The 72,089-nt window shown below is 40.9% G+C and overlaps 3 protein-coding genes and 1 long non-coding RNA gene across 11 annotated transcripts in view; 2 read left to right on the forward strand and 2 right to left on the reverse strand.

Moving 5' to 3' along the window:
* Positions 1-1,934, reverse strand: part of stat1b (signal transducer and activator of transcription 1b) — a 27,101-nt gene extending 25,167 nt beyond the window's left edge. The window contains exons 1-2 of one of the 2 annotated variants that reach the window (XM_076263282.1): positions 1,345-1,934; positions 551-680 (exon numbers count right to left, since the gene is read on the reverse strand). In XM_076263282.1, the coding sequence (XP_076119397.1) occupies positions 551-678 (128 nt within the window). In that variant the 5' untranslated portion in view covers positions 679-680; positions 1,345-1,934. Of the gene's footprint in view, positions 1-550; positions 683-1,344 lie in introns of those variants that run through there. The other variant, XM_076263283.1, reaches the window with a different exon arrangement.
* A 1,128-nt stretch (positions 1,935-3,062) lies between these two features.
* stat4 (signal transducer and activator of transcription 4) lies at positions 3,063-26,452 on the reverse strand. Of its 4 annotated transcripts, none has more exons than XM_076263287.1 (24): positions 26,363-26,452; positions 25,566-25,694; positions 24,727-24,862; positions 22,223-22,321; positions 21,148-21,240; positions 20,356-20,434; positions 19,056-19,141; positions 17,867-18,018; positions 16,870-17,028; positions 15,634-15,726; positions 15,422-15,481; positions 15,055-15,075; positions 14,551-14,644; positions 14,363-14,404; positions 13,621-13,704; positions 12,057-12,155; positions 11,409-11,544; positions 7,546-7,598; positions 7,008-7,102; positions 6,440-6,576; positions 5,038-5,229; positions 4,771-4,822; positions 4,333-4,435; positions 3,063-3,679 (listed from the first exon to the last, which is right to left on the reverse strand). In XM_076263287.1, the coding sequence occupies exons 2-24, from the start codon at positions 25,691-25,693 to the stop codon at positions 3,665-3,667; spliced, it is 2,208 nt and encodes a 735-aa protein (XP_076119402.1). In that variant the 5' UTR covers position 25,694; positions 26,363-26,452; the 3' UTR covers positions 3,063-3,664. The 4 variants fall into 4 exon arrangements, with proteins under 4 accessions (XP_076119402.1, XP_076119401.1, XP_076119400.1 ...); XM_076263286.1 differs by having other exon boundaries at positions 5,026-5,229; XM_076263285.1 differs by having other exon boundaries at positions 19,056-19,162.
* A 1,484-nt stretch (positions 26,453-27,936) lies between these two features.
* On the forward strand, positions 27,937-28,399 carry LOC143100294 (uncharacterized). Its single transcript, XR_012981885.1, has 2 exons — positions 27,937-28,022; positions 28,281-28,399. It is a non-coding gene; the product is annotated as an uncharacterized LOC143100294 (long non-coding RNA).
* A 20,413-nt stretch (positions 28,400-48,812) lies between these two features.
* Positions 48,813-69,716, forward strand: wdr75 (WD repeat domain 75). Of its 4 annotated transcripts, none has more exons than XM_076263280.1 (21): positions 48,813-48,902; positions 49,449-49,578; positions 52,011-52,076; positions 52,189-52,282; positions 52,583-52,710; positions 54,191-54,261; positions 54,745-54,861; positions 55,857-55,945; positions 56,278-56,433; positions 56,612-56,671; positions 56,979-57,094; positions 57,619-57,794; positions 58,119-58,270; positions 59,886-60,072; positions 61,416-61,510; positions 62,098-62,193; positions 65,028-65,197; positions 65,382-65,441; positions 65,526-65,681; positions 66,125-66,216; positions 66,652-69,716. In XM_076263280.1, exons 1-21 carry the CDS (start codon positions 48,817-48,819, stop codon positions 66,869-66,871), a joined length of 2,517 nt encoding a protein of 838 aa, XP_076119395.1. In that variant the 5' UTR covers positions 48,813-48,816; the 3' UTR covers positions 66,872-69,716. The 4 variants fall into 4 exon arrangements, with proteins under 4 accessions (XP_076119395.1, XP_076119396.1, XP_076119391.1 ...); XM_076263281.1 differs by having other exon boundaries at positions 52,586-52,710; XM_076263276.1 differs by having other exon boundaries at positions 65,382-65,681.
* Positions 69,717-72,089: the final 2,373 nt, after the last annotated feature.

A 72,089-nucleotide genomic window follows, 5' to 3' on the forward strand; every position in this document is an offset into this window, starting at 1 on the left:
CACCGCATTTAACGTCCAATAACGTTAACGGCGTTGTAACGTTGTAAAAAGTAATTAATTAGATTACTCCGTTATTGACAAATTAACGCCGTTAGTAACGCCGTTATACTTAAGTTACTCCCAACACTGGATATAGGGAGAAAGAAACAAATTCCTGGCACGCAACAAGTCTGGCTATTCTCATGTTTTTCAAGACCTTGTCTTACAGCAGTAGCCTATGCCACACAAGCATATCTGTTCCCTGGACAAGTTTACTTTCACTTTTCTTTTAAACGACTGAGACATATTTACACCCTTTTCACTCTCTGAACAATAAGAAAACAGGAAAAGGAGAAAAACAAAGGATAAAATATGAATAGACTGAAAGTGGTACCCTGGCCTGACATTGTCTGCAGTTTTTCACACAAACACGGTGTGACGCAGAGTAGACTGCAGCTGCTCCCAAAGTAGTATGCACACACTTGGCTGTAAGATGACGGTGGCTCCGCTGAGGTTTCTAGAAGCTTGGCCAACAAGCCCACCCCTCCCTGCCCAAACCGCAACACCTTACCAGTCATGGCTCTCGATCCACTGGCTCAGGTACTGTCGGATCTCCATTGGGAAGGTATCGTCATAAAGCTGGTCCACCTGCTCCAGGTACCTGGAGTCCAGCTGCTGAAGCATACTCCATTGTGACATGTCTGCATTGGGGAAAATATACACTACACATTTATATGGAGCTTTATATACCCTAGTCTATTATAACTATTATGACTATTAAGTTATAATACATTTCATACCAAAAGTCTTTACTATGTTGAGAGCTATTGCACCGAACCACCTCGCTGAGAGCCGTGCCACTAGAATCACTGATCTTCAGTCTTTGTTAATCATTAACACCGACCGACATAAATATGGTGACACTTTTTATGCATTTGCAGATTTGTACCCTTGGGTTATCCATATGGTCCATACTGTGTGAACGTGCCTTTTCCCCTCATCTCTTTTTTTTATTCTTTGAAGAAAATGAATTGACACTGTGCATAATTGGCTATTACACCAAGCATGCAGCTGCAGCCAAAGCATGCACTCCCAAATTATAAACACTATCCTGTGCCTGAGGATTTTATTTTGGCTTCTCTTGTCCCATGGACATGGCATTTTCTTCAACATAGGCTACAGCCATTGAATTGAATCAGTTTTAGAAAAACATTTTACATATTGCACGGGATACACTAACAGGCTTACCCAAGGATGTAACAGTGTGGCTTATGATCTTAAGACCTACTGAAATTTAGAGTGCATAAACGTAGAACGCATTTACTTGCATGAATATGGAGGAAATATAAGTGTAGGCTAACCTACCTTGCAGACTGTTGTAAATGACACCAATTTTCAATGACGTATTTGATCCAACTCCTCAAATGTAGGTGATGCTTGACATTTGCGTTCAATTCGCATGGATCCCACTTCACTATCCAAGTCCACACAGTGAATATAGCTTTCCTTTGCTCGTATACAGACAGCTGGCTGTTAAGCAATCCCACTTAAACCGACAAACCAATCAAAAAACAATATCCTAACTCCAATCCAATCAACGGACAATGCGCTCAATATCGCACTGTCTTGCTCATCCAGATCCCGCCCATTTGGACGTTGCAGAAAGCTAAGGGAGAATAGAAACTAGTCGTGTTCGGTTTCATTATTGAAAAGTGTAGCTTCATGAAATTCATGACCGCGTACACTACTGAATTATATCCAAATGTGTTGTTGTAGCATTAGTTCTGCACTTATTACGGTGGATTAGCCAATTACATCGCAATAAAAGTTTATGTGGGTAGAACACTGCTAACACACATACGTATAACTCTCATACGGGCTAGCCTATCCCCTGCATTAAATTATTGCATTATATATTAGCATGCTGTTTCATATGCTGACACATAGCCTAACTTAGCACAAGTGACGGAAAATAGCTGTTATCCTCACACCGTAGGCTACCACTCATCATCCTCATTTTTGCTCTCTGCAGCCGCACCGTGGTGACAATGAGAGCAGCTGGCAAATTATGAGTACGGGTAGACTAAATCACGCGGTTTCCGAGAAACCGAAAGTATAGAATGCAACAGTATGACACGGAGAAACGAAAGTTGGCTTCGTCCCATGTTTTTCAGTCATCATCTGTCGTTATCCAGCCGCCCTGCAATTCTACCCCATGTGATACAACAAGATAGCCTAGTTTGGCTTCGACGACAAGAGCTGTAGACTATAATATAGCCCTATGTGTGTTTAGGTTGTTTCAGTTTGTTTTGCAAACTACCAACGGCTGAAAGGATTTGTATTCATGCGTGTAAACATTTAGAAAGTTATTAATTAATACATTAAGGCCTATTGTATGCGAACGCAGTTGGAAAAAAAAGAAAAGAAATAAAAGAAATAGGCTACAAAAAGTCAGCCACATATTCAAGGCCATCCCCACCGAACATTTTCACTCGATGTAACTTACCGCATGAATAAATTGAGGCATTGTAATTTATAGTAGATGTAGTAGTCAATCCATTGATTAATTTAGTTTTACCTACACATTCATGTTTAAGTTACACTGTCTGTTTCCAAATTAAATTACTTTCAACCATATTAAATGCTATAATTTATACTATTATTTAAGATAGATTAGTGTGAGTGAAATTAAGATATTTTCAGAATGATGTGTTTCTTATAGGTAAAGATAACAGAAATGTTTGGCAAACTGTTGCGGTAGGCCTAAACTTTTTTTAGGCAATGTTTCAGCAAATTTGTAGCAATGTCATATGCAAATTAGGTTTGTCACTAGAAGCTCACTAAAAGTCAGTGGTGCACAAAGTGGGTATGCGCTATGAGGGTGCATAGAGGCGCAGCACCATGGGGTGCCAAAGTGATGGTAAAAATAAATAAATTAATAACTAAATAAAATACTTATTCATTACCAACCAACATATGGGTAAAGAAGTAACCTGACCAGCAACCTTATGCAAATATGGATTGTTGCTTTGCCTGCAATTGACAGTTGAATATCCATGGCAAATATTGGTGTTTGAGGCATATTGTTTTTAATAGTTTTATTATAGTTTATAGTTTAAAAATAAACACTTTTGTATAAACAGACAACCTTTAAAGCACCCAGGTCAACATAATGAGAACGTCAACACAGCCATTGTAAATATTAAATGATAAAACAAAATGTCACCAAGAGTATTATGTAACTGGTTACAGAATCCTGGAGAAAAGGATGGACACATACTGTATATATATATTGGGTTCATCGTGGCTTTTTCCAGCAATGCCAGATTTGTTTGTCTAAAGAATAGTAAATTATTTTTGATTGTAAGGCTCTTTTAAGCACCCCGATGATTGTCAAGCTCAATGTGACATTGTTCTTCTTTCTTTGTTGTTTTTCTTCCTTTTTGAATTGCAAATCAATCTTAACTCACATGCCACATTCCACTTTCCACAGTCACATTCAAAGCCATTTAAACTAAATGATCACATTTTGACATATTGGGCATATCACGTTACAAACAAGGCCTTCCGCAAGGGAACGAGAAAAGAGAAACATGTCATGCAAGCCTCCAGTCCATCCATCAGAATGTGCAGTTGTAGCAGAGATCTCAACAGAACATTTCTCAGAACTTTCTCTTTGTCAGGACTATGGTGAACTGATCTGAAACAAAATCAAGAGTTGGTAAAATATTAAAAACCATGTCTGAAACGTGTTAGTTATGGCAAAGTTGTGGCTTTTGCAAGTTCCCTTGTGGACACAAATATTTGGCCAGGGTTAAAGATCTTTTAAGAAACATATATTTGAAATACCCACACAAGATGAGGAATCTAACCTCATGGTTGAATGGAAAAAGTAATTAATTGTTACCAGACAGTGAGAAAGGGGCTTTTAGGAAGAACAAGCACAGAAGTGCTGAACTACTCTCACATGGTCTATTTTAAAACCCAGTAAGACTTGAATGTCTGCCAGTACCAGATCTGAGTGAAACAAGAATTTGCCTCTGTAATTTGTCAGGGTAAGCATCTGTTTTAAATTCAAAAGTACTGACTAAAATAGAGGAATTGATCCTTGGTTCCAGCAAGAATAATCTAGAAGAGATTTTTGGGTATAATTAAATTTCAAAGATGATTTAACTAACATAACCTGATAAGTCAGAAAATCAATATCAATTCAATCCAGTTTTAGTTATGTAGCCCCTTAACATAAGAATATGTCTCAAATTTTTCTACAGGCCCAGCTAGAACATGAACCTTTATCCTCGAGCCTCCATATCATACAGTAGGAAGCTGAGGGTTTGAGGATGAAGAACTTACAGCAGCCATCTCAAACGGGCTCAGGGTCTGGCTGAGGGCATCGAACATGCCAGGACTCATGGGTGGCTCTGGGGAGGAACATGTTGGTGTCGTTGCATGGGTTCTGTACACATCAATAAACCGTTGGACAAATGAAGGACACAAATACAAGGAGAAGTTAGAGTGTGAACAATAACATACAGTACGAGGATTATAATGAATTAGAGTGACTGACAATGTATTGAAAAATGAGTTATTCTGGGATAAATCACTACAAACAGTATATACTCCCTCTATTAGTCTATAGTCTTCGATAGTCTATACCACAATATCTGCTGATGTTTGGTGTTCAACTGAAGTGGTATAGTGTATGTTTTACTTTGAAATCTTGAGTCATCACCCACTTCTCTCTCTCTCTCTCATTCTCTCTCTCAGATAAATGAAACCATGTGTACTTACATTGAGGTTAGAGTGGAGATTGGAATCAGAGACATGGGAAAGTATGGAAAAACTGTTGGAAGAGGAACAATGAAACCTGTTTAATGGCTGGATAACACCAAGGATCAATACCTACAAAGAGAACAACATCTCTAAGTAGGAGATACAGTAACTGTGTTGACAATTGTCAGGAAATGAATTTAGTCTGTAAATAATTAAACAGGTGTAAAATTAAATGTCTGAAAATAAGAAATGGTTTCTGCCAAAGTCGCTCACTGTGAATCTTGCCTTTGCTCTGCTGACTGTTATAATACTTCCCAAATGCCTCGTCTTTGGGAATATCGGGATACAGGAACTTGAGAGGGTTTTCCGGCACAATGCCATCCGCAATAACCTTGTAGTCCCGGATGATGTCAGGAAATGGAAGAGCAGAGAGTCGGTTCTTTGTGTAGGGTTCCACTGAGATGAACTTGGCCTCCCCTGTGGAAGTGGGATCTGGTTAATGAATACCCCATGACAACAACCGTTGCAAAATGTAAAAAATAAAATTAAAAAATAAAAAAAAAACTCTACAAATAAGGCAACAGTGTTTGGTCTGTACAGAACCACAGCAGCCGCGCTGGTAAGTATGGCCTGAGTATGGCGTGAGTATGGCGTGAGTATGGCCTGAGTATGGCGTGAGTATGGCGTGAGCCGCTGGAATGTGGGGCACCGGCCTGCTCGGGATTCCCCTCCAGCAGGCTCCTCCTAGCTCTCTTTTCTGAGGAGCTGTAACATGCGTGAGTTACAGACACTCATATAATATATAATTCAGGCTACATTCCAACCCAAACACCAGCATCACAGAACAATTGCTTTTTTGTCAGCTAAACGACATTCCATGCCTTTCCATGCCAAATGACAGGAATTGTATTAGCAAACATAGTGTTGAGTTGCTGAGACAAAAGACTGAGCTATAACCAGAGCCATATGCAAAGCTGTTTTATGTTCACACACCAATGTGTTGCTGAGTTCACATACTGAACTGCTAGAGGCTGTAGGCTACATTCACTGAACTTTCCAGTAAGGCTGAAACTGATTTTTCTACTGGTACTGGATATCCCCTTAAGGCTCCGGCACATAGACGCCGAAATAAGTGCAGCACACTCCGCTTTCACAATTCAGTTACTTAGATTCCATTGTTCTCAATATAACCCAGCACACCGCTGCCTTGTTGTGGACACACAAAAAAAAATCGCTCAATAAAATCCATTGTTTATCCCATGCTTATCACGTTCAAATGGTGTGTACTGTATGGGCAGGTGACAGAAAGTGTCAGCGCACTCGTGTCGGTGCCATTACGTGCTATGTGTGTATGTCATTTCACAGTTTTCTGCAACAATGTCTACGTGGCAGACTGATTGTCTACTGTAGGTGACAGACTGATCTGGTAGTGTGTGCCATCCACATTCGTAGTGCCAGACTGTACTTGCAAATGTACCCAAATGACGTAACAGACGTGTTGTTTGTTGTGTTGTTTCCAGGGTTGCAGAACGCAGCATTTCCCACCCAAAGCTCCTTGATTACTCCATTTCAACCCTCTCTGCTATTACCACAATGTTCTTGTTACCATGGTTAAGTTTTTATCCGCTTCCTGATTTTAGCCACTGAGCAGTGTCTCGTGCTTCCTGGAGACTCAGCACTCGCTCACCGTTGTCGGCCTGTTCCACCCAGGTGAAGGTGATCCCGCCCAGGTGGCTCTCACTGAAGCGCAGCAAGAAAGTTCCGGAATCTTTCTCCCTCAGAAGGGCGCGCTCCGTCTCCTTGCTCACAAAGCCCATTATGTTGCTGTGGTAATCAAAGCCAGAAAATATTGGGGCAGAAAATATTTATTTTGCACAGCAAAAACTACGAAAGTGTGTTTGCAACAGATACAGGTATGACGTTGATTGGAGCGTGATGAACGACGCTTCTAGTGTATCAGTGTACATTCAAGAAGTAAACAAAGCAGAAAGCAAAGTCAGAAGAATAAGCAGTATTCTCTATCAGCACTAGGTGTGGGTGTGTGTGTGTGGGAGTGTGTGCGTGCAAGTGGAGATTGGAAGATTGGAGATTGTGTGTGGGAGTGTGTGCGTGCGTGTGTGTGTGTGTATGTGTGTGCGTGCGTGTGTGTGCGTGTGTGTGTGTGGGAGTGTGTGCGTGTGTGTGTGGGAGTGTGTGCATACGTGCATGTATGTGTGTGTGTTTACAGATGCATGTAATTTGTGCGTGGGCCTCACCCATCAATCCATACAGGAAGCAAGTGCTTCTTAATGAGGTCTAGAATAGAATCCAACCAAATCCAGAAGCTAAACGGCTTCCCAGGAATATTTTCCTGTATAAGAAAACACTATTACCAACACAGACTTACGGACATTTAAAATACCCTCAATGCCACAGAACCAATTACAATACCCTCTCCCCCTTACCAGGATCATGGGTGATAATAATTTATCTTTAGCCTCACAACAGGGACAAGAAAATCTTATGCTCATCAAAATGTTATTATGTTCAGATGAGAATTGAAAGTCTAACATACAACTGAAATCATCCACATTCTATGAAGATCAAAAATCTAGTTGGTATTGTTTTTAGTATAAAGAGACTTACGTTTTCTCAGCAAGATCATTTTGACAATTTAATGGACAGCCTATCTTATTATAATATGTCTTATCAAAACAAATGTACAAGTTTACTTGTTTTATGTGCAATGATGCTTATTTGTAGCAATTTGTGTTGTATCTGGAGGGTCACTTCACGGTGTAGTGGAGAGCTCACCTTGCAGAACTTGGACCAGGACACCTGACAGTCATTGTGTGCTGGTTGCTGGCCTGCAGGTGCAAGCAGAAACACTCCTTTACACTGAAGGCCTGACATCACAGAATGTTGTGAGAACGATGTTGGGAAACCATAACTAACCATCCAACCAACCATTTTAAATAGCTCTGTAAAACCTGCATTTTACTTTTGAATTATGATGACTTCATCATAATTATTATTATCCATAATAAAAATACAAGGCATTTTATCAGCGTTGTGGAAGTTTTATGAGAGATTACAGGTTTTCTACAAACTCTGTGAATTCTGAAGGAAACTGCAGAAACCATGATATATGTATGCATGTGGGAGACTTGAATGAACACAAAAAGTGTGTTTTTGAAACTGTCATTTTCGTAATTCATTATGTAGGAAAAACTGCCGTCATGGATGTGCACATGCACACGTGCACACACACACACACACACACACACACACACACACACATGAACACACACACACCATTAGCACCCTTACACACACACACAAACACACTCTTATACACAAAAGCAAACTTACACATGCATACACTCATCGAGATGGAGACAAATTGACAAGCGAGATTTAGTTTTGCGAAGAGAATGTGTAGGACTGAGCGGCGGTCATATTTTGTACCACTATGCGGTACATCTAGCTTATCGCTGGCGTTACTTATGTTACTCTGTGGCAGAGATGGCAAAAGTACTCACTTCCCGTACTCAAGTAGAAGTACAAATACTTGTGTTAAAAAATACTCTGGTAAAAGTAGAAGTACTGATTTAAGTTCTTTACTCAAGTAAAAGTAACAAAGTACAGGCTTGGAAATGTACTTAAAGTATAAAAGTAAAAGTAGTCTTGTGAATGACAACCATTTTTTATGCAACAGTACCTGGACCACACAAATAGAGTGCAAGAGTGCCAGTCTCTCTCATGTTTGATGATGGTGGAGGTTATAACAACAGTATGACAATTTGTCACTCAAATTTTCGCTATTAGGCCACTCAAAAATAGGCTCAATCACTAGAAGTGAAAAATGTCAATCACTAGAAGTATTTTAACATTATGTTTTGTTTTGCTAATGCTTAGGCCTTCCTGTGGTTTTGATCAGCCTAATAATCTCTGAAATGTCAATTGTAAACACTATGGGCCCTATCATGACATTCTAAAGTGCATCGTCACTCGTCAAAAGTCTATTCAAATTTAGTAGGATGTCCAGTTCACATTGGGAGGGGTTTCGTTCTCAAAAGTGGAGCGCATGGCGTAACAAGGTGTTCCTAGGTCTTTTAATCAGTCATATGGGTGTGTTTGGGGCGTAACATCATTTTAAACCAATGACAATGACATCTGTCATTCCCTTTAACGGCGCAATGCGCGATATGTCAAATAAATGCATCGGTATTTTGGCATTCAACGGCGCATTTGAAGGAGGCTGCTTGCGAGACCGTATGGAATAGTCATTCTTAAACCATGCTTTACTAAAACCTAGCATAGCCTTCACGCATTTGCACTCGTCTATTATTTGAACTCATTGGCAAAGTGAAACTAACTTCACCAAGGAGTCAGTCAACGACAAGACAGTTATATGCAGTTACTTTCACTATTGACTGACAATGGGTTACCATCGAAAACATAGGCTGGAAAAAGCAACACTTACCCTAATGTTGCTCAAATGACTGAATAAAACAACATTTATCCTTCAGAGGAGTTGCTTATATCTCGTGACAGTGCGTCTTCAGCTGTGCTCCATACGTGTCTCTCGCCTCTCCCCTAATCACTTTTAACCGTCATTACCAATTTGCAAATTATGGTGAATAACTACTCATCATGAGATGTACAGTATTTCGTAATATCTTTATTCTAATTATGTTTACCATTGTAATCGTGCAATTTGTAATGCTTTGCATGGACGTGCGCTGGTGTGCGTTCATGAATGATAGAAGGATGGTGCTTGCACCTGCCAATATGACTGTTGACATTCGCTCTTAAAATAGCATATGAACAACTCGCCATTGACTTCTGACCAGGTTTAGGTGGTGTATGATAGCGATTTTTAGACAATGCGCCAGGTCCCACCCTAGGTTGTTAATTGCCACACCACTGGGCGCAATGCTTAAAAAATAATCGTGCAAAATAACGAATTCAACTTCGCGCCGGTGAATAACGAACTTTACGCCATGCGCTGGTGACCCAAAATACAGCCCTAAGGTCAAATGTGTTGAAACTGGCATGCCAACAGAACAGACATTTATCGGCTTTGAGGTATAATAAAGTGTCTAGCCTTGTAAATTCACATTAACGTCACATCCATAACGCACCATTAAAGATTTTAAATGTAAGCAAATGGCACAATTTGTTCATCATACTTTACATTGATATAAATCAGCTTTGCACAGACACTTTGGACATGTATGTGTAGCATGTGTAGCAGACACTTTGGACTGTATGTGTAGCATAAACTTTTGGTAACACTTTACTTGACAGTATTGACATAAGAGTGATATGATACTGTCATGAACACATGACACAAAAATCGAATGACACTTCATGAGAGAAACGTTAGGTCATAAACGTTTATGACTTGTTTATGACACGTTCCTGACAGTGTCATGTCACTCTTATGTCGATACTGTCAAGTAAAGTGTAACCAAACTTTTCCTATCAAACGTTATGAATATGACATGGCCATGGAACTTGATGACTTATAAACAAGAGCCTTACAAATGTAAGGAGCTGTGTCTTAGGCAAGCTGAGCATAGATATTGCTCTACCATTCCCTTGTCAATCTGGAATTTGTTAAATGCTAACAATTTGTTGGAACCTTGAGTCCATTTATCCCCTTTCTAAATATGTATAATATTGCCATGTTGTAACGGAGTACCGTCACTACAGTTGAGTATGCGCTCTGACTGCGATACCAACGGGCCTGGCTCATTGGCGTTGCGGTCAAGCTGCAGGGTTAATGCCCTGGAGACCCGGGTTTAAGACGTGGGGTCACTGCTCTCTCCCTTCGCTACACATGTGAAAAATGTTGTTTCTGTATTGCACACCATATTTATGATGTAAAAAGAGTGTAATTCTCCATCAGATTCAATCAGGTCAGTTACAAACAATAAAATATAGACCTAAATGAACATTTTAACAACAGTTCTATTTGTGTGTGTACAACTATTTTTTTTCCATGGTAAGGATGACCTTTGCATGGAATAGCCCACATGCAAAATTCACATTTCTCACGTTAGACACATTTAATTGTTCTTAATAATCTGCAGCGTGACACAGCGAGACTGCGCACACCACTTCATGTCTGTCAGCACCACATATTTGTTTTCCCAGATGATGCTTCCGATTGTTGGGAATATCCCACGCGCTATCGGCATGCCCAAACATGAAACCCGAGACGAGAGTCTGCCTGACATGTAATCAGCATGGAAAAAAAACACATTGTCCTGTGGTGTTTTACTAAGCCATGAGGGCACCAGTGATAAAGAACATAAATGTTGCCGTCATTTGGTCAGCATCTCAATAGTTTATGTTAATCATTTATAACTCAAATTATGTCTTATTTTGTTGGCTGGTGTAAAACTGTAATTGAACAGATTCATGCAACTAAAAAAAAAAAACACAGAAAGACTTCAAAGGAACCTGACCTAAATCAATTCCTTACTGGTGTTAGTAAACCACTATTGGGGGTTAAGAACCAACATGTGAAACAAATCATCCTTCATTAGCAAGTACACATGTACACAAAGTACACTAAATAAGTACACAAAGTAATGTTTAGTTAGCGCACAAAAACAGATGCGTTGCAGTAGAGTGACGTTACGTGGTGCAGCGGTCCGACTCACCCAGGAGTTTTTCTCCCAGCATGCTCAGCTGCTCCTTGTTGAGGCCACGTCCGGCGAAGGACGAGAACTGCCAGCTGAGCACCTCGGAGAGCTGGCTCCATGTGCCCCTGGGAGGGCTACTGAAGAAACTCAGGTTCTGACGGAACACAGGACAAGAGAGGTGAGAGAGAGGTGAGAATAGTGTGTGTGTGTGTGTGTGTGTGTGTGTGTGAATGAGAGAGATCGAGGTGAGAAAAGGCTGTGAGAAAGAGTTTATGAGATGTGTGTGTGTATGTGTCTCAACTTTCTGGTCTAATGGCGATGCCTATCAATTTATAATTACCCATGGTTCCCCTGTGTGTGTGTGTATGTGTGTTTAAAGGAGAAAGAGAGAGAGAGAGAGAGCACAGCAGTCAACAATGCATTTGTAATGTGGTGTGTGTGTGTGTGTGTGTGTATGTGTATGTGTATGTGTGTGTGTGTGAGTGAGTGAGAGCTGTAAACGATGCACATGCAGTGTAATTGATATGTATGACTTGGTTTGGAATCTGAAAATTGTGTGCTGTTAATGTGTGTGTGTGTGTGTGTATGCTTACAGTTTGGCCATCAACTGTATTGTGTGCTAAGTGCACAAGGTTTTTGAAGTGCACGTGCAAGTATGATTATTACCTCCGGCTCATCAGTCAGCAGGTTATACCACATGACCGAGGCCCAGCCAGCAGGGAGCTGGCTCACGTTGGAGATCACCACCAGAGGCAGGGAGCACGTCTGAGGAGAGAGAGGACGGATGAGGGAGAGAGGGACAGAGAAAGAGGATGAGGAAGAGAGGGACAGAGAGGGAGGATGAGGGAGAGAGGGACTGAGAGAGAGAGAGGATGAGGGAGAGAGGGAGGATGAGGAAGAGAGGGACAAAGAGGGAGGATGAGGGAGAGAGGGACAGAGGGAGAGAGGATGAGGGAGAGAGGGACAGAGAGAGAGAGAGGATGAGGGAGAGGGACAGAGAGAGAAAGGATGAGGGAGAGAGGGACAGAGAGAGAGAGAGGATGAGGGAGAGAGGGACAGAGAGAGAGAAAGGATGAGGGAGAGAGGGACAGAGAGAAAGGATGAGGGAGAGAGGGACAGAGAGAGAGGATGAGGGAGAGAGGGACAGAGAGAGAGGACGGATGAGGAAGAGAGGGACAGAGAGGGAGAAAGAAGAAAAGGAGCTTAGTTTGAGTTCTAGACTAGATCTAGTCTCTATAAAATGTTACACGTTCATAGAGATCCAGTCTATATAGCGTTACAAAACGTGAACTGTCATGCATGCATATGTACAGTATGTTTCAGCATACAGATGCATGACAGCTACACTACTCTTTGACTATTGCCCTTCTATGCTTTTATTTGCTATTACTGTTTGCTTTTGTTTATGTAAAGCACATTGAATGACTTCTGTTTATGAAATGCGCTATATAAATAAACTTGACTTCATTGACTTCATTGGCATATTTTGCAAATTGTTTATTGTCACATGTCACATGAGTTGCAGTATGACCATTCAGATTGAGGTCGCATTGCAAAAAGACCTGTATCTCATTTAGGAACACATATGGAAGTGGCCCAAATCAGAATAAAAAAAGTCAGATTCCATATGACTTGAGCTGTTCACACTGTTATGACCAAATAAGATATGTATCATATCAACTGAAAAAATCAGATTTGGCCTGGTAATGATGTCTATTAATACTCATATACTATACATACTTAACTCTACTTATCTCTGTAGACATGTCATCTGGAAAACCTGTATTTATCCAACTATACACTGTACATTTTTAATCTGTACTGTCTACACAACTGCACAGAATACCATACTCTACCTGCACTTGGTACTTAATGCTTCTTTGCACTTCTGGTTGGATGTCAACTGCATTTCATTGACTCTGTACCTGTACTCTGCTTGAATCTAATCTAATCTAATGTGAACATACTGTAGCCATGGTGACGTAGAGACATTACTTCATACAATGGCATCCATATCAGCAGAAAATACAACTTAGCTGAATGTTAAGGTGTCAATAGCTTAGTACATGTTGTGGCTTGTAGTTGGTAGTAAGAGTGGTTGTAATACTGAAGACCTTAAGATCGAAAGTAAAAAGAGAGTGAGAGCCCCACCTCTAGGAGGAGGTGTGAGCATAGACTAGAACTGTTCTATATATACAGTCTATGGGTGTGAGAGAGTGAGGGGACTGACCGCCAGGTCGATGGTCATTCCCTGCAGACAGAACTGGGCTTCAAAGCTGAGAGAGTGAAGCTCCTCAGTCACAGTAAGGGGGCCCTGTAGAATACACACGCACACACACAGACACACACGCATACGCACACACACATGCACACACACACACACACACACACACACACACACACACACACACACACACACACACACACACACACACACACACAAGAGAATGAGAAACACATACACATAAACAGTGAGCATTCAAGTGGCTGGGGACTGAACAATAAAATTAAAAAACATTTCTTTCCTGGGACATTTTGCCTGGACATATTTACATTATGTGGATATGGAAAAGAATGTCCATTGTGATGGATATCCCAATAGTTATCATGTATCTGTCCCTGTGTTTTTGTGAGGCCATCCTAAAAGCCACCAGCGGGGTAAACAGGTTGCTTACTGTATCTCCTTAAACAATCAGTGAATGTGGTTTTATTTTGGCAAACTGTGCAATGTCGCCCTCTACTGTTTAGTGTTTACGTGTAGTCGGGGTGAAAGTTGAAAAGAGAAGAGCAGAATTAGAAGTAGGAGTGAACACATGAATAGCTGGAAGATTAACTGACAAAAACATATAGATAAACATACCTAAGAAATTAACATAGCCATGTACAGTCCATCCATACATGATCTGAACTAATGTTCAGTTTTACTCATGTCAAACCAAACTGTGACAAAAAAAATAAAGTGAATGTCTTACCTCATTTCCCTTTGTGCCACTAAACTTCTTTTCCTTCAGTTGCTGCATTGACAGAAGTGATCAAAGTCATTTTTAAAAAATATCTCCCTTTTAATGGCACATTTATGTTCACATGCAGTTACTACACCGTACATTAAGGGATATACATGTATGCTGTGTAAACATAGTGTTTATTAAAGGCAGATTACCAGGTGTCTGAACTCCACTGAGAGGCAGCCATTGGAGGACTCCTCCACGTCCATCACCTTTGTGTTTTGGGTCAGGATAAAAAACTGCCTATTCCTGAAATGGAAAGAAAAGTACAAAATAACACACAAGACTAACCACTAGTTGTGCTATATGAACATATTCATTTGCATGTGTTCATTTGGCAGACGTGTTTATCCAAAGTGACTTACGGCAACAGAATAACTTTTAAGATATTAACATTTAAGTATTTTTACATTTAAACTCTAAAGCTACAGTTGCAGTATTAGAATAGCATTTAACACTTAAGCATTCACCTATTCACATTTTCATACATATTCACAGAACAACTGTTTAGGCTAATTAGATAAATAGCATTTACAGATGTTTACAGCTAATATGACTGTGTTATGTAAGTGCTGCTGAGTGCTATGTGTTATGGTGCCCCTGTGTGACCTGCTAAGTGAAACTGGTCTAGAAGAAAACAGGAAGTCAGTGATACTCACACTTTGCCTGGTGGCGGATCCCTGCACACACAACATTAAACAAAAACAACAGAATCACCATCTACAAAATCTTGTGGTATATCCGTTCTCACATGTGTTACTACTACAGGTGTGTGACGTTACATTTTCATGTGATGTGTGGTGTGTGTGTGTGTGTGTGTGTGTGTGTGTGTGTGTGTGTGTTTTTACTACATGTTACCGTGCAGGCTCTACTGGTTCATTAACGGGTGTGTGAGGTTACATTTTCATGTGATGTGTGGTGTGTGTGAGCGTGTGCAATACTGTGGGCAAAAACTGGTCTGATGGCGATAGGTAAGCGCCAATTCACGCAACCAGATAAATTTTAAGGAAAGGCAGAGGCACTCACTTGTCAAATGTTGTCTTCACTTTTAGCTGGTAGTCCACCTCTGGCAGTTTCACCAGTAACCTACGCCACAGGCGTCAAACAAAGGAAAATATTAACCACCACCAACTGTAGTGCTTGGAAAATTAGTCCCACATAACTGATGTGGAAAGAGAGAGTTGTTCTATTTCAATTGATGTTGCATGGTGTGAGACATAAAGAGGTCCATTGCGTACCTGACCTTGGTGGTGAACTGCACTTGTGTTTTGATGATAAGTGGTTTCTGTGGGTGTGTGGGCATACACGGTTGCTTTTCCACTACGAAGGAACTACAGACAAGACGGACAAGAGCATCATTGCTTGGTCAAAAAAAAAAACAACAAAAAAAACATCACACAGGTTGACTATTCTACCAGTGCCACATTTTGCCATGCTTCTCTCTCTCTAGGTATTTTGGTAGGTAAGTAACCTAGATAACCAGTAGGTAACCTTTGAAGTCCACCATTTTTGACAAATGCTGTTACTCTGCATTTTTGGCATGCGCACTGGTTGAGAAGCTCAAAAAATAAGCTCACAGCTTTAATGTGAACAAAGGCCTGTACCGTCTCTCTCACCAAGAACATACAAAGGTTGTTCACACTTTCTTTTTTCCCCCATCAGAAGCGAGGCACCAGAGAGAGGGCTCCACCCTTGCACCTTTCTCTTTCTGCTAAACACCGATTCAATGCCAGTAAAAACCAACTGGGTCAATTTGAAAGGTGGGCGTCTAAAAATAGACGCGCCCGGGTTCTGAATTTTTTCATGTTTGATGACATAACCTTGCTGTGCCAGTCTGGTGAAATAGTGGTGCTTTTCTGCCAGTCAAAAAGTGGGACAAGAAATAGAGCAAATACCTCCAGAATCAATCCGAAACAACTTTCGGAGTGTGAGGGCGTTTAAGTGTGCCATGAACGAAGACACAAGGGGAACAATGCAGACAGGGGAAATTCTTGGATTTAATTTCACCTCAATAGCTCGGGGTGGTCCCAGCTGATGTAAGCAGTACTTCCATCACCACATGATAAATACCAGGTTGGTGACAGAAATCAAATCAATTCTCTTCACCCATAGAGAACAACCTTGGATAAACAGTGTGAAGCACATGGCATGATGCAGCAAAATCCAACAAACGCGGCCAGACAGCTAGTTCTGTGGTCTGTATAATCAGCACAACTGTACCACCACAGAGGGGATATTGTGCATTTGTTATTGTATCATTCAGATGGTCATTCCCCCAAAACCGCTTTAGGTTTGGTCAGGTTAATTGAATGTAATCCTGCAAAGCTACCATCCACCGTACATTTTTCTACCTTTTGTTAACCTGATATATACTGTATATATAACCTGTTAATCTATTAACCATTTTTTTTGGCATTCAACAAAGTTGAATCTGACATAGTTTATAACACTTATGTCCAGTAGTTCCACTGTACCTTTTGATGAGGTGATAGATGAGAAATTTGACCTGCTCTTCCATCTGTGGTTTCTGTAAGGGGATGGGATCACTCTCATAGGTGACTTTGTGGATGAGTTCGCCCAGTTTGTCCAGTTGCCGTTTGATCTGAAACAAGCTCTGTGCTGTCAGGGTGAACCTACGAAAAGAGAACAAAGAAAGCTATACATTACAATGTACAGTCCTAACATTGTGGGAATGGTTAACATTCACAAACTTCAGCTAGACTGAGTAGAGAAATGTATTTTGTGAGACAACCATTTCGTCATTGTGTCTTGTGTTTTGTCTAAAGGGCCTCAGTAAGCAATTCTTATTGTACAGACTTAATTGCCTTCTAGAGACATTCCCTTTGGCGGTTTTGGAGCCAGGATAAAGTTTTGGCCCATCAGATGACTAAAGGAGCTATTTTAAAGATTGTTAGTGTAGGATGTCAGTCAAACAAGAATACACAAGTGAATGTCTGGGCAGAAAACTGGGCAACTGGGAGATGGAGGAACATAATTCACAGCTACAAATCATATATCCCAAAATACCCTCCATGTATTTTACATGAGGGCATCTTCTACCCAAACCAAATCAAATTCAATTTCATTGCAAAATCTATTTGATTTAATCTAAACACATTCAATATACTCTGAGACCTTTTGTAAAAAGTAAAACTATAGTATAATCAGATTGGATATAGTAAAACTATAGTATAGTCAGATTGGATATAGTAAAACTATAGTATAGGCAGATTGGATATATTGCCCTGCACTGCCCACTGCAATGACACTGTGTAATGACTCCCGTCTGGGCAGGGACAGAAGACTTATCTTCTGATTGGATCTATAACTATAGTAATAATCTAGTAATATGCATACTGTATGTAATTAGTAGGCTACTTCTGTTCCCAACACGTGCAACCTGTGTAGCGTGTCAGAGTAATGCAAACAACTGTCACATCGTGTGTAGTCACTGTGGAGGTCCAGCCGTACCAGTTCTGTAGCTGGTCCATCCCAGTGAGAACCGGACCTCCAATACAGGTGATCTGCTGCCGTCGTTTCCAGTCCATGAGCTCCAAGTTCAGCTGTGTGCTCATCATGTCGTTGATTTCCTTGATGACATCAGCCATCTTGGACAGTATTTCCTGCACAGGGGATCCTTGAAAGATAAGTTCTTCCCAGTTCTAATTCTAGCAACCTTATCTGTTATATATATTATTATTATTATTATTATTATTATTATTATTATTATTAAGGATAAAAGTCAGTGAGTAGCAGTAGTATCTATAGTGATGACAGTCAGTAAGTCCATTTCTGAGGGCCTTGTGATCTCTCATTCAGTGTTGATAGCCATACACAGACCATTAGTTCTGAGGATAGCCCAGAGATCAACAGATATACTCTAAGGCCGGGTTGTCATTTAACCCACTCGTTAGTTATTAAAAGTAGGATCCTGTGGCTGAGTCAGACATAAAGATAAGATATTATGTGCTGACATATTCCTCCACCCACTTATATGTTATCTATGTTCCATTAAAAAAATGTTAGGGGTCAATTATTTTTAAAATTTCCTTTTAATATCATTGATGCTAAAGATTATACACAGCCAGGTTCTAGGTACTGTAGAACCAGAGACCAGCTCTACAGAATCTTTGGTAGAGCCTCAAAACCATCTCAAATTATGACACCACTGACCTTAAAATCAACAGGGTTTTTGGGAATGATTTTTGTCCAACAGCTTATGTAAGGACTTAATGTAGACATCCTTTAGCTGGTGATATACAGTATAAACATATGAGTTCACTCAAAGGGGAGAAGTGGGCATTTTGTTGGTTTATAATGAAGTGCCTAACCCTGGCTGAGATGACCCAGGCTTTTAGCCAGTGAGACATAAATAGGTAAGGTCACAAGGAGGAACACTGAAACATGTTGTGAGGCCCTCATGGAGCACCAAGAGAGAGAGAGAGACAGACAGAGAGAGAGAAAGAGAGAGAGAGAGAGACAGAGAGAGAGGTGGGGGGGAGTGAGGGACAGACAGAGCAGGTAAGTATCACTGCCTCAGTGTGTGAGAGAGAGAGACAGACAGAGATATAGAGAGAGACAGTGTGCGTGTGAGAGAGAGACAGACAGACAGACAGAGATAGAGAGAGAGAGAGAAAGAGAGAGAGAGAGGTGCACTTGCCTTCCGTTTGAAGTCCAGGCGGTTGAGGATCTCCTGGAGCAGGGCCACTTCCTGTTTCATGCACTGTGAGTTCCTCTCCACTGGATCTGCGGACACATGCACAGCCTCTACCCAACCACCACGACTTTTCATATTATCTACTACACCTTTGCTACAGCATTGGATATTGTTTTGTAGTATAATATATTATAATGAAATGTACTCTTAATTCTATATTCCTAGTTTATTCTTGCTTATAGAGCTATCGTTTACAAAATATCAACAGGACATTTTCATCTCTTTGCATCAGTGAAAGATGTAAACGTGTATATACACACATCTGCACTTCTAATTCTCGACATCGCGGCCACGTTATTTCCTCTTGCTGTAAAGCACAGTCTATAAAAACAAAACCTTGTGGTTGTAGCTGTTCATTGAAAACTGAATTACTGAACTATTCTTATGAGCTAGAGCTAGAACGGCAAAAGCGTTACAGTCTTAAGTTGACAACAGCGGGATTGAGAGAGCGCCGCTACAAATGACCAGCTGACCAGCAGTTATCCAATGCATGTGTTTTCACCAGAAGTGGCCAAGATGTCAAGAATCCAGAATGTCAAATCTAGTGAATGACTCCTAACGGACCTCGTGCTGCTCATTCAGTGTGTGTGCAATTAAGAAAAGTTCCTACATGTGTTGAGGAAAAAGAAACATGGTGGCTCACTCAGACTGAGCCATAAACATAAACAATTCAAGCCAATCAGCATGTAGCTCCAGGCGCATGGAAGGGAGGGCTGCAATTCCATTGGCTGTTCTGCTCAAATATCAACAACCTAATAACCTAGCAACCTTTTTGCCAGAGTCATGGGTGGCATTTCAAGTTCATGGTTTAGTGACAAACCTGTGCAATTGTTAACTAATAATTTGTAAATCTTTGTTTTGACTTTGTTTTGCTAGGAGAATGAAGCCATGAAGCTCTTCTAATAGAAGGTTTACAACTTTCTCAGAGTTAAAGATGTTTTCTAAACAAACTTCTGGAGGAGCCCAGGAAGCTTCGCAAAGCCTTCTATCTCCTCGCCTTTCTCCTCCATTTTACTGATAGTCCTATGCTCATAGTCCCATAGCGGGTGTCAGTGGAAATCACTCGCACGTGATCCCCATGTTGGTATCCCAGGACTACTGCCAGGAATACTGCTTATTCTCAGTGCTCAATATCAAACAATCCAATGGGTGAACTAGTGAACCCACATTTGGCACTAATTCTTTGTCAGGATGCCTCCCAAGAACAATGAAGCATTTGAGAAGTGGGATTTCATCTACCAACCTCGCGACTGGAGAGTTTTATAGCGGAAATCAAAGTCATCTTGCATGTCCTCCAGGTATTTCACTGCCTGGTCCATCATCTGTTTGAGATGAGGTAAGATGAAAATATATGATTTCCCGTTAGCAGTTTGTTTGGTCACAGTGTACATCTGAAAATGAGGGCTACCCTAAATTGTACTCCCAGGAATGAAAATAAAGGTTGAATGACAAATTAATAAAGTAAGTAAGTACATTTAATTTATAAAGCACATTTAAACACAGCATAAACTGACCAAAGTGCTGCACAGTGGATAACTAAAAAGACAAATAATACAAGAAAAAACACATTGGACCAATAGTCATAATTCTATAAAACATGAATAAAAGGATACCTTCAATATCAGGGCACACAACACAGACATACAGAGGATGAGCAGGAGTAAGGGAACAAGGAAGGCCAGGGACTAAAAGATGGGTTTTTAGCCTGGATTTGAAGGCAGAAATGGAGGGGGCATATCTAATATCCAGGGGGAGCTGGTTCCACAGACGTGAAGCAGCAACTGCAAAGGCTCTATCACCCCTCTGTTTGAGCCGTGAGCGTGGCACATGCAGAAGCCCTTTCTCTGAGGATCTCAGGGACCTTTGAACTGAGTAGGGCTGTATAAGGTCAGTGATATAGATTGGGGCCAGTCCATTAAGTGCCTTAAAAACAAATAATACAACTTTGAACTGAATCCTAAAAAAAACTGGGAGCCAGTGCAAGGAGGCTGTGTATTGAACAAATTTCACATGCACAAATGTGGATCACAGTTACCTGAACGCTACTCCGAATCACAGCCACGCGGTTGTCCAGGTTCTTCTGCCTTTCGAAGGCTTCAGAATTCTGCATGGACTTTTCCAAAGGCCCCTGTAGTGATTAGCAGAGAAATGAAGACATTCGTGGGATGTGCACTAAACTGTTGACTAAACTTAACTAAACTTGTTACTTCATTGGCAGTGCAGGACTACACAACACAAGAGAAACACAAGAGCCCCAATAATGTGCTTCACTTTAAGTGAAAGCATAAGCAAAACTTTAAATTACACTTAATAATTGGAACAGTAAGTAAGTAAGTAAGTAAGTAAGTAATTGGAACAGCACTATTAATTGAATTAAATATAGTATATTTTACGTCCCATATCCTAGATCTAGTATTTCATGGTACCTGTCTGTATTACAATGCCAACTCGTTATATTATTACCTTTTTGAACAACAGCTTATTTATTTTTTTCCCTTTCATGATGGTGAGGCACAAACCAAGGTATGATTGTTTTTGTGCAACGAAAGGAAAAAAGTTTATTTTGTATCATATAATCAGTCGGTGCATAGCTAAATCTAAATAATGGCACCGTCCTAACAGCCAAATTTCACAGTCAAATGAAGACCAATACAACCATGAGATGACATCAAGGACTGAAGTAAGAAGGCAGAAGAGGGCCTGAAGTTAGAATGAAACGCAGTAAACATGCCAAATCAATATTAAATCTGTTTTACACATGTAGTGTGTTGATGTTGGGTGCCTTGTTGGCCCAAATATAAGAAAACTAACAGAAGGCAGAAGAGGGCCTGAAGTTAGAATGAAAAGCAGTAAACATGCCAAATCAATATTAAATCTGTTTTACACATGTAGGGTGTAGGATGTTGGGTGCCTTGTTGGCCCAAATATAAGAAAAAGGGAAATAGCACAGCTTTTTCTTTCCTTCGTCCATAGTGTGGTCATCTGATTGAGTAGTTTAGAGTGCACTGGCATTGAGACCCAAGGCACACCTTTACCTGTTCCCATAAACCCTTATGAAGACCCAATGTGCATTGAAACATGTGGATTTTCTCACTGTTTGTTTGTTTTACCTGTTCCTGTATGCTGGCTAAAGAGATGATCCTCCTCTCCTCTCTCAGACAACTGGAGATGATCACAGCCACTTGGACTGGGTTGGTCTTATATTTCATCTACAGGACAGAGAGAGCTTAGCTTTAGGTGTGGCCATGTTTGGCTGACTAGAAGTGAGTGTGGTTATGGGGGAAGAGGGACTCAAGATGCACAGAGAGGCTCTAACTGTGCACTGTGTACTGTTACAATGTTATTGTTGTTGGGCTTCAACCGCGATATACCATTTTTTACAGCATCAAAAGTGAAAAGAAGAAAAAAAAAATGATAAGGGGATGAAACTGAAACTAAAACTCCATGTTAGTGTCATACATGTTATAAACACTGCATTACCATTATATTTACATAGAAACATATGCATAATGGTGAGAAACTAAAGTGTTTCCTGTAAACTAAGACTTCAAAGTACCATATTGACTGAGTATTTGAGTATCCTCAATACCTTGACTCAAAGTGAAAGTAGAACATGTTGTAACCAAACTTCCATTCCACACATTTTAAAGGATACTCCCCCAAATGAAACATGATATTTCCTCATATCAATTCATCTTTGAGCTCCCACTACAAAGCAAAACGTCACCCGCATCCAGGTGGCCTCTTGTAGGATCACAACCCTCTCTTTTAATACCCCGTGTAAAGTCCATAGCTTCACCTATCAACCAAAAACACTGACATTTGTCCATCCATCTGTCTGTCTGTCTGTCTATCAGTGCCCCCTCAGAATTTCTCAAGGGAGAAATACCCCAGCCTACATGCAACCACACACAGGCAAAAAAGCCCTGATCATAATCATGATGACTCACACAAACACACACGCGTGTTTGTGTATGTGCGTTTGTGTGTGTGTGTGTGTGTGTGTGTGTGTGTGTGTGTGTGTGTGTGTGTGTGTGTGTGCTGTTTTGCTTCTTGGGGCTGTTTCTTATGATTATGGTTTTAGGCAGAGTCCTGATTCCCTGCTCCCACTCACACAAGGGAATTTTACACCCTGTGGTTGTTTGCTGCTCGTCCGATTTTGACTCATGACGTTGTTTAACTCAAAAACGACATACACCTACTCCCTGTCTGCAGCATAATGCTTGCTCAGTAGAAATAAAAAACAAACCGAGAAGAGAAAAAAAAGAGGGGGGGAAAGAAAAAATCTTGGTTTTGAAATTAGACATGTTTTCTTTGCCTGTGTACTTGAAGGCGTGGAAAGTTCATGTCTATTTTGACAATGTCACTGCAGCTTATGTGATGATGACTTTTTCATTTACAGGAGGAAATCGTGAACTAAACACATGACACACACCACACGAAAGGCTGTCATGCTAAGCAAGCTGCACCTTTGTGTTCTGAACTCTGTGGCATATTCGCTTTCCTACAACATTATACCCTGAAACAACACCGGAGACTGTGACCGCAAGCCTCTCTCTCTTTCTCTGTTGAGGTGTGTTTCCACGGAAGTCACGTCGAATGCAGCAAAAGCATGACAGTGACAAGCTCTGGCCTCAGGGTTACTGAGGTGCCCTAACAGACGTCCTTAAGGGCAGCTTAAGATACTAACTCATGCGTCTTTCACACCTTCACACCTTCCTCCCTAATGATAAAGAATTATCACACCCTTGCACACCTTCCTCCCTAATGATAAAGAACTATAGGGATCTTATGGTATTTTGAGACATGTTTATGTTGATGTTTGTGATATTTCGCAGATGCTTTTGTTACATCAGTTAAAATTTGAAGCTAAAAAAAAAAAGCTTCAAATGAAATTGAAAAGCCTATCTTATAGTATTTTGGGACAGTTGTACTATAAGACTGCATTCGGGTATTACAGCATATCATAGAAGTATTATACACAATAGAACCACTATAGAATCGGATAGTATTACAATAGTTTGTTTTCATAAGGGGTCACTCTATCCCTGGGTGTGGGTGATGACATGGAGTGCCAGTAGCTCTTACCTAAAGTAATGGGTTCACCTTAAGAGCAGGTAGAGCACCATAGATTGCTTGGGAGCAACATAAAGTGTCAGCTACATAATTAAATAAAATACATTGAACTGAATGTAAAACAAGGATGTAAAATTGACTATATTGTAAAGCCTTTATGTCTGCATTGGCCTCTTTGATGATGAAACAATTACGATGGTAGTGCACATGACCCTCCTGACCCTGACTGCTACGGTAAAAAAAGATTATGATTCTAAGGGCTAGCGCACAGACAAAAACGTGTTTTCCTGTGTTATCTTTCACTTCCCTAGAAATACTGAGGGACAACTATACAGTCTACACACGGAAATAATCATCAGCAAGTGAGAACTACTCCTTATCAAGGGAAGTTGCATTTCATAGACCCATGCCCATGACAGCAGCACCCTTCCTGAAGGTCTCTAAAAGCCCACTTGAGATAAATAAAAGAATCACCTCCCATTCAGAAAAGACCTCATGAGATATGGTGCAGGTATGTATATGGGTGCACAGTACTCACCTGAAGCTGCTGTGTGATCCTCTTGAGGTTGTGCCGGAGGAGGAAGTTGGGCTCTTGGGAACACTGGCGGTCAAGCTGGATGAGGAGGTTGTTAAACAGCACAGTGGCCATCGACTCGTGGTTGGCGGCCGTTTCCCTGGAGATTGGAGGAGATTTGTGATGTCAAAATGCTGTTTTTTTTACTTCATGTGCTACTTTCTACAGTACACTACAGAAGATACTGTATTTTTTATATATACTGTATATAGCCTATATATATATATATATATATATATATATATAAGCATTTCTGCCAAAATTGTGCCTATTAACTTGTTTTATTTTTATTTTATTCAAAGAAAATTTCTATGATCTATGATAAGCTTATAAATCTTTTCTGAAATGTTTTTGTTTTCACTCCTCACAAGTGCAATGGCTGATGTTTACTTATTCTTTGAAAATCAACCATTCCTCCATGTAACCCTTGCTATTAAATAGTACCTGTTATTAAATAGCAGTTATTTCAAATATGATCTCAGACCACTCCACTCACTGATAGTAATATTTCATTGATATATGTGTTTCACAACCTGCACACAATACCACAAATAGTCATTGCAAGAACAAAATATTGCTATCATAAGAAAAGCATTAACAAGTAGTCACACAAAACTGTCACATTTGTGAGACACACTTTTCCATATTTACAATGCATTTCTTTCATGCATCCATCAGTCTCTAACAATTACACAACTTTAAAATGTTGAGTAGTCACACGTTTTTCATTCATGTGGCAAAAGCTTTATCCAGTTGAGAAAGTGCATTTAATACTCAATGGGGAGTAATGACAGACAACATACCAGTCCTGCCCCTCAATCCAGTTGGCCAACACCTGCCGAGCCTCCATTGGGAAGGTGTCATCATAGAAATAATCCACCTGCTCCAGAAACTTGATATCTAACTGTTGAATTTGCTTCCACTGACTCATTCTGAAAGGCCAGGCAAACATAATATGCATCTAGACATAATCACATAATTACAAGAGAAAACAATGGTGCATTTCAGACTAGCATAGGACTTTATAAGGTGTGCTTGATGATATTCTTACATGTATCTTTTTAACAACAGGCTACATGTAAAAACATTAAACACATTTGATGTTAATATCTAAGATAAGTGACTGCACTGTAGTGACAGTCTACTCTAGGCTCTTGGGAAAGAAGACATTCAAAAATAAAAACAGCTACAAAGAACGCAGACGTATTCTAGTGGAAGACGTTGACATACACAATGCGCATAGTTTCTGCTGTGTGTTGGCAATTGTTGGCAATAGGCTATTATTAAATCCATATCAGCGATTACAGTATATATCCTTATCAAACATGTTTACAATCGGGACTACATAGTTATGCTCTTTTCAAGTAAACCTAACCCACCTGTTAAACGGATTAAAATTGCATTACTAAAAGGTGACAATAGTAGGCTAACACTTCCATTACAATCATAACATTTAGGCTACTAGTGAAACCATATGGGTCTACTACTATTCGTATCGTATTTTGAGTAACTTGATAGATTAAATCGATTAAATAGATTCAGGTAGTCTTTATCACGTGTAGCATAGGTTACAGGAAGCGAAGGCATAAAGTGACACTACCTGCAACTTCACCACTGTAACTCCGTGTGCGTTTTGAGTTCTTCCCCTTCCTGAGTCAGATGCGCCTTCGGCCCTAAATGACAAACTCGCACACTAGACAGTTTGCTTATGTTAGTCACTGGCCCCTCCCAGTGTGTTTTGACGTGCTTCCTCCTAGCTGGTCGGTTCAGTCCGTGTTTTAGGTGAGGTCGTTTAGGCTTGACAGGTAGACCACGACCACACCGTGGTAGTCTAATGTAGGCTATAGGCTATTTATCATTCTAGGCTGAAGTCATACGGGCACTGTAGTAAATTAGACCACTGCTTGGTCATGTTCTTTAGAACGTATATAGCCTATAGGCTACCATAGGCCCTATCACATGAGTTTGATGTCCTGTGGTGGGTATAGGCCTACAGAAAATCTACACTAAAGTAAAAGTAAAAATGTACTCAAGTAAAAGAAGAAAATCCTTTTTGAGAAACTTACTTAAGTAAAAGTAAAAAAATATGTTATTAATACTCAACTTACAAGTTACTTTCCATTTTTTATATTTGTATGTTGTGCTGGAAAGCGTAAAATAGTTAATACGGGTAAAACAGCACTTCTACTTTTTTTTATAGGTAAAGCAGGTTCAGTGGGCCAAACAAACACAATTGCCTATAGGCATATGGTTGCTCTAAAAAGTGATGTGTTAAAATGACACATTGCTGTGTGTGCTCAGGGACAACACATTTTGTGTCAATTTCAATACCGTTATGTGGAGAAAGCCGAATTGTGTGGCTGGCTGGGTGGGTTAAAAAGTTAAAATTGTAGCTGAAATAGCTGAAATTTGTCTTTCACCCAGCCACACAATTGCTGTGTTGAAATTGACACAAAAATGTGTTGTCCCTGAGCACACACAGCAATGTGTCATTTTTTTAACACATCACTTCTTAGAGTATACTCCCACTACCCCTCACTCTACCTATACCCTTCCCAGATAGCAATTTCCTTTGGGCCGGATCCGCATAAAAGCCTTTAGATCCGCCTGTAGCGGACATACGGTATCTGACTGTGGGCCAGATCTGCTCCTGATAGAGGTTTCAGCTCTGCTAGCAATGCTGTTTTATCACCGGTTTACAGATTTGTCCCAGGTCCGATTTCCGCAACTCAACTAGAAGTCAGGAGATGCGTTTAAAATACAAAATACTGATTTTGCCCAAACCTGGATTACGGATATGAGCCGAAGGACCATTTTTTCACAGTAGACCCAGGTGGTAATGACATTGATTAAGGTGCTGATTCGGCTAAATTGACTGTCCTTTCCCTACTTCATTGTCAACTGGCTGCTAAAGAAAAAAAAGTTCATTTGGAATGGCACAAATTTAGAAACCATGGGGGTGCACTATGTTCCCATGGCCACTTCATTTCTACAGTAAGGCTGGAAAAGAAGATATAGTTGGCTCAATATTGATCATATGCTCGTTTCATTATTTTTATAATTACCTAGCAGTGGTAAAAGTAGTCAATTGTTGTTTGTGTCAGATCTAACAGTGCTATGAGACAACCCCATATTCTTGCCACACATGCAGAAGTCCAAGCAGTAACGTTAATCAAGGATCTTTGGTTTGCTCACTATTAATCTTTTGACATGATTTCCCAGCCTGCGGTTGGACTAGGACGCAGCCCCAACTTTTCAAGGTAGGCTTTTTATCTCTGTTGGTTTATTCAGAGACAACAACAAGCAGCCGAGCGATTGATAACTTTACTGTAAGGTTATATGCTATTATTTTCCAGCAATATACTAGCTTAGCTTGAACAAAACATCCATCACAATAACTATTTTGGAAAAACAGTGATAACAGGATCAATGATGATAAAAAACGAGTGTACTAATTGTGATTTAGCCTATTTTTAAAAAAGGAATAAATGGCTGATGTTTATTTTGTGTTGTTTCAGATTGACCATGGAGATGACTGAGGAAGACAGCCTGAATATCGATGAACAGTGGAATTAACACGACTTAAACGTTGTCTGCACTTCTACAGCCAGGTTGTTGAATAAAAAATAATAAGACACTTATGTGTAAAGTCACTGACCTCAGATGTAAACTCAGTCTGAACATGCTTTGACTACTCAATAGTGTTGGCATGCCATCATATGTGCTCTGGCACGCCTACACACACAAAATAAACAGGCAAACCGATTTACAAGAACAAGGAAACATCTTTAAAGAAAATGGGAGTTCACATTCCAGATGATGGTCCTCTCATTCCAGATCATGATCACTCATCCAAGAGGTAACACAAACAATGTGTCACTACATTAGTCCTAAAGAGCAAAGATGAGGTAGAAAAGTGAATTAACACAACCTGATCAGTCAATAAAATCCTGAACCAGGAAGTAGCCTACCTTTTATTCGGAACACATTCACCTAAGTCAGGTTAGGTCAGGTGGAGCATGCAATTACTAGTTCACATTAAATCACACGTTTATGACTTCCGATTATCACTGCTGAAATCCCCTTGTCAAACGACAAGACCTGCATTTTATATCAGTTTCAGGATATACTGACAAACAAATGGCGTATCTTACTAAAAAGTCAGAATTATGTTAAAATTATTGAACCTGTGCTATGACACAAATATCATTAATATTTGGCAGCGGGTGGGACAGGAAGTACTTTAGTGCATTAATCTGGCACTCAAACAAACTTTGGACTTTGAGGAACACATAAATGTCTTTTATCTCTGAAGACGGGGAAACCCCTGTCCTAAATTAAAAGGCAATGTGCAATGCAATGCAATTATACATCTGTTTTTATAACTTTTCTTGTGTGTGTCTTCTTGTGTCTTTCTCTCTCTCTGTGTGTGTGTGTGTGTGTGTGTGTGTGTGTGTGTGTCTTTCATCTTGGTTGGTTGGTATTTCCAGGATTAGTAATTGTCTTAAATTAGTCATTGGCCTTTTAAGCCTAAGAACACTTGCATCAGTATCAGTGGATGCATCAGTAAATACTTCTATGCTGTGGGGTAATGTATTTTCTGACAAATGTGTTTGAGATAACAGATACACACGATTTCCTAGATCGTATCTTCATATGGCAAAATAACCACATGTGTCCACATGATCTCTGAACTTTTGTTTGCAAAATGCAGTTACAAGGTATTCATAATTGTGATCGCCGCCAGGATAGCGAAGCCTCTGAGTGCATGCCAAGTTTCGTGGAATTCCATATGAGTTACACACACACACACACACACACACACACTCGCACATAAACACATACACACACACTCACTCACACAACACACACACACACACAGGCACGCGCACACACACACACACACAGACACACACACACAGACACACACACACACACACACACGCACGCACATAAACACATACACACACACACACACACACACACACACACACTCACTCGCACATAAACACATACACACACACACACACACACTCACTCACACAACACACACACACACAGGCACGCGCACACACACACACACACACACACACACACACACACACACGCACGCACATAAACACATACACACACACACACACTCACTCGCACATAAACACATACACACACACACACACTCTCACTCACACAACACACACAGGCACGCGCACACACACACACACACACACACACACACATAAACACATACACAGTACACATGTATAAACACACACACTCAAGTGAATGTTTTAACACTCTGTAAAGCGCCATGAGACATGTGTAATGTTTTGGTGCTCTATAACTGAAATTAAATTGAAATTGAAATGCACACACACAGGCACTGACACACACATAAGTACACATGCATACACACACACACACACTCAAATGCACACACACAGGCACGCACAGACACACACACACACACACACACTCACACACACAATGCACACACACACACACACACACACTCACACACACATACACACACAGTACACATACATACACTCATACAGTGTTGTGCGTGAACGAGTTCAAAAGAACGCGCTCATTGAACACGCTCATTTTTTCGTGAACGTTGAACTGAACGCAACACATTTTTAATAAAGAACTTGAACGTGAATTAGTTCACATTATGTGGCATGAACGGCAGACATCACTGTAAATGAACGTTGGAATTTGTTTTCCATTGAAAACTGAGTGACATCTGTTTTCTCTTTTGAAACGCAACGAGATAAAGTTCCTCCCTCCAGTATTCTCGCTGGTGCCGCTTAAATCATGTATCACCAGACAGAAATGGTTTTGACATTGTGTGCGCAATGCATTGCGGGCAACGTAGTGTCCGGCTGAGAATAGTTGAATAGCATACGGGCTTCCGCACAACGTTACCTGTGATGAATTGCGGCAGAGCGGGGTAGGCATAGCAACGCCGCGTAGCAGGCAACGACGAGGGCGCGGAGGGCTGGAGGAACGAGAGAGAGAGAGAGACAGACCAATGACGAGAGTGAGAGAAAGCGCTGCAATTTAAAAAAAAAATGGCTAGTGGAAGTGATGGCACGGAGACTGGTCTACCTTGTCTGTACTGCTGCAAGTTTCATTTCATCACCTGGTAAGAAACCCACAATTGCAGTGTCATGAGCAATGTCTACAATGAGCAGCTTCAAAGAACGTATAGGCCTAGTGATTTCTAGCTCGTAGTGTGAGAAAAAGTATTTATTTGAATATCTCACCAAAAAAGTAAAATGAACTGAACTTTGAACTAGTTCAGAATTAAAATTGTGAACTTTGAACGTGAACTGCTCACTTTGAGCATGTATGAACTGAACTTGAACTAGTTCAGAAAAGCTGTGAACTGGCACAACACTGCACTCATACACACAGGCATGCACACACACACACACACACACACACACATACATACAGTACACACACGCACACACACGCACACACACACACACAGATAGTGCTCAGGCCCTGCTTGCTTAGTGAGCTTACTATTTAAAAATGTTTTAACATGTGTCAATGTCCTAATTGGGACAAAATGTCCGAATTGGCAGAATTGACGGCAATGTACAAGTGTGATTTATGTGCACACGGGGACCCAGGCCCGAGTCCGACCTGCGGTCATTTCCCGATCCCACCCCATCTCTCTCTCCCACCTGCTTCCTGCCATACTCCACTGTCCTATCCGAAAAAGCCCCAAAATATATACTTTACTTTTCTTTTTTTTTAATCAGGAAGAGTCATATGCTATTTTAGACCAGTCTATGTCATTTCACACAACAGGAACCAAGAGGACTTCAGAAGATGTTTTGTTATCAGAGATTTCAAACAAGAACACCATGAGTTTTCCCACATCTCAACTTTGCCCAAAGTTTTCAGAAATAATCTTTTCAGTGATAAAACCTCATTGAAATGATTTTTCCATATGGGTTCATAGAAGCCATCTGTCTCCTAGCCACAGCGTTTTTGTTGCAAACAAAATCAATAACTGTGCTCAGATGACGTGATAAACGAGGCGCTGTTGCTCACCTGTCCATCATCGTAAAGCCCGATTTGACTGGTCCGAACAGCTATGGTTCGAGCATAGTTGCTCCACAATGGAGCAATGCCAGACCGAACTTCCCAACCTCAAATGTTGTGGGTGGGGCTAAGTTCGGCTGGCACCCATGCTAGGATGGAGTAGGAGATAGAGACAAATTGCCATACACACTCGCATGCACACACACGCAGACACACATGCATGCCATGTACACACACACACATCCACACGCACAGACAGATACATGCACACACACAAACACACACACAGGTACGCACACACTCACACACACACGCACACACACACACACGGGTCTTAGGCCTACATTAAGCCTAGCCTATACTTCACAATTGATTATTCATGATAGCCTGATGCATTTCTCAGCTTGGAGAATTGGTTGATAGTTGATTTGACTCCCCCCTTTCATGGATCCAGAGGATATTTACCAAAAATGTGTAACTTAATAGAAATGAAAAAATGATACTTGACAGATAACATATAACGACAGCTGGTTCAACACATCTGCTATTGGTAAGCTACTGTGACAAAACACACAATTGTTTGTACACAATCAATTGCATGGATGGGGTAAAGTAGAGGCTACTAAAGCAGGTGTCTGTTCGAAATAATGAGAAATTGCTTGTGATGTGGAGTCTGAACTTAGATTCGATTCTATTCTGATCTGAGAAATGGAGGCTACCAAAGCGGCAGATAAAAACGGCTACAAATAGGCTACGGATAAAAAATATCTTACCAAGTAGCCTGGAATAAAGCTTCTGAAGCCACGAGAGGGCGTCTTAACAGTGAGACACCCATATGGCTCTGGTCTGACTGGCCCTTTGGCTCCACCTGGTGGATATAGATCACAAAGCTAAATTCAGCTGGCTGAATTTAATGGATAATCAATTTGTGTGCATTTACATTTACATTTATCCAAAGCGACTTACAAAGAATAACATTGTTTAGACAGGATATTTCTTTGGTGAACAGCCAACAAAGTATAGGGTTTCAAAGACAGTGTTGAGATTAGACAGAGCAGAGTACAGCTGGATAGCTGGATCTTCAGTGGCTCCCTCTCCACCCGTTTGGTCCACAGGTTTGCCTCACGCTACACTGTCCTTACGGTCATAAATGTGTTCCATGAAACCATACCTATGGTATGACTGACAGGTGAGTCATCCTGAGCATTATAGGAAAAACAGTCATCTAGTAAAAAATACAGTCTGGTGAGAAGGGGTTGGCTGTGGTAGCCATCTAGCCATCTCTGCACAGTAGGAGGCAGGTTCGCCTTGGATGCAAAAAGGGCAGTTAGTTGTCACAGGCATGCTGAGAGCAATGTGATGCTAAACATAAACTCCACTTAGCTGTGACAGGCCAAGAGAAGTGTGTACCTTTGAATGGTCAACATTCTTGTGTAAATGTCATTACCACCTACATTCTCACACTTTTAGGACATTTTTAGTTAAATGATTCTTGTAACCAGGTTTGGAATTTCATAATTTTAGGTGCAAGGCCTTCAGTTGGCCATATTTGGCAGGGGGGCACAAAAGCTACACGTCAGGGCACCAAGGCCAAAGTTAACTATACAGTAGGCTACATAAAAATGATAAAAATGATAAAGTTGTATTTAGCCTATTCAGAGCAGTAGACTTGTATTACTGTATGAAACATTACAAAACATGAAACATTAGGTTTAGGTGAAAAATGTTTTAATCAACATTGTCCTAAATATCACCAAGGCAGAAAAAAATTATTTTACAACTTGAAGAGAACCATAAGGGCTGAGCCAAAGATAATTAATGCGTAGCAAGATGGGTCGTCCTAGTTCATGTCTATGAGAGCAAAGTGGAGTTCAGTCAGAGACGGACTGTGGGTCAGTCCCCGCCTGCACAGGGGCGTGTCACTGACGTATGACTGACGTTAACGCCTCGGTTCCACGCATGGAGGTATTATATGGTTCCACGCCAGACAGAAGCCGGAGTACAAAACAAACTTGGTGTACACCTTCATTAGAGGGGATGCATCCCCTCTATTGAAATCCGGAGACTTCTTATTACAGTGCATGAAAATGCACTGTACTGTTCTTCCTAGGCAACAACAACTTATTACAGTGCATGAAAATGCACAGTACTGTTCTTCCTAGGCAACAACAACTTATTACAGTGCATGAAAATGCACTGTACTGTTCTTCCTAGGCAACAACTTATTTTTACAGTGCATGAAAATGCACTGTACTGTTCTTCCTACGCTTCTTATTATTATTATTCCGCTTACCACTTTTTCCATACGCAATTTCTCTTGAACAGTTTAACTTAGAAACTTCATTCAAACTTTGTAACGTAGGTCTTCAAACAGATCGGGTTGCTATGTCTTTTCAACTTTGAAACTTTTATACTTTTTAAACTATTAAAGAAAAACTTTTTAAAAATCCCCATAGACTTAACATTGCCGATTATGACATCATAATACAGCCATTAAGCAATTAGAATCCTATGGCAGGTGTTCAGGCCACCTGCAGCCTCAGTCTTTAAGCATACAATCTGGGTCAATTAAGACTACACATCCTATTCAACTGTTTCCTCTGCCCAAAACTGTTTCAAAATAAAAGTCCTCACTACAATAATCCACTGTTAAACAATGTAACCCATTAAACTACTGAACTTTTTACATTCAACTTTTAAACGGTCTACTTTTAAACTATCATTAAACTATCTATCTATTAAACTAGCTGTCTATCAACTTTTAAACTATCTACATTCAACTTTTAAACTTTTAAACTATATACATTCACTAGCTGTCTATCAACAACTTTTAACTTTTCATCAACTATGTCAACACTTTTCATCAACTATGACTCCTACCCACTGTAGCTAGTTAGCATGGTTAGCAAAGTTAGCATGTTAGCATTGTTAGCATTTTTAACAAAACTGCTAAAAACGATTAGCTAGGTTAGCTAAGTCACATGGTTAGCATAGTTAGCATGCTAGCATGTTAACATGCTAGTTAGCATTTTTAGCAAAACTACTAAAAATGATTAGCTAGGTTAGCTAAGTAACATGGTTAGCATAGTTAGCATGCTAACATGTTAGCATGCTAGTTAGCATAGTTAGCATAACTGCTAAAAATGATTAGCTAAGTTAGCTAAGTAACATGGTTAGCATAGTTAGCATGCTAGCATGTTAACATGTTAGTTAGCATTTTTAGCAAAACTGCTAAAAATGATTAGCTAGGTTAGCTAAGTAACATGGTTAGCATAGTTAGCATGCTAGCATGTTGACATGTTAGTTAGCATAGTTAGCATAACTGCTAAAAATGATTAGCTAAGTAACATGGTTAACATAGTTAGCATGCTAGCATTGTTAGTATGCTAGTTAGCATAGTTAACATAACTACTAAAAATGATAAGCTTGGTTAGCTAAGTCACATGGTTAATATAGTTAGCATGTTATCATTGCTAACATAGTTAGCATGTTTAACAAAACTGCTAGAAAATGTTAGTTAAGTTAGCTAAGTAGCATGGTTAGCATGTTAGCATTGCTAGCACTGCTATAAAACATTAGCTAAGTAGCATGGTTAGCAGAATTAAAAATCTTAGCATAACTGCTAGCAAACATTAGAGCCATTCCAATTTTCAGTTATTGTCAAATATCTACCTATACACAGCCATTAAACTATTTGAATATCAACATTCATTCAACTTCCAGTCTGTCAACAACTTTTAAACTATTTACCTTCAACTTTTAAAAGGTCTACTTTTAAACTATCATTAAACTATCTATTAAACTAGCTGTCTATCAACAACTTTTAAACTATCTACTGTCTATCAACAACTTTTAAACTATCTACATTCAGCTTTTAAACAGTCTACTTTTAAACTATCAACTTTTATTAAGCTATGCAACCACCATGTCTATCCTAGCATCACCGTAGTAACCATCTCTGTATTATCTGTTTTAACTATACATGATATTTTACATCACAACTTTAGCATTTTCATGCACTGGTAATTCCTTGGAATTGCATTTCTAGTTCTTATTATTATTATTCCGCTTACCACTTTTTCCATGCGCAAATTCTCTTGAACAGTTTAACTTAGAAACTTCATTCAAACTTTTTAACGTAGGTTTTCAAACGTATCAGGTTGCTATGTCTTTTCAACTTTTCAACTTTTATACTTTTTAAACTATTAAAGAAAAACTTTGTAAAAATCCCCATAGACTTAACATTGCCGATTGTGACATCATAATACGGCCATTAAGCAATTAGAATCCTATGCCAGGTTTTCAGGCCACCTGCAGCCTCATGCTTTAAGCATACAATCTGGGTCAATTAAGACTACACATCCTATTCAACTGTTTCCTCTACCCAAAACTGTTTCAAAATAAAAGTCCTCACTACAATAATCCACTGTTAAACAATTTAACCCATTAAACTACTGAACTTTTTATCTATTAAATTAGCTGTCTATCAACAACTTTTAAACTATCTACATTCAACTTTTAAAGAGTCTACTTTTAAAAACTATCATTAAACTATCTATCTATTAAACTAGCTGTCTATCAACAACTTTTAACTTGTCATCAACTATCCTACCCACTGTAGCTAGTTAACATTGTTAGCATAGTTAACATGTTAGCACAGTTAGCCTTTTTAGCAAAACTGCTAAGTTAGCTAAGTAGCATGGTTAACATAATTAGCATGTTAGCATTGCTAGCATGGTTAGCATTTTTAGCAAAACTGCTAGAAAACATTAGCTAAGTAACATGGTTAGCATAGTTAGCATGTTAGCATTGCTAGCATTGGTTAGCATTTTTAACAAAACTGCTAGAAAACATTAGTTAAGTTAGCTAAGCAGCATGGTTAGCATAGTTAACATTGTTAGCATAGTTAAAAATGCTAGCAAATATTAGTCATTCCAACGTTTAGTTATTGTCAAATATCTACCTATACACAGCCATTAAACTATTTGAATATCAACATTCATTAAACTTTCAGTCTGTCAACAACTTTTAAACTATTTACATTCAACTTTTAACCCTTAGAACCCGATTGACGCAAAGTGCGTCAAAAAACACACCCTTTCTTCTCTTTCTTCTCTTCACACACTTGTCTGTACGATCAAGTATGAAAATTAAAAAAAATCATGAAATTAAATCTAATTGCATCATATTTACAGTCTATACTTCTCTGCGTTCACCTGCACACACATTACTCTAGTTTGAATTACTCGCGAACCCGTGATCACATCGATATGGCAAGCATATCAGATGAAAGAGGGTTGGTACCATGTTTATCAATCCTTCTGGCTTATAAAACCAGACGAAGTGACTGCAAAATAATAACGTCATGTACACAAACCAACGCTGCACACTCATTACTCTCGTTTGAATTACTCGCGGACCCGTGATCGCATAGATATGCCACGCATGTCAGATGAAAGAGGAGACTCAGAGCTATCATTTGATACCAAGTACATCCTTCTGGGTTATAAAACAGACGAAGTGACAGCAAAATAATAACTTCATATAGCTGGACTTACCCCACGTTTTTGTCTGTTCTTGTGGCAAAGCATGTTTATAATCCAATGCTATCATGTGTTTCTCTATGGCAAAGCATGTTCATATTCCGGTTTTGAGATCCTAGCAAATTCCTGCATGGCATCCAATTCAAGGCTCACATTGCATCCCAATTTGTTCAACAAATAAACACCTTTTTTGCCTTTACTTTGTTCATGGCAATGCAGTAAAAAGTTGAGAATTATTATGACTGCATACACACAGGCACGCAGGCTAACACGCAACCTCGGGTCAAGTCAGGTCAGATCAGTTCGTGTCACAGATATGGAGCGCAGAAAGGTCTTTTTTCATCACTAAATAAAAAATGGCATTTATTTCCGTAAATCACACAGCAAATATTTCTGTAAATTGCTCAGCCCCAGAGTATTCCTCCAACATGGCAATTATATTGCCCGATTCAGGACAGTCTGCCCTACACACACATGAAATGCATGTAGAGCTGTGAGCTTGCTGTGGTGAGATACATGTCGAAATATAAGAATTTTTATAATACACTTTTTATATTTTAATTCTTTAAAAATCAAAATAAAATCAATGCTAGTATTAATACATGAAATGATCTGAATAGCCTAGACTCTCCTGAAAAAAACAATATATAATATATGTGTGTGGCACTTACAATGACCAGAATAAATCCTTATGAATAAAGGTAGTGAAAATGCCCTAAAAACAGCTTAGGGTTCTAAGGGTTAAACAGTCTACTCTTATCTATCTATTAAACTAGCTGTCTATCAACAACTTTTAAACTATACATTCAACTTTTAAACGGTCTACTTTTAAACTACGATTAAACTAGCTGTCTATCAACAACTTTCTACATTCAACGGTCTACTTTTAAACTATCAACTTTTATTAAGCTATGCAACCACCATGTCTATCCTAGCATCACCGTAGTAACCATCTCTGTATTATCTGTTTTAACTATTCATGATATTTTACATCACAACTTTTGCATTTTCATGCACTGGTAATTCCTTGGAATTGCATTTCTAGTTATTATTATTTTTCTTTTTACCTTTTTGTGCGCGCTATTCAGCCTAAACCGCTTAACGTACAAATTTGGTTGAAGCACCGTTCCGTAGATCTTCCAAGGCTTTACCGTCCTATCCGTTTTTCATTTTTGAGTTTATACTTTTTGAGATATTTGTAATTAAAAGTATTTTTCCCCCATAGACTTGAATGGGGGCTGTGATGTCATAATAGAGCCAGCTGCGCTCGTTAAGTAGTTCTCAGAGCAGTTCCCAGGCTAAACACTGGCACAGGTGTCACCTGTGAGGAATTCAACTGTCTCAGCTTCTAAGCATACAATCTAGCTCTACCTGAACTACACATCCTGTTAAAGTGTTTCCTGTGTGTCAAAATAAAAGTCCCAGCCATATCTCATGCATTCAGCATTATATCTCCAGAACGGCTTGACGTACATGCTTCAAATTTGGTACGAGTGTTTTTATGGACTCAAAGATGAAGTGAGTTGAAGTTGGAGGTTGAAGGTCAAATGTCAAGGTCAAAAACACCTTGAGTATGATATCTCAAGAATGTCATGTCACACAAGATTCAAATTTGGTTACTCCAAAAGCACCTTTGCAGGTATCACAATTACCCTACCAAACAGCTAGCAGCAAGCTCAACAGCCTCACCAACACCCTAACCAGCAGACTGCATCCCCTCGTGTAATTCCTCGGAATTGCATTTCTAGTTAATGTTGATTTTCTCCCGACTGGAGGGTCATACTGTCACGACATTCTCCTGAAATGGGGAGGAGGATTTGGAGATCATGATACCGTGTCCGAAATGTGCATCCATTGCTCAGATAAATAAGGCTTTGACAAATTCTTGGATTCTGCCATAGACCTCAATGTTAAAAAGGGAGCCCGATCACTGCATAAATGGGGGATAGTGGCCCCTCCTGGTGCGGGGTGTGTACTACTGCTACCCTATTTGCATACATTTTCGGGGACAGGAAATGGCCTCTCAGGAAGTATCTTCGTAATCAACCATCTTTGACTGAGCTACACCAGAGACTTTCTAATGTGGAGACACAGCACTCAAAAAATACTCCATAGAAATGCATGGGGCTAGTTTGTCACGCCAATATGGCCGTTGTCTACACATGTCCCACCCCTTCCTCGGCAAAACGCTGACATGTGAATACATTGAGCCAATCATGTGGTGTGATGTGAATACATTGAGCCAATCATATGGTGTGTTGTGAAGACCTCGTGCCAATCATGTATTGTGATCTCACCGCTGGAGCAAGATTGGTGTCGTGAAGCCTTGCGCATGCGCAGTTCGACCCAAAGACTGTGCCCGATGAGTGCCCATAAAACGTTGGTATATGGCCGCCGAGTGGAGGGACTTGCCTAAAAGGACTTTGGCTACACCAGGCATGTAACTGAAGCATTCCGTTCACATTGCGTCTGCTGCAACAATGGATTTTACACGTCGCGAACGGAACGCTTCAGTTACGTGTCTGGTGTAGCTTCGCTGTAAGATTAAATTGACATGATATTCTACAAATTTAGGTTTAAATTATAAAATGTTTTAATTAGCCTACTTTTATTTTTGAAGACAGGATTAATTAAAATAATTTAAATAAATGCAGATCCTACTTTAAATAACAAATAACCAAAATAAATAGGCATTCAAAGTAGGGCTGTCAAAATAACTGATTAATTTCGATTAATTAATTTGAGAAAAAATAACTGATTAAAAAAATTAGTGCAGATTAATCGATTCTGTATGACCTTTGACCCTGAGCCGTTCTAGTCAGTAAAAATTAGACTGTAAAATGAAGGAGAGAGAAGAAAACGTGCTGCCTGGATTATTGATTGGAACATTTACTTTTAACAAACGGCCTGATGGTGTTGATAAAAATAAAGTGTTGAAAATAAAGTCCTTTGCAATATCTGCAGCAAGGAATTTGCATATCACCGGAGTTCATCAACTCTATAGTCGCACATCAATGCAAAGAAATAAGTGTTGACATTGAGGGGAGTGTTAATTTATTTTCATTGTGTCCCCTAGGTTATATCTGTGGCCTGAAATGCCTTGTATGTGAAAAAAAAACTTCTTCCCGAAGCACTTTTGAATTTATTTCCTCAGCATATTAGGTCATATCATAGATTATTAGGACATTATTTGATAAGTGAAAATAATAATAAAAGAGTTTTTGAACTTTAATGTCACTAATGCTGATTATTCAATGATTCATTTGAATTTAAATATTTTAAATACTTTCACAGCAAAAATTATAAATGGGATTAATTTAGATTAATTAATCACAGAGTATGTAATAGATTACATTAATTTTTGTTAATCGATTGACAGCCCTAATTCAAAGTTGAGTGGAAAATGCATCACTCGAAACGTTAGGTGGGTTAAGATTCCTATTTACTTATATAGACATGAACAATCCCTTGTCACAAAAACAATTATTTTTTCATTTTAGACCATAGTAGATGGCATCATAAATCACTAAGATATTATAATTCATAGAGTGTTTTTTATAAAATAGGAGTTTGTTCAGGATACTTAGCCACATAGGATCCCAGACACACAGCAACTGGAATCAGCTGAAGCCAGTTGGTTAATTAAGATTCAGCTGAAGTCACTTGGTTAATTGGGGGCCAGACTGTTAAAAGCCCAGCTTGGTTATCTGTGAGTTAAAGCTGGAGTATTATAGAGGAGTGAGCAGTTGCGTCTGGAGTTGGGGGTTTGAGTGAAGACATTGCAGTTGGCCAAGAGTCTTGGTTTGATGTTTAGGTAAACACTGAGTATTGCTGATTAGTAGGGATGTGCCAAGCGAGGCTTTTGAAACAGTGGCGCTTCTACAGCCAAACTGGTTTGATGCTTCGAAGCTTTTGACACACTACTCCACAACGCCATCTGGTGGTCAATAAAAATCCCTACACCAACATTACAGACATGCATGAATTTGCAGAAATGCACGAATACTCGAATACAAATGTTTTTATTTCAGAATATGATTTATTCTGCTGTGCTGGCGCTTAATCGGCTCTTTTTACGGAAGACATCACCAGCTTTGGAAAATGTACGTTTAAAAATATGAACTTTAGTATCTGCCTGCACTCGTCGGACTTGAACCCGCGAACAGTAGGCTATCATCCCGGATCGGGAGTCGAGCGTGCAGTCAACCGAGCTAAAAGCTCCTTCATAGGCACTATTCTTGACGTTGTTTAGGCTACTAATGTAGGCTACATATAGCCTAGCATACTGGCTAAAGTTACATTCATGTGGAACAGATGTGCCCGTAAGAGCCTGATATATACTGGCCAGAGCATGAAGATGGGGGATACACAGACTTATGTTAGACATTATGTATATAATTATTTAATGCATTAACAGTTTACCTATTTGGGTGAGTCTGTGCTGTGTTTTGAGACCTGCATGACGTATCAGTGAGGTAACGAAGCTTCGTTTCAATAGGTCACGTGACAACCTCATTTCAAGATAGGCTCCGAAGCGGTGTTTCGCAAGCTCGAGACGTGTGTCGGGACTGTGTGTCGAGCGACCCATCCCTACTGATTAGTTGTTTTTCTGTATAGTATATCAGTTGGTCTAAGTGTGTTGTACTCTACAGGCTACCTTGCATTTGCCTTTTCTTCTTGACTGATGTAGGCCTATGCCGTCCTCGCCTTCAAGGTAATAATTTAGTTTATTTGTAATAAACAATACAACCAGAGGATATTGTAACTGAAGTGGTTATCATGTTCTAGGGCTGGAAGTGCCCCAGAGTTTTGGGTTCTTTGGCTCCAGACCGAGGCCTCCTGGCAGTGCCCCTGTGTGACTTTCAGTGCGGCTCAGGAGGCCCAAGAGCACCAGACATGGGTCCCGACACCCCACCCAGCATGGATCAAGATGCCTCCAGCTCCAGTGAAGCAGGAGCCCAAGGTGCCTGAGGCGGCTCCATCCCAAGAGCTTCCAGCATTGATTCAGACACCCCCAGTATGGATCAAGATGCCTTCAGCACATGTGAACCAGCAATCTAAGGTGTCTGAGGCTCCAGCCCAAGAGCCCCCAGCATGGATCAAGATGCCTCCAGTGAACAAGGAACCCAAGACACCAGAGGCTCCAGCCCAAGAACCCCCAGCATGGGTCCAGACACTCCCGGCATGGATCAAGACCCCTCCAGCACCAGTGAACGAGAAACCCAAGGTGCATGAGACTCCAGCCCAAGAGCCCCCAACATTGGTTCAGACGCCTCCGGCATGGGCCCAGACACGCCCAGCATGGATCAAGATGCCTCCAGTTCCAGTGAACGAGGAGCCCAAGGTGCATGAGACTCCAGCCCAAAAGCCCCCAGCTTGGGCCCAGACACGCCCAGCATGGATCAAGATGCCTCCAGCTCCAGTGAACCAGGAGCCCAAGGTGCCCAGTGTCCCTGTGTGCCAACACAGCTTGACAAACGGTGAAAATTCATCAAGTCCCAATAAACCTGTTCAGGAAAACCTAAATTCCCATCAGGAGAAACTTATTCCGGTGTGGACTTTCAGCGCGGCTCAGGAGGCTCAAGACGCCTGAGGCTCCATCCCAAGAGCCCCCAGCATGGGCCCAGACACAGCCCAAGGCTCCATCCCAAGAGCTACCAGCATGGGCCCAGACACAGCCCAAGGCTCCATCCCAAGAGCTACCAGCATGGGCCCAGACACAGCCCAAGGCTCCAGCCCAAGAGCCCCCAGCATGGATCAAGATGACTCCAGCACCAGTGAACGAGGAACCCAAGACACCAGAGGCTCCAGCCCAAGAGCCCCTAGCATGGGTTCAGACACCCCCAGCATGGGCTCAGGCACCACCAGCATGGATCAAGATGACTCCAGCTCCAGTGAACGAGGAGCCCAAGACGCCGGAGGATCCAGCCCAAGAGCCCCCAGCATCGGCTAATGGTGGTGCTACTGAGGGTCCGTCATCAGGGCCAGAGCACTACCTTATCACAGAGCCTTTGGGATTTCAGACCCGCTATGTGGTGAATCGTTATGTGCGAGGAAAAAATATCTATTCCCAAACCACCTACATCCATCTAGATGACCCTCCTGCTTCTGAGCCTGCTCCTGTCCCTAGTCCTCCACATGAAGCCCAGGTGGACCAAACTGTGAAGCCCACCCCTGCAAGGTAAATAGTGGTTTTAATGTGTCTGAGCTTTAGGGATTTGAATTCGCTCTAATGTGTTCTCTCTCCACAGAAAAGGATAGGCTTGTCCAGTTGACCTTCTGTGGTATGTGTGTTTGGTATCTCTATCATTTTTTGTACTGAGATTTTCAGCAATTAATTAATGTTCATTTTCCCAGCAGGCTTTGGACTCATCCGCATGGATATCTGGGCTCTTGTTGCATTGTGGCTTAAAGAATAAACTTTTTTTCAACTTACAAAATTGCCTAATTTCCTTGCATTATTCTGTTTCTAAACCTGTAGCTTTTCAGAAGGGAGTAGGCTAGCAGCTCTTACATTCCACCACAATCCTGTAATGGAAATGGTGTGTGTATTTTTTATTTTATATATATATATATAATATGCATATGCTATGCTCAAGTGAGCTTTCATTTGTTTGAACTGTTGGGAGCATGCCATCTTTGTCTGAAATGGGATGCCAAACATAAACTCCACTAAACTGTGACAAAAAGAAGTGTTTACTTTGACTTTTCTACATTCTTCTGTATGATTATCATACAATTCTGACACCTAATTTAATATAAGAATTTATAGCTTAAGGCTTCGAGAGAGACAATGACACATCTTGCATTTCATTTTGAAATCCTTTGACCAAATAGACCATCTTAACATTTTCAGTCCTGGTCGAAAACCGGAAATGAACACAATGTTTTGATGAACGTAATTAAAAACGGGAACAAAACCAATTTTGCTTGTTCTGGAGTGAGAACCTTATTTTCCATTTTAAATAACTGGTAAATAACCTTTGTTTGTACATTATTTAAAAGCCCATAGGCTTGGAAAGTCACTGGCCTGTACAGTGTTACACTGTGTGTGTGTGTGCCTACTAGTTGATAAAAAGGATTTTCATATCCAACACTATCTAATGGTATTTTCCAAGTACAGCGGAGAAAATAAGTATTGAACACGTCAACATTTTTTTCAGTAAGTATACTTCCAGTGAGGCTATTCACATGAAATTTTCACCGGACATTAGTATTAACTTAGGTAATCCACACATACCTGTATATAAAAATCCAAACATTAATGTCTAAAAGTAGAGTTATGAGTAAAAAAGTGGAATGGCACAGGGAAAAAGTATTGAACACGCTAAGAAAAAGCAGTACACAAAGGCAAGGAATAGCAAGGAACAAACTGGAATCTATAAGTATTTAGAGAAATTATCCCTCCTATCTCTGCAAATTGATATAAACTGGGTTAGTACAGACTGGTGGGCTATAAAAAGGTTTTTTGTTACCAAGGTGTCACACAAGAAACATTTCATGATGGGTAAAAGCAAAGAGCCCTCCCAAGACCTTTGCAACCTTATTGTTGCAAAACATATCAATGGAACTGGTTACAGATGCACTTCAAAACTTCTGAATCATCCAGCAAGCAGTACTGGAGCCATTATCTGCAAGTGGAAGGAACATCACTGCATCATCAACTGGCCATGCACAGGATCTCCTTGCAAGATTTCTGACCAGGAAGTCAGAAGGATAGTCAGAAGAGTAGCCCAAGATCCAAGGACCACTCAGAGAAAGCTCCAGAAAGGCTTGGAGGCAGCAGGTACAATTGTTACAGAGAAAATCATAGGTAATGCACTTCACCGTTATGGCCTCTATGCACGCTCATCCCGCATGACTCTATTGCTGAAGAAAAACATGTCAAACCTCGTTGAAAGTTTGCTACACAACATTTGGACAATCCTATTAAATACTGAGAGAATGTATTCTGGTCTGGTGAGAGCAAAATTGAACTTTTCAGATGTCATACTACACACCATATTTGGAGGAGAAATGGCACTGTGCATCACCCTAAAAATACCATACCAACAATGAGGTTTGGAGGTGGTGGCATCATGATGTGGGCTGTTTTTCATCTCATGGTACTAGCAGACTTCATACAGTTGAAGGAATCATGAATGGAGTCATTTTGTTCCGGGAGAATCTTTACATCCACCAGGATGATGAGGATGAGACATGGCTAGACCTTCCAAAAGGACAATGATCCAAACCATTCAGCAAAGGAAACTCTCAATTGGTTTCAGAGAAAGGAAATCAAGGCCCTGACTTTAATCCAATTGAAGTTCCAAGGAAGTTAACTAAAGATCAGGATTCACAAGAGGGACCCCTGGAATCTTCAATATTAAAGGACTATCTGTTTAAAAGAATGGGCCAAAATCACACCAGAATACTATGACTGATTAGTTTTCGTCATACAAGAAAATGCCTTGAAGCTGTCACTACGAATAAAGGCTTTTCCACAAAGTATTTAAGAAATTTCAGCAGGCGTGTTCAATACTTTTTTCCTGTGTCATTCCACTTTATTACACATAACTCTACCTATGGACTTTAATGTTTGGATTTTTTTTATATGGGTGGATTATCTGAGTTAATAGAAATATCTGGTGAAAATGTCATGCAAATAGCCTCATTGGAAGTATACTTACTGAAAAAAATGTTGACGTGTTCAATACTTATTTTCCCCGCTGTATGTAGCCTAAATTACTCAAACATTGTGTAAAATATCATAGGCAACCAGAGAAACTAAGAAAATATCTATAGGCCTGTCATGCAGTTGGTAGCACCACACATAGGTTAGGCAAAAAAAAACAGGGCTTAGAGCAAGGACATTTTCTGTGCCTGAAGTTAGGCTATCAGACATTTTTTAAGATCTAATATTATATAGGTCTACTTGTCTACTTTCAAATCTCGCCCCACACCTGAATTCAAGCACAGTGTTTTAAAAGTTAGCCCTGATATAATGTGCTTTGATTTTAACGTTAAGGGCTCTATCTTGGCGATCAGAAACAGATAGTCAGAGGCGCAAAGTTTATAGACATTAAAGGCGTGGCCAGTCCACATTCACTAATTTCACTAGGTCAGGTCCTCCATGATGTTGACTCCCAAGAAGCGGAAGTCTGTGACCCTCTCCACACAGTCCCCTTTTACCACCAGTGGCTGGATGTCTGTCTTTTTCTTCCTGTAATCCACAATGAGCTCCTTGGTCTTAGCTGTATTAAGGAGCAAGTTGTTGGCCTGATCAAACACTGGCACAAAAAAGTTGTTCTTATGTTTCTTAATCAGTCAGGTGTATTTTGGGTGTAACATCCTTTAAACATCTGAATGACATCTGTCATTCCCTTTAACAGCAAGCAGCGCAACTTTAAACAGCACATTGGTATTTTGAAGGAATCTGCTTGAATGCGAGACCGTATGTATGGAACAGGTATTTCACTAAACTACTCTTTACTAAAAGCCTGTGACTGTACACGAGTACAGCCTATACACACATATGCACTCATCTATTATTTGAACTCATAGGCAAAGTAAAACTTTGCTGTGGTCTCATAGTCAATGACAAAAGAGTTATATGCTCCTTTCGTTATAGACCAGTTTTTTCTTGGTCAGTGGCGTAATGATTTTTAGATGGTGTAAGATAGAGATTTTTGGATCATGCGCCAGACCACACCCTTATGTTGCTAATTACCACACGCCTGGGCGCAAGGTTTAATAGAAGAGGAGCGCATGGCAAAAAACCAACATTTTATTGAGTGTAAGATAAGAATACGTTTTGTGACGTGCTTTGCGCCACCTTGCACCTTGCACGATTACAGATTATAACATTTGCATTTTACACAACGTCCCAACTTTTTCTGATTTGGGGTTGAAGAGTATTGTGTAAAAGTCATTCTGGACTGAGGCAGTTTTGTCTGAAGATGACAGAGGTTTTTCTGACGCTGAGGCAGTTTTGTCTGAAGATGACAGATGTTTTTCTGAGTCTGACACCTGAGTCTGAGGATGTCCTAAAATGAACACTGTACATGGGAGCTTTGAGCTGACTCATCAGTGTTTGTGCTTATGGTCTTGCCCATGGTGTTCATTTAGCACATTTTACCTAGTTATTAAATTAGGTTTAGTTTGACATAAGACTTTGCCCTTCATGCCATGGGTCGCTGGCTTTAAATGTGCTCTAAGTGATGCCACACGTTTTTTAGGCTAAACCATTATGTCACTTAGGCCTACTGCAACCAACCGCTAGCTGTCTGTGTCCTGAATAATAGGCCTACACTGTAAAAAAAAAAAAACCCGGGATCTCTGTGGACAGCCCAGGCTCCAAAAACGGCAACAAAAACAACCTGGGGAAACCTAGCCCATAAAAACATAATTCTCTATATACGGCTCACATCCAGGCTCTGGACACCGTCAAGTAGGCTACCCCTTGGTGCTGCACCGTGGTAAAGTTGGTTTTATATTGGACGTTGGATATTCGACACATTCGAAAAATCTATTTAGCACTGACTACGAGGGTCGAGTTTGTGTCAAACCAACTTTAATGTGTTTAAACAAGGCCTGCCTTCTTTTGTCCAAAAAACCCTTGTTTTGATTTTATGAATTTTTTATGTTGATAAAAGATTTCAATCTATTATGCGGCTTCACCTTTTGACTTACCCATACTAAAACACAACTCCTGAACTCGCCTTACTGCCCTTTCTAGTACACAAAGCTTTTTTTTCCCGAAAACCTACTCTTTGATTTTATACAATTTTTAATGTTAAATGTTTCAAATCATTTATGCGGCTTGCCCTTTTGACCTACCCATGTCAAAACACATCTGGTGAACTCGGATTACTGCTCTATATAGTACACAAAGCTTCTTTTTCCCAAAAACCCATTCTTTGATTTTATAAATATTTTTTAATGTAAGCAAAAATGCTATAAATGCTTTAAATCTATTATGCGGCTTGACCTTTTGACCTACCCAAGTCAAAACACATCTGTTGCACTCAGCTAACTGCCCTACATAGTACACAAAGCTTCTTTTTTTCATTATTTTTTTACTATTCAAAAATGCTATAAATCTATTATGTGCCTTCACCTTTTGACCTACCCATGTCAAAACACATCTGTTGCACTCAGCTAACAATGCTTCTTTTTTCCAGAAACTCACTCTTTGATTTTATATTAATTTTTTACTTTAAAAAAATTCTATAAATCTATTATGCGAATTGACCTTTTGACCTACCCATGTCAAAACACATCTGATGCACTCAGCTAACTGCCCTACATAGTACACAAAGCTTTTTTTTTTTCAAAAACGCACTCTCCCGTAAACGGGCTCTGGAAGTACCTCATATAATTTCTAGAGGGCGATAAAGAGCTGTCAAGCAAGCACATGAGCACATGTGCCGCGGGGTCAGAGTGCATAGTTCATGACAACGACGGAAATATGGTGGAAGGCAGCGAAATCCGCGTGGTTCGCTGTGGTGGAAGCAAAATAAACACAAGATCACCGATAATCACTATCGATTCAAGGTAGCGTCTGCGTCCATGTACATCTCTATTTTTAATGTTTCGGAAACTGTTTCTTTCATCTGTAGGTGGAAAAGCAACGTTGTTTACTATTTCAGTTAGCCGCTAACGTTAGCCATATGTCCAGCAATAACTTGAGAGATACCTGCTGGCTCTTACTGTACTGCGACCTTGTTCATTACAGATATTGTTTTATTATTAATGTTCTGATTAATATCTTATTATTATAGCATATAAAGGTGCAGGGGTTTAACGTGCTTTGACTGGGTAGAGCCTGTTGGCTTGTAGTCAGCGTTCATGCATTCTGTTAGCAGCTGCTTATTGCGTCTCACATCGGTCTGTTTTGATATCCGCAGTCATCATTGAGTGTATATAAGATGATAGAGTTCAGCAAACAGTGACATGTTGCCGTAACGTTACTTATAAAATGGTTTCGTTAACTCAGGATCTTTAGTCATGCTGACTGAATAACCTATTGCTGTGTTTAACACAGTCGTGTACAGCAGTATCTTTCCAGAGTACTTGAATTAATATGAGGTTGTGTTGCAGGTTTCTACTATGTGTGTCGGGGGACCTAGTGAAAGTGTACAGCACCAAAACAGAAGAACTGGTGCGCGTTTTAGAGGGTCACACAAACCAAGTGACAGGGATCGCCCTCAATCCAGCCAACCATCTTCAGGTGTGTGTGTGTGTGTGTGTGTGTGTGTGTGTGTGTGTGCGCGCGTGTGCGCTAATGCGGATGAATTACTGAATGGGCCTACTGGGCCCAAAGGCTCAGGGGGCCCTGAACATAGACAGTAAAAGAAAGCCCAATCTGATCTGATATCTGAATTGAGCCACTTAGTCAAATAACATAAGTTATGTTCTGTTATATATGTCTTAATCATATACCATTGATTATGTTGTTGAGTTATTCACCCCTGATATCTGAATGGAGCCCCTCAGTCAAATAGCACAGGTCACACTATGTATATGTTCTCTCAAAGGTGTTTTCCACCAACAGAAAACTGGCTCCATTCAGGATCACACTTGATATGTTGAACTGTCTGGTGCATTTCAATTAAAAATAAATCAAAGAATTGTTGTTTCTGAACCGAAGTGGGCATGTCATTCTACAGTTCAGTTAACAGGGTTCCCACGGGTCATGGAATTTCGGGAATATCATGGAATATTAGAAAGTCTATTCCAGACATAGAAAGTCGGGGAATTTGATCATTCTTGGGGCAAAGTCATGGAATATCAGGGAATTTTTGTTGTAGCAGTAAATTTAAAATTTACCTGCCAAAATATATTAACACAGATATATTTCCCCCACGGAATTGGTGTTTATCTGGTTATTAGCTTTACTGCTTGTTTTGAGTAGTAGTGTTTAGCCCAACTTTGTTTATTCAGTACCCATTTATTCATCTCCCACTCTAAAAAAGTAAAAGATTCTTGAACGCTCTGCAGCTGCTCTGAAGTCTTTGGTCGGTATATTGTACCATTCATTATATAGTAGGTCATGGAATTTCATTTTTTTTTTGTCAGGGAAAAGTCACGGAATTTGACATTTGGGTCATTCCACGCCAACTCAGCCACCCATGTACATGAAACCTCTCAGATTTTGCTGAAAAGCAGTGAATATATGCCTTATGTTACCAAACAAAGGAATCTGAAGTTTCAGGTCTATCTCAAACGGTTTGCCTGTGGCGTCCTCCATTTGAATTTCGGATGCCACGGCCCTAATTGACACATTGGAATTTCACATTTCATCTTTTGCCATTTTTGGAAGCCCATAACGTCTGTTCTAATAGTGGTAGAGGGCTGGAAACTGGTGTGATAGTTCATTGTAGCCTGTACTACACAATTCTGGAGAATCAATATTCCTTACTGTTTGGGTGAGAGGTGGGTCACCAAAGTCCTAAAAAATGTTGACGGCATGTGTGATTTTTCGGTGGCCGTAGCACCACAATTAATGATCATATTTATTCTAAACAGGATTATTTGTTATATGTGGGAACCTTGCTCTTGCCAAAATTAATTTGAAGGGTATGGTACCACTGGTGGGGGTTTCATGGGGGTCCAAAAACCCTCTCTGGTAGAGGTGACTCTTTTGGAACCCCATATTTGGACCCCAAAATGACCATGTGGGCACTTGATGATCCTAATGGGATTTATACCAGATAAAGGCACATATTTGTTCTTTCTTTTAATGAAATAAATTTTTTTACTATGAAGCTCCATAATATGAATTTTATATTCTTCATAATGCACCATTTTGGACATTGTTTCCAGAAGTCTGGAATGTAGATCAGGGAGAATTTAGTGATGATAAAGCATGAAAATAGTGGAAATAACTATGGAAGTGGAAGTATTATCCTCAGTGATGGCAAACAATTAAATACTGAGACTGTCACGGATTAACCCCTTATCCCCCACGAAAGAGACCCGCCATCAAACTTTTAAAGAACTAAATAACAAGAATGTTACAATCAACATGTTATAATCCTGTTTAGAATACATATGATCATTAATTGTGGTGCTACGGCCACCCAAAAAGTAAAAAATCACACATGCCGTCAACATTTTTTGGGACTTTGGTGACCCACCTCTTACCCAAACAGTAAGGAATGTTGATTCTGCCTCCAGGATTGTGTAGTACAGGCTACAATAAACTACCACACCAGTTTCCAGCCTTCTACCACTACTAGAACATACGTTATGGGCTTCCAAAAATGGCAAAGGATGAAATGTGAAATTCCAATGTGTCAATTAGGGCCGTGGCACCCGAAATTGAAATGGACGCCACGGGCAAACCGTTTGAGATATTGACCTGAAACTTTAGATTCCCTCATTTGGTAACATAAGGCATATTTTCACCGCTTTTCAGCAAAATCTGAGAGGTACCATGTACATGATACCCCGATATTGGCTGTTTTCACATGGAATGACCCATTTGGCTTAGAGTGGGAACCCTAAATTAGGCATGCAACACCCTAGATTGATGACTAATCCTTGGTTCTATTAAAAACTGGTGGAAATGAGGGCTGGTTCACAATAGAGTTCTTAAGAGAACCGGATCGAGAACCATTTCTGTGGTTGAAATTCATTGTTTGCACACTTTTCTTGCAGGTCTATTCCTGTTCAGTAGATGGCACCATAATGCTGTGGGACTTCATGGATGGGATTCTGATTAAGGTTTGGGTTGTTATGAGGTTATTCAAATACGAAAATGTCAATGGTGTGAACCACTTTAACTTTTATGCCTGTTTTTCTGTGTCGGTTTTGTCTGTATTCTTATGTTTTCCAGACATTTGTCGTCAGTTACCCAATATGTGCCCTGTATGTCTCCTCGAAACACCAAGGGATCATTTTCTCAGTCATCCCCATGGCCTCTGGGAAAGGTATGTGTGCATGAGGGTGTGAAAATATTAACATACTGCATGTATGCACTAGGACTGCAACTAACTATTATTTTCATTGTCGATTAATCTGTGGATTACATTCTTGACTAATCAATTAGTTGTTTGATTGATAAACTAAATGATAAACATAAAATGGTGAAAATAACTTTGATCAGTGTTATCCACTGATTTTTTTTTGTGTCATCTTTACATACACACACACACACACACACACACACACACACACAGAGTCTGTCCTACTCTGACCCTTACCCTGGTGTATGTCTCTCTCTCTTCCAGCAGAGTCTTTCCAGCTGGTGGCGGTGCATCTGCCACGGGCTGTGGAGGCGGAGGTGGACGCCCCCGAGCTCAGTGCGGTCATCACAGACGTCAGTGCCAACCCCAGCGCCACTGCCTTTGGCAGAGAGGTATGCGTCAGACAGCGAGAGAGGACTGCCATCGAAACATACAGTTCATACTGGACTGTTCATCATAATAATAATTAGGGCTGTCAGCGTTAATACGTTAATCGCGATGCGATTAAGGACCAAGCATAACACGTTATTTTTTTTTTAATCACATTAAGCGCGTTAATGCACCGTTTCTTGTCCTCAAACTACCACAGACACTTCCTAGTAGGCTTTTGCCTGCCTTCCTCCTGTAGTCATAAAGATAATAAACACCAACGCAATTCGCAGGTCGGCTGGATGGGCATTTTACTTAAAAAATAAAAAAAACCTTCCTTTCGGCTCAGTCGACATGGAATTAAATATCACCGAAACACCTCAAGTTTAAGCTATAATCTACGACATGGGTTGGCAACAGGCGGCCAAATATTGCGCTTCAATATTGCGCTTTTGTGCCTCTGTTTGGAGCAGATAGGCAACATTGAAGGTGCAGCGTAGTACAGCGTTCGTAGTGCGGTATGATAGGCAAGGATCACATCAGCCAGCGGCAAACGTAACGCAACGCTCAGACCATAAAGGCCCATTCACACTAAGAACGATAACGATAACTTTCTTTGACTTCATTTGATTCCCAATTAAGATACACTGCTAGTAATTGCTTTACATTGTTAATATGGACTTCTGGAGCACCAGCACAAAATTTAGGTGCACCCAAATTTTTCATCGCACCACCTTTAACGCCATAATTTCAAGGTCACCTTTTTTATTGCTCTCCATATACATTCTGTGTCTGAGCTGTTGGAATGACAGTATTGATTTAATTTGAGGCCCCCACCACCTTGACACCATCAGTAATATTGAATACTGTGTGATTATTCACATCAGTGTCGATCCTAGTCCTACTATCAACAGCACCGCTGCTGGAAAAATTTCTAGGGGAAACACTGAATTAGCTTTTATTCTCACGGTTTTTGGCTATGAAAATAGTTGCGCCTCGTCCAAGGATATATATGGATGCAATTCATTATGTTTTCTATTAGGGGTGTAAAGATTAACCGATACGTATCGGTATCCGTTTTTTAACGTGTAAGATACGGCTACATCGATATGTGAAGCCCCGTATCGGAATAAAACTGAACAAAACAGTGCAATTAAAAACTCTCCTAAACGCGCATCTCATCGGTTATTGGTTCAAACACTTAATTTTGCCTTTGAGTGGGTTGCCAACCCTTGTTGGTAGCAATTGTTTTTGTGTACAGATCTCGGAGCCTAGGCTGCCTACAGAGACACGTTTTTTTGACGGCCTGCATATGGGGCAGACAGCTAGCGGATCGTTAGGAAAGATTAGATGAATGTGGTAATTTATGTTTGGGCCTTTTTTGGGCCTTTTTTGGGCCTGAAATCGCAGATACAACCTTTAATGCATTATGCGTGCATCAGTGTTATCGGTTTGAAATGTGTGCAGAACACAGTGTTTGCTGACAGAATGCTCTCGTTTCAGGGGGAATACCTGGCCTCAGCAAAGGGGCTGCAGCTCAGTGTATATTTTTTCCGAAAGCAGAAGACATACAGGTTGGTTTTTGCACACACACGCACAGGCACATACACACCAAGACAGACACACACACCACTTAGTTTTCCAAGTATCCACATCTCCTTTTTCCACCATTCTTTGCCAATGTTTCAACAAAATGACCGAGATTAGACAATAGTTGTCTGATTTTGTTCATTTTGTTGCAGTATGCAAATGCAATGATCATGTAAATCCCCATTTATATTACTGCAGACTATTTAAAAAGCGATTTGCCTTCAGACTTGAACCCAATAGCCTACATGCGTTGTCCTCAATAATAGAGGAGTTGTTTCCTGATGTACTTGACATGTCCGAGCATGCCCAAAAAACTCGGTGTGGTTGTGACCTGCATTGCCTTTAAATAGATGGTTGTCCAGCTTCCAAGTACTTATCAGGAGCATCTTTGTTTTTCAGCTGTGGGACTTGCTGGCTCATTGTTGAGACTAAAAACTGTGTTAATGTCTCAACCTCTCCCTATGCAGGTTCCTACTGACAGCCTCGGACAAGAAGGGGGCCAAGAATGGCTTCTCCTGTGTGGCCTGCCATCCCAAGGAGGACTGCATCGCCACAGGGCACGAGGACGGCAAGATACGACTGTGGTGAGTGGTTTTAGGAACTGAGGCCTTCTCACCTTATCATTAGACCTTTGTTATTACACTTCAGTCATTTACTCAGTAATACTAATAAAATGCATATCTGTGAGATTTGGTGCCCATTTCAATCTCTCTAGATGTATTGTTTAGTGCAGTCTGTATATTTTCAACAATGATATTTTGCTTCGGTTAAACAACAGTATTTTAACGGGTAAATTAAAATAGTTATTGAACTTGAGTGGTATTTTGGATGTATAAGGCCTATTTCCCAAACCATGCTCTTCTGCATACTCTGAACATCTTATGACTGGTAATCGGAACAAAAAACACAACAAGCTGATCCACGTGTTAGCTCTGCTCAATTTTGTCGTGTTTTGTGGTGGTGTTGAGATTGCAGAACTGGCCTCCATGGCTTTCAGTGTCAGGTCATGTGATGGTATCATGTTTCAACACACTTTAGGTCAATATCACACCGGAATTCTCCTTTAACCGAGTGTGAACGTATGTCTCATAGCTCATCTCGGCTTGTCCCCTGCACTCCGAAATCTGGCACTAGTTAGCCGATGCTACCAGCAGGTTTTCAAAGGGGGTGCCTCAGGCGTCGGCCAAAAATAATTCCGTGGAAATGCATGGATTCCAGTTGCTGAAATGTCAGGGCCCTCGGAAGTCTACCAATGAAGTTTGGAGCTACTTTGAGCCTCGTAAATCGTGTAAAACAGTGATTTATTTGCATGGCTAGGCCGATGCCCGAGGCCCCCCCTTTGAAAACCTGTTGGTAGCATCGGCTAACTAGCGCCAGATTTCAGAGTGCAGGGGACAAGCCAAGATGAGCTATGAGACATACTTTCACACTCGGTATCATGTTTCAACACACTTTAGGTCAATATCACACCGGAATTCTCATTTAATAGAGATCTTTACAGACAAAAGAACATTTGCTGCAAAGGAAGTAAACATCTATGATCCCTGTCCTAAAGTTCAAAAATGTTGTATACCCTCAGGAGAAACTTCAGCCACAGGAAGGAGTACACATACACAACGATCCACTGGCATCACAACATTGTTAACACCCTGTGCTTCACCCCAGAGGGTAATCCCATCTCCTTGTGAATATTTAGTAGTAAACCACTCATGCTGCTATTGCATGGTGCATTTCAGGAAAGTTCTCTTCCGATTTTTTTCCCTGCCTGACTTGCACAGGCTTTATACTAACTGAATGAAAACAATAACTGGAGGTTACGTTAATATATAATGAATCATCTCTGTAGTAAATCAATAGTTAATATTAGTTTCCTCTTTTGTAATATTCCTCTGTTTTTCTCCAAAATGTTTGCCTCATTCTATGTTTTGCACCCCCCCACCCCCGGATTGTTCCTTCCTCTCTTCACTTCCTTCCTTCTTTGTGGCCCCTGCGACCTGCAGGCACCAATTTGCTGAGTGGAGGGATTGAGTCTGTGCTGATCCAGTGGCAGTACGGGGACAACAAGAAGGCCATGCTGCCGCGCCTAGGGGGCGCCATCACGCATGTCTCCGCCTCTCCCGACGGCACTCTCTACTGCACCTGCCACTCGGACAACAGTACGCACCAGCACCACACAGACCTCCTGTGTCTGACATATTTATCCTCCATGGGCTTTGATCAATCATGTTCTCTTTTTTAAATTAGCTGTCTATCTTTCTATCTCTTTTTTTTTTTTTTTCCCTCTTCATTCACTCTCTCCCCTGTCCCCCTGCCCCTCTCTGTCTTACCCATCAGAGATAACGCTCATTCAGAGCAGCATCAAGGTGTGTGGCATCATCCAGGGCCTGGTCAAAGGTGAGTGTCATCATGAGCCCACATGATTCAGCTCTCCAGCTCAGCCACTAAGGACAAACAGGAAACGTGGTCACAGAGAGCTCCTCTCTTTCAAAACCTTCTCGCTCTGTTCATTATCAGAAAGCTCCTGTCTCTCAATACCCTCGCTCACTGTACATTATCAGAGCCGATAACCCTTTTTTCAAGATTATTTATCAGTTGAATTAGATATTTATGCAATTATAACCCAACAGTAAATAACAGAAAATGACAAAGCAAATGGGACAGAACTGAAACATAAATTGAATTGAAATGGATTTCCTCTCAGGTGATGCTGTGCGCACGGACCTGCTTATCGATCCCCGCAGTAAGGCCCTGGTTCTCAATGGAAAGCCTGGTCACCTGCAGTTCTACAACCTCAAACGTGACCGGCACCTCTACAATGTAAGCACACGCAGCACTGTAAAACATAATCCTATGAATGTGTCTTGTGAAACGCTACAGGGAGATGATCTCATGGGTGACCTTGTAAACTGTTACGAGTTCACCAAGTTCATGAGCGCTCGTTAAAATATGACCGTTGTTTGGAGTGCATGACTTTTCGAAATGAATTGTAAATAAGGAAGTGTTCACCACAACCCATCAGTGCCTCTTAGCATCTGTTGTGGTGGTTTTTTTTTTTTTATCTCACAAAATATTTGTCTTGTGACTCAAAGTAAAGTATCCCTGTGAAAGCATGCCCCATGCTTCAACATGTTTGTGTGGTCCTTTGTCAACTGGTTTGGTGTGTGTGTGTGTGTGTGTGTGTGTGTGTGTGTGTGTGTGTGTGTGTGTGTGTGTGTGTGTGTGTGTGTGTGTGTGTGTGTGTGTGTGTGTGTGTGTGTGTGTGTGTGTGTGTGTGTGTGTGTGTGTGTGTGTGTGTGTGTGTGTGTGTGTGTGTGTGTGTGTGTGTGTGTGTGTGTGTGTAGCTGGACATTGTGCAGCAGGAGTACATCTACGAGGAGGGACTGGACCAGTACGAGGTGGTGATGGCCGCATTCGACAGCACGGGCTCCTGGTTGGCCACGGTGGAGGAGCGCGGTCTCAAACTAAGCACCCTGGAGTTCAGTCTCAAGCTCTGGGCCTACGATAAGACAACACAGAGGTATGGAGGCCTCACTGACTCAAAATACCCCAACTCTCTCGGCGTCTACTCGTTTAACAGCATGTAAAAGATACTGTTTCCAGGGAAGTGTTACAGGAGCTGCTTATCTCAAAAATATGTTACCCTGTACCCTAGTCCACTCTAACTCCCTTATAGGAGACAAGAAAGAAACATATGGAACACCCCCCCCCCCCCCCCCAGCAAGCTTCATATGCATGATCTACTTCCCCATAAAGATAAGCTGCATGCATGTGCAGTTTCTCACCTCGTGATGTGTGACCATCCCCTTCCCCCTTCTTCCTTGTTCTCTTCTGCCTTCTCCAGCTTTTCCCTGAACACCACTGTGAATGCCGCCCACGATGACCGGATTAGGTCCATGAGCTTCTGCCCCAGTAGCGAGACCACCATGCTGGTGACCACCTCCAAGGACGGACACTTCAAAGCCTGGTTGCTCGGGGCTGACGTGGACACGGAGAGTAAGTCCAGCTTGCCGCCATCCCCCCACAGCCCACAAATCCCCCTGCACTGCCAGGAGCCCATAGTTATATAAGGCTGTGTCTGGTCTGCAGTGGCTTGTTTTCGTCCCTACTGCAACGTCCACTTTTGTAGCACCTTTAGAAATGTAGTCAAGAGTCAAGTCATTGAGTCAGGAACTCCAACAAAAATATATCTCAAGCACTAGTTCCTGAAGGGTGAAATGAATTGCTGTATGAGAGACCACACTAGTCTTCGTTGCATAGAGTACAAACCTTTAATTTCATATCTCATTACAGTTTTTTCTGATTGCTTAAGCACATTTTTTGTAACTATGGCCTTTTTTTGCAAAACTCTACACACAAATAGGAAAACCTTTCACCCAATCAGCAAAACATTGTAGTTCTCTTGCAAAAGCTAACACACCTTGCTTAACTCTTCACACTTTTGTAAAAATGGTGTTTTCGTATCAAACAGTAAACACAAGCCATCACAATAGTAAGCACACGATGTGCCAACTACACACTGATGGTATGAATAAAAAACACATCTGGCTTTTGCTTTCTCTGTGCACAAGGTAGACTATATCAGTTTGAGGTCATACTTTTGTCATAGTTCTGTAAACATACAGGGATCCAAACTTCAAGTATTACTGTAGTGTTTATTTACACACATCAAAACAAACACAAGTGTGTTTTTCCAAGTCAAAACACAAAATAGCAATTTCACTGAGACAAAACAAATCATTCTACATCGGGTCGTCTCAAAAGTTCGTCTACGTCACATGCAATGTCCTAGTCCAAGGCACTGGGGAAAATATATTCTGGAATGCCGTATCCAGGCCTGACATGACAATATCCCCACTTTTTTTTTTGCCCGTAAAAGGGCTATTTCTTTCTCTTCTTACCCTTCCTCTTCCCCCTCCTCGTCCTCTTGCTCCTCCTTGTCCTCTCTCTCTCACTTCTTCACCTCCTTGTCCTTGTTATCCTCTCTCTCTCACTTCTTCCCCTCCGCGTCTTCTTCCTCTTCTTCCTCCTACTTCTTCACCTCCACGTCCTATTCTTTGGCCTCCTTTAAGTCCTACTCTTCTCACTCTTCCTGCTCCCTCCATTGAACCCATTGTATATTACTTGTGGCTTATTTATAGTGCTTAGGCTGATTGCAAAGTGAAGTAATTATCTAAAACAGTTTTCACATGAGAAAGTGTGCCAGAGACTAGAGTTGGCAAAATAGTAAAAATAATAGCCATACATGTGTATAGATTTGCTAGGAGTGTGTTGATCATTTGGAAGTTGAGTGTAAAGCATGAGTTGTGTTTACAGTTCCGCAAAAAGAGAGCTGTGCAGTGAATTGTGCCTACAGTTGTGCAAAGTGTGTGTTACAAAATTGCAAACTGAGTGTAAAGCAGTGTTTGTGCTTTTAGTTTTGCGAACTTAGTGAGTGGTTTTGCTAAGTATTAATAGTTTTAGAAATTGTGCTATAAGAATAACAGTTGTGTTGAAGCATTCAGAAAAAAACTGTAATATAAGATGGGGAATGGGAGATGTCTTGCTATTAGTTTTTCACATTTCTTTCCTGACTCCCTTTTCTGGAATGTTCTACTTCCTTCTACCGCAGAAGATAGCGACTCCGCATCCTGGTCATGTGACTTTGTGGGCAGCTACCACGGCCTGCTGCCCTCGCGCTGCAGCTTCTCAGCCGACGGCTCCCTGCTGGCCGTAAACTTCCGTGAAGTCATCACGCTGTGGAACCCTGAGACCTGGGAGCTTCTGTCCACCCTCTGCCTCCCCCCAGGGGACATCAGGTAAGATGGAGAAGAAGGGAAGAGCACCTGGCAGTGAAGTGGAAGCTAATTGTGCTATGCTAATCATGCTGCCGTGGCCTACTGGTTAGCGCTTCGGACCTGTAACCGGAGGGTTGCCGGTTCGAACCCCGACCAGTAGGCACGGCTGAAGTGCCCTTGAGCAAGGCACCTAACCCCTCACTGCTCCCCGAGCGCCGCTGTTGATGCAGGCAGCTCACTGCGCCGGGATTAATGTGTGTGCTGTGTGTGTTTCACTAATTCACGGATTGGGATAAATGCAGAGACCAAATTTCCCTCACGGGATCAAAAGAGTATATATACTTACTATATACTGTACTTACTTATACTGTTCTATGCTAACAGCCTCTTGTGAGTGTGAAGGCTAATGAGAGACAATTCCTTGTGTGTGTGTGTGTGTGTGTGTGTGTGTGTGTGTGTGTGTGTGTGTGTGTGTGTGGATCAGAACAGATTGGCACATGGTGATTATGGGTCAATGGGTCTCTGCTGGCCTAATAACAACAATTTCATTCTTTTGGTTTTTCAACACTTTTAAGTCACACACTGAACGCCATAAGTTGACACAAAGTCATGCCTACACTAAATCTATAATAAGAAGTAATATTATAATAACAACAAACTATATTTTTACAAAACTGCATTAGCCCTCAAAAAGGGTAACAATATTTCATGAGCATACACAAGATATGACTTAAAAAAAAATCAGGGAAGTTTCCACTATGTTTGAACAATGGCCACCTCTCAAACTGGATTAAGTCTCTTACTGTATAAAGGCTCCAATCCATCTCTCACAGCAGAGTAGCATGGCATGGCACCAGCTTGTGTCTCCATAACCCAACTTGACCCCTCCGTTAGCAACGCCAGCAGAAAGTGGCCATTCATATACCGCTGTGCAAAGATACTGTTTATACTATATATTATACTATATATTATACTATATATTATTCCTATTTATGTAACCAACACACATTTAATCTTATATCCATAGTAGCCATAGTACAAATCTTCCATACTAGAAAAAATGCTCTTATTTAATTCTTTTTTTATGAAACTGTGACATTTTGAAAGGCACCTCTGCTTACTTCCTGGATATCTACAGATTACTCTCCACTCCTGGGAATAATTCCCCTTTTGTTTACTCGGACTGGCATGTGTGTTAATACTGGCTCTTACGGATATTAATAGCAGTTTGGCAGTGGGACAGAGCTGCTAATGTTGATCTGCTTCAGCGTATAAGTGAGGAGTATGAGGACAAGGAGCGCTTGCTGATGGCCAGTCTTGTCCTCATCATCATCAACATCATCATCATCTTCCTCTCCCTGCAGGGAGCTGTGCTTCGGGAACCAGAGCTGCTCAAAGTACCTGCTCAGCACCACCACCAAGAACATGCTCTGCTGCTGGAACCTTCTCACCTGCTCATGTAAGTGGCCTTCAACACACCTGTGGGAGTGCGAGTGTGTGTGCGTGTGTGTGTTGTGTGCGCACTTGTGTATTGTATGTGGCTGTGCACACGTTCATTCTTGCCTCTGTGTGTTGATGCCTTGGTGTGTTCATGCATGCCTGTAAGGCTGTGTGTTGATGCCTTGGTGTGTTCATGCATGCCTGTAAGGCTGTGTGTTGACGCCTTGGTGTGTTCATGCATGCCTGTAAGGCTGTTTGTGCTCATGTGCGTATATATATATATATATATATGTGTGGGTGCGCATGCATGTGTCTGCATGTTTGTGTGTGCTTTATGTCTGACTGTCTGTATTAAGTCTGTCAGCGTAGGCCCCCATTCCAGCATGCAGACTGAAGTAGTTTAGTAAAGGAGGCACTCTTTGTGCTATCTGCTAGCCTAGTGGTGGCAGACATCATCTGTGATTCATTTAGTAGGATTGGGTTCTATGAAAGTGCTAATTGTGTGTGTGTGTGTGTGTGTGTGTGTGTGTGTGTTTGTGTGTGAAAGAGCGATTGGTTGTGGGATTGAAGTCATGACTTGGATCTTTGTGTTCCTTGTATTCTCAGTGGAGTGGAGCACGTCGATGGATGTGGTGTTGCTCAAGCCTGACCCGCTTTCTGAAAATGTGGTCGCCTTCTCCAAACAAGATGGTCACACTGACTGTGAGTTCCGATTAACTGACTGTGGCCAACGAACTTTCATGCCATTACATCCCTCTAGCACTTTAAAGGTGCTCTAAGCCAGCGGGACATTCCTAACCGGGCCGTAGCCTACGACATGAGTTAAAAAAAAAATGCATGCAAACTAAACTCAATTTAATTCGCAATAATGTCACGTTTTTACATGACATAGGCCTATATGCAGTTGTTTGATTGCAAGCATGTTTGCATTTTGCAAGGTCTATTTTCTTACGTCTGTCGGTCCCGCCTTCAACACTTTACATATTGCCTTCAGCGCTGCGCAGCCTCAGGTCAGCTCACTTCACTTGATCAGTTCTTGGCGAACGGTAGTGTCACACGAAGTTAGCTAAACTGCTAGAATGAGCAACAAAAAACAAGCATCTTTAGCAGGACACTGGCCAGAGTGTTTGAGTTGCGAAAGCCGCTGCAGAGATTTCTTACAGAAAAAAAGTCACCGTTAGCTGCACATTTTAGTGATGAGGACTGGGTGTCAAAACTCCCTTACCTGTGTGACATATTCGGGTTGCTTAATGACCTCAACCTGTCACTCCAGGGGAGAATGACGACGGTCTTTAAACTGGCAGATAAAGTCACTGCATTTAAAGCCAAGCTTTATTTGTGGGGACGACGAGTGGACCGGGGTCTATTTGATATGTTCCAAACAGTAGTGGGGGGTTTTGGGAGAGACTGAGGCAGGGCCCTTTCTCTCGCAGCTGGTGCGCAATCACCTTGTTGCGCTTTCAAATGAGTTTGTGCGTTACTTCCCATCCTCCAAAGATCCACGGCAAACCAATGAGTGGGTCCGCAACCCATTTGTCAATATCCCGAATAGTCCTAACTTGTCAGCGCAGGAGGAAGAGCAATTGATCGAATGACGGTGGTCTTAAGAGTGTGTATGATGAAACCTCTCTGGCGGTTTTTTGGATCAAAACCAAAGCAGAATATCCCGAGACAGCCGTAAAAGCGCTGAAAACGTTGCTACCATTTCCCACCACGTAGGCCTATCGATGCGAGGCCAGGTTTTCGGCAATGACTGCGCAATTTGCTCTTAGTTGCAATCGACTGGACATTTCAAACACACTGAGCGTGACACTATCTTCCATCGCCCCCAGATGGAACCTTCTTGTTGCAAGGAAACAAGCACAGGGCTCCCACTGATTATATTCGTAATGCACGTTTAGTTCCCATGTTTTGTTCCCATATTTTGTTAAACATGTTCACACTTGATAGATGTAGCTTCAAGTTGTTCAATATTCATAGTTCATATTGTTAAATTTTCACTTCTTCAAGTTCACGTTTTTCACATGTTTAAGAGTTCGTTACCTTCACTGTTCATACATAACTGGAGCTAGTTCTTTTCAAGTAATGCATGCACAACACATATGGAACATTGAACCCAGATGAGTCTATGATTTCCAAAAAGAATGGCAAATTTTGATTGGTCTAACCGCAGGACCTTTTTCCATGTAACCTCAGTCCATTTTAAACAAGCTTAGGCCCAGATAAGACAGTGTATCATGTCTCAATACAATTATGGCTATTACAATTATGGTTGCAGTTTAGGTTGAATTTAGTATCAAACTGTGCACATAGGCACATGTAATGATGCCACATGTAATGATACAATGACAGGTCTGGAAACGGGTCTTGTTTTGATACAGTGCCATCTGACGTCGAAAAGACCATGGCCATCCAATTTGTTTTTCAGCTCTCCCTTGTTTGCAAATATTTCTCTGGGTTCTCTGAATGCTGTCCTTTGATTTACCGATATCTAGGCGATATTTGTAACATTTATTTTGTATTTGGCCCGTTATGAAATCATGTGGAACAATTTAAACACATTGTAAACCTTAAAGCCCAAATTTGGAGACATCCATGCATGTCGAAATTTACTGCAAATTCAAAACTGGATTACTCTGGAACGGCTAACTGTACAGGAGACTGCTTTACACATTTGTGTTCGGTAAGGTCTGCTGTTTATTCTGATATATGGTTTGTCATGTGTTAAACGAAGGGTTTGTAAAGTATTCCACCAAGATGAATGGGTAGGGAGATGGACGCAAAACCTTCAGTAGAATTTATGATTAAATTGAATTATATTATTTACTTTTCTCGCGAACCGTTCAGCACAGCAATTAGCGGCTAACATTGTTTAAAAGCTGAGAAAAAGCTCTTTCATGTGATAGTTGTGATGTCTGTGTGATGAGTAGGCTACTTCGCGAGTAGTTCAACTGAGAAGAATGGGTGAATTTGGACACACTTTCTTTCTTGCGCTGTCACTTTCTCCACTGCGTAAAAGACTAAATTAATAGGACGCAAAGCAGAATATTGAAAGAAGGGGGCACCAAGGCCACCATGGCCTGTAAACCTCTGATTTTGAAAGGGGCATCACGGCCAACGCAAGGGGCAGACGGCCATGGCCGTCGTGGCTGCCGTGAAAATTCCTACCCTGGCGGTCTGTGTGCCACGTGGTCTGTGCGCTACTTTGCATGCACGTGGGAATACGGCTGCACAAACATTTGCAGAACAGCAACAGCAGCTGCCATACAGGAAACACCTGCACTTGAAATACCCACACATGCAACATGCATCTCATTAGTATGGTGTCATCCTATGGCTCACCCAGTGCTTGGCATTGAAACTGTGGGTGAAGTGCAGTGAAGCTTCACTGTTTCAGCTGAAGTGAAGCTCCTAGATCAAGTCTCTTGAACTGATGTAAACCATTCACTTGGCCCCAGAAAGAGAAACATGTTTTTTTACTCGATGTGTGTTGCAATCGCTGCTGATTGCTGTGTCTCCTGCCATCTCTCCCACAGTGTTTGTGTTCAAGCCCAGCGAGCCGCGGCCGCTTTTTACCCAGAAGGCCGTGTGCGTGGGGGAAGTCAGCCGCGCCATCTTTGTGCCACGGAGCGAGCTTCTGGACAGCTGTGAGGAGGGCTCCCAGTGGCTCAACCGCTCCCAGCTTTACTTCCTCACAGAGAGCATGGTACACACACACACACACACACACACACATATATATGTGTACATATATATTTTAAAGTTAACCATTTTGTTTATTTAGAAATCCATAGCCTTGCCAACATTGCCATTTTCCCATATAAATGTGTTTACATTGTTAATGGGGGTAGAGGTATTCCGATTTTCCTAACCTCTCCTTTTGACAATAGGACCTGCTGACACTTTGCACCAAAACAGAGGAGGAGAGGATGGCCGCTATTAGTAAACAGGTTTGTGTCCCTTATCAACACCAAGTGAAGAGTCAGATTTTCCTCCCGCGTGTTTATCTCCGACCCTCTTTTTCCGTCTTTCAGCTCGTTGCCGATAAGAGCGTCGCCGTGACGCCCTTCTATCTGTTGCTAGGTAAGCACAGGCGACAGCAGGAGCAGCAAGACAAGCTGGACGACTCCCCCCACGGCAGACAAGCGGAGAGGCCCGCGCTGCCCCAGGGCTCAGTGGCCATCAAAGAGGTTTGTCATTCTCTGTAGCTGACATCAATCGGCAAGGACAGCCAGAATGTGGTGATGTGGTGCTCGGTTCCAGGTGTTGGCAGTCAAAAGTTTTTTTTCCATTGGGCGGTCCAGTTTTCCTGTGCCGTCTATGTGGTTCTGTAATGACCTAGTGCCCCCACTCCTGAGTATAAACATGTAGAGTAAGTGGGAGAGCAGGTTATGGGTGTGATTCACATACTGATGGAAATGGATACCTAGTAAAATAGTTAGGGTCATATCTTGGCGTCCTTTGTCTCAGACTTGGCAATGTGTTAAATTGTGACTTTCAGATTGCTGCTGTAGTGTTTTCTGCTGTGGTATTCCAGTATTCCAGGATTTCGTGGTTTTGTTTGTGAGTTGCTCTGACGTGTGTGTGTGTGTGTGTGTGTGTGTGTGTGTGTTTTGTTTCTCACTCCTCTCAGCTGTTGCACACACCAGCACATGTGTTGCCCTCGGCGTCGTTCCTGTGCTCCATGTTCGTGAGCTCTCTGCTTATATCTACAACAGACAACAAGTAAGAAGAGCTCACGCATTTACCCTTCTGCGGTGGGACTCTAAGGGCCTGTTGCCCCTTCATGGATTAAGACTAAATGAACACTTCAGTGAAAAACTTTATTAACTACAAATGTCTGTTTATCACTATTGTATTATGGCTACTATTAATTAGTAATCACTGATTAACTAATTAACTAAGTAATTTCTAATTAACTACAGCACCAAACGTAAAGTTCACTTGCCAATTTGTTGGTTCTCATAATCATGAGTTTGTTACACAAGACGTGCTGTTCTGTGCTTTATGCATTGTGATAAGTCATATCTTCCCATATCCAAGTTTCTGTCATGTGAAACGGAACATTTTTTTCCAATATTTGCTGAGTCATTGTTGGATTGCACTGCACTCCCTCTACCTTTCCACTCCCCCCTCACTCCTGTCTCACTTCTCTCACAGAAACACAGCGGACCAACCTCCAGATGAGGAAATGGACAGTGAGAAGGAGGAAGAGGACTCTGAGGGGGACGAGGGCACTCGTGACGGCCAGGTTGACCCAAGCAACCTTCAAGGTTCCGTAGTGGACCGCATGCCCAGACTGTCCAAGACCCAGGAGAGGCAATTGCGGAGTGTCAGGAAAACAGACTACAGCTGGCTCAGCAGCCTAGCGGACGCCTAGGCCAGCCCCAAACATGACTCAGCAGACTGAACTCTCTTCACTTTTTTTCAGTTTATTTTTTATTTTATTTTTTTGTTGTTGGTCACATTCATCGGTCTCCCACGTGCTTGGAAACGATTAAGCAGATTTTCTGTTTAAATAATTTAACAGGGTGGTGAAATAAGCCCTTGAATGTGTGGCTTTTGAAAGGCATAATGTAAAATACAAGTGTGCTCTTCAAAGACGGACTGACAAAAAACACCTGTGAATGACGTTAAGCAAACATCCATTTCTTTGGCTGGGGCACCTTCGGCCTCCAGATCAAGCTTACACCATTCATCCCTCTGGACGACTTCTGGAGGGTTTTTTTTTATAAAATAAGTTTTTATATTGGTGAAGTCTTGCATGACTTGAGACCCTGTAAGTGTCTAAGAGCTTATCCTTTCATGAAATTGAACACTGTACACAGCCACGTTTGGTCTGTTTGCTTTGTGTAAAGAAGCCGCACCACCCATTTCTGATCTCAGCATTTTTTCATCTTTGCACACCACACTTGTAGGTTCAAGGTCCCTTTTTTACGATGCTCTAAGTGTATGAAATATCTGTTACTATACCTGTGCCATCGGGTTCATCCGTAAACAGCAATGATCTCGGGTGAAAATTGAAGAGTGGAAACTAGGTAATTCGCACCTTTTTATGTTCCCTCAATGGATGATTAGGTTTGTTTTTGCCTTGTCCTAATATAAACCTAGATAAGAACAGGAATAGGATGTAAACAACCTTTAACAATAACCGCTACCGTTCCCCAATACACATGTTAACCTATCCTTTGGAATGCGGAGATAAACTTGGCCTGCCCTAGAGGTTGACTGCAATCCAACATCGTTATGAGATTAAAGGTATTTCAATGCATAGGGTCATGCCATGTTTTATGACCTCAATTAAGGTTTAATTTTGCGTTTTTGTCAGTTATATACAGTATACACTCCTACAACTCAATTAAAACTCATAGATGCTTTGTAAAATGTATATTAGAACAGAATGTGATAATCTGCAAATTTTGTAAACCTGTATTTAGTTGCAAAAAGAATATAAACATAACAAATTTGACTCTAATTTCATGAAAAATATGCACATATTTTTAATTTGTTGTCAGTGTAACCAAGGTCGTAATTCGTCTGCCACTCACGGCCCTCGAACCCGCCACCTCAACACTCACCGGCATGGGAGTCGAACGCTCTAACCAATGAGCTAAAAGCCCAGGCTTCCAACTCTGCGGTTAGAAGCGTTCTTAAGGTTAGGAGTATGATTCACACACTCAACTAGCATGCTAGCTCGGTTCGCCTCTGTTAAACTAGTAACACCTACAACAAAAAGTAGGGACTGAGCCAACAAATGGTTGGAAAAGCCCTGAAGAAGGTCAGAAGCGACCGGAACGCGTCAGCAGGTCCAAAGTAAAATAAAGGACTTTTATTAATATATCAGAGTGCCTCGGATCTCTTCTCTCCTTTTTGAAATGTTTGGAAAAGTTTTGAAATGTTAAAGAGAACACAAGGAGGTCTCTCAGTTTTTTATCTGTAAAAATCTGTATGGGCAAATAATGCAACAGTATCAGAATAATTTTCCTTAACGTGAATTTGTGAAGTGAATTTGTTAGCATTTCATCATCTACAATACATAATATCATTCAAATATTCAGAGAACCCAGAGAAAGCTTTGTAAACAACGAACAGGGCTGAAAAACAATATGGTGTGACCTTAATCTTCAAGGCCTTCATGGCAATGCATTAAAAACAGAAATGTTTCTGTAAAGAAAATTTTAGTGTGGGCTAAGGACGGCTCACAACAACCATTGTTGGTTTGATGCTCCACTCATGCTGGTTAAAACTAACATGCAAAAAAGAAACCTTATTTAGACATGATCCAGAAATGCTGTCATCTTATCTGGGCCTGAGCTCATTTACGAGTGCATCTGAAAATATTAGAATATCATGGAAAAGTAAATTTTCTCCCTGTAATTAATTTTCAAAAACTGAAGCTTTCATATCATCTAGGCTCAATACACACAAAGTGAAGTATTTCAAGACTTAATTATTCGAATCTTCATGATTACAGATTACAGCTAATGGAAATCAAAAAATCTCAAATCTCAAAATATTAGAATACATATTTTACATTATATTTTACATTATATTACTCATTCTGTCTGGGTAGGGCAATGGAATTGTCTATGATATTCAAGTCTTGAGCTGACCCTGTAGATCAGTGGTCCGCAAACTAAGGCCCGCCACCTCATTTTGGGTGCCCGTGGTATATAACATCTGGCCCGCATGGGAGTACGACATCGTCAAACTATAACCTCCGTAATTTTCCCCATTCATTCTCTATGGCGAGTCTTAACAGTACACGTGTAATACTCTTTTTGTCCACTGGTGCTTGTTTTGGCGCTGTTTCGCGTTTGCCATCGAAAACGGAATGAAATATAGGCCTACCTGCAAACAATGTAAGATACCTATGCTGACTGCATCAGTGCTCAAAGTATTCTACAAGTTTATCAATTAATTGTTAATAACTAACTAACTTCTATTCAAGTCATATTTATGGGATTTTCTGGGATAATTATTTCTATTTTTTACTCGTTCAAATGTTCATACAAATTCACAAAGTTCTCATTAGGTGAGTGAAAGTGGTCATTTCAGATGTTTTTGCCAGCACTTCATAAAACTCTCATAGTTTGAGAACTTCAAATTATTTGTATGATATTGCTTGTTCACAACTTGAGCTGTGTGTATGCAAAGACAGAGTTCAGAGTTCACAATTGGAATAAAATACACTTTTGGGACTCCCTGCTAATACTTTTGGGAATGCTAAAGTCTTTTTATAAGTATTATTTCATTGATATGGCATGATTGCAATAGAAACACAGCTAACAATGGTATTAAATTGCAGAAGCCTATGATTAAATGTAATGGAATATTCAACTAAGGTAGACTGCTGTTGTTCACAGCACTAAGCTATTTATGGTTACTAATATACTCCAAGTCTCTGGCCCTCTCTTTGAGCCAGGCATAGTGAGCTGGCCCTCGGAAGAAAAAGTTTGGGGACCACTGCTGTAGATGGACCAAGGCTAAGTGGAAAACTGTCCTGTGGTCACACCAATCCAAATGTGTTATTATGACCGCCGCGCAGCGAAGCGGCGGTCATATAGGTTTAGTCAGATTTTTTTTTTTTTTTTTTTTTCTTTTTCGCATGTCCAAATTTCTGTCAATGATTCCCGGGACACTGAAAGACCGGGGTAGACGAAACTTGGTGGGCATGTAACCCCATATGGATAGCATGGAACCATCGTTTTTCGTTTTGATCTGTAGCCCCCCCGCTGGACTGCACCCCCCGAAAGGAGGGTAGGGCAGACACAGTTTTCTGTGAATATCTCGAGAACCGTAAGGTTTAGGAGGACCATTTTTTTTTTGTATGTTGATCTCAAGGGGCCATGTCAACCCATTCCATAACCACTCATTTCATGTATAGCGCCACCTAGTTAAACACAAAAAAGTAAAAATGAGGTGTTGTAATCGCAGGTATCTGTGACCTAACATAGTCAAAACTGCACGAAATTGGAAGTGTAGGATCATTATGACACCCTCTGAATGCACGCCAAGTTTCGTGGAATTCCGTTCATGGGGGGCCACACAATAAATTCATTTATGTTACTATACACCAACTGGCCTGTAGGTGGCCGGAGACAGTTTTCTGTGAATATCTCGAGAACCGTAGGGCCTAGGAGGTCCACCTTTTTTTTGTATGTTGATCTCAAGGGGCCATGTCAACCCATCCCATTACCACTTATTTCATGTATAGCGCCACCTAGTTAAAAATTAAAAAGCAAAAAATTAGGTGTTTTCATCACAATATCTCTGGCTGACATGGTCAAAACTGCACGAAATTGAAAGTGTAGGATCATTATGACACCCTCCGAATGCATGCCAAGTTTTGTGTACTTTCGTTCATGGGGGGCCTTACAATAAAACAATTTATGTGTACATTTAGTGACGTACACCAACAAGGATTCCCGGGACACTGAAAGACCGGGGTACACAAAACTTGGTGGGCATGTACCCCCACATGGATAGCATGGAACTGTCATTTTTCGTTTTGATCTGTAGCCCCCCCGCTGGACTGGACCCCCCGAAAGGAGGGTAGGCCAGACACAGTTCTCTGTGAATATCTTGAGAACTGTAGGGCCTAGGATGACCATTTTTTCCGTATATTTGCCTCCAGGGGTCATGTTAGCCCAGTTCATGTGCACACATGTGCACAAACAGATACACACACACACACACACATTCACAGTAATCATGACACATACTCACACAGTAGACATATGTACGCTTCCATGCACAGGCACATACGCAGGCACGCACACACACACACACACACACACACACACACACACACTCACACACACACACACACCCACACACATAACATAAACATAACACAAACAATCAAGAATTTCTCATAATTATGAACAGGCAAGATGGAGGTGGGGTTGTATAAAATGAATTTTACATGTGAAATCTATGAACTAATCATGTTTTGGTACTTGTTGTCAAGCAGATACCAGTGAGAATTGAGTGTGGATAATGCAATTTAGTGAGACAGTTAGAATCATATAGGCCTTTCAGCGTGATTTCTTTTTCTGGAAAAAATGTGCTGGACTGGGCGGCGGTCATATTTTGTACCGCTCTGCGGTACATCTAGTTCTTTTTTAAAATCATGGACTTTTCATCATCAGCGCACAGTTTAAAAGCTATCGTTATTGTATGGAGGTGCATTATATGGCATTAACAGCTTGCACATCTTTAGGGATGTATTTAATGCTGAATAATATAAACAGGTTTTGCCTGTAGTACAGACCTGTCACATTGAGTGAATCATGTAACATAAAACAAAATTAAGAAGACCCGAGACTGTTGAGCAACTGAAATCCTATACTGGGTAAGAATGGGACATTTCATTCACAAAACTCCAGTGAACGGTCTCCTCAACTTTGAAACATTTACAGACTTATTAATAGAAGAGTTAAAGTATCACAGTGGTTAACATGCAACACTTGATATGTTATCTTTGCACTATTTTCAAATTTGAGTTAACAAGACTTGCAAATCATTCCATTCTGTTTTTATTTTACAGTGTCCCAACTTCTTTAGAAATGGGGTTGTGTTTTAGTTTTCATTCA

Source organism: Alosa pseudoharengus, unplaced genomic scaffold (genome assembly GCF_046254945.1).
Source record: "Alosa pseudoharengus isolate Yale_2024_CS ecotype anadromous, Long Island Sound unplaced genomic scaffold, YU_APseudo_1.1 YU_APseudo_1.1_scf_3, whole genome shotgun sequence".
In the NCBI taxonomy this organism is placed as follows: Eukaryota; Metazoa; Chordata; class Actinopteri; order Clupeiformes; family Clupeidae; genus Alosa; species Alosa pseudoharengus.

What these genes read in the sequence shown, in the direction of transcription:
- wdr75 (XM_076263276.1), top strand. Translation starts at nt 48,817, where the DNA reads ATGGTGGAAGGCAGCGAAATCCGCGTGGTTCGCTGTGGTGGAAGCAAA. An exon ending in GGCTGACGTGGACACGGAGA is followed by an intron (nt 58,271 to 59,885) that starts GTAAGTCCAGCT and finishes CTTCTACCGCAG; the next exon opens with AAGATAGCGACTCCGCATCC. An exon ending in GCTCAGTGGCCATCAAAGAG is followed by an intron (nt 65,682 to 66,124) that starts GTTTGTCATTCT and finishes CACTCCTCTCAG; the next exon opens with CTGTTGCACACACCAGCACA.
- stat4 (XM_076263284.1), bottom strand. Translation starts at nt 25,693, where the DNA reads ATGAGTCAGTGGAAGCAAATTCAACAGTTAGATATCAAGTTTCTGGAG. An exon ending in TGATTCGGAGTAGCGTTCAG is followed by an intron (nt 20,435 to 21,147) that starts GTAACTGTGATC and finishes CATCTCAAACAG; the next exon opens with ATGATGGACCAGGCAGTGAA. An exon ending in CCTGGTCCAAGTTCTGCAAG is followed by an intron (nt 7,103 to 7,545) that starts GTGAGCTCTCCA and finishes TTTCTTATACAG; the next exon opens with GAAAATATTCCTGGGAAGCC.